Genomic DNA, 72,089 nt, shown 5'->3' with positions numbered 1-72,089 from the left:
ATGGCCTGAAATGAACAGTATAACAAAATAGTACCCTTGTTATGAATACACCACATATCTTGTTCTATGCTTTTGTTGTCGACTTGATATTGTGTCTACCTCTTTTTTTTTTATAATTTACCTTTCAAGTGTATTATAATTAATAATACACTTGGAAGATTTCTCTTATTATGTTTATTATGGATAATGTTTATTATCACCTCCAACCCATGATACTACTTCTTAATTTAAACATAAGTTTAAATTTTGTAAGATTAACATGTATATCATTGTGTGTGTTCAACTAGCAATTTCCCCCTACTTGTATCATGCTCCACATGCTAGTTTGTTCTAGAACCTACCGCTTTTATTATTATGACTTCATATCAAAACCACTCATGCCTTCTTCTTTTTATTAGATGGACAAAAGTTGGATGAGTGAAGGTGATAGACTTCTATCACCTGTTTACGCTGAAGGGGTTAAAAATTTCTTAACAATGGCACGAACCCATTCCATGGGAAGTGATCGCATTCGGTGTCCGTGCCGTATATGCTGTAATAATCTCTTCTTGCCTATATTTGAGGTGGAGTCTCACTTGTTCATAAAAGGGATAGATCCAAACTACACCCAGTGGATATTTCATGGGGAGGAGGAAACTCTCCCCATCATTGACGATGATGACGATCCCGAAGTTGAAAGTGGAGACGGCTACATTGATGACATGGACCGTATGTTTGATGACCTACGAGCAGCCACATGCGGAGATGCTCCTGATGACAACACTACATCACCAACTCACTCAGCAATACCACAGTCCTCCCCAACCCCAACTTTTGACCAACTATTAGAGGATGCCCGACGTCCTCTTTTTGATGGCTGCACAAAATTCTCAAAGCTCTCTTTCGTTGTGAAGTTGTTACACATTAAAACACTTGGTGGGTGGTCAATCAAGTCTTTTGATATGCTCCTAAGCCTTTTGCGGTCAGCCTTTCCTAATGCTGAATTGCCACATTCATATGAGGAGGCCAGGACTTTGGAGCGAGGTTTGGGATTCACGTACCACAAAATTCATGCATGCCCTAATGACTGCATCTTATTTTGGAAGGAAAATGCTAATCTTAATGAGTGCCCTATCTGTAAGGCTTCGCGATGGATGTCAAATACACACGGGTCACGAGTGATACCTCAAAAAGTGCTTAGGCATTTTCCTTTGAAGCCAAGATTGCAGCGTCTCTTTGTGTCAGATAATATAGCAGGTGACATGAGATGGCATAAGGAGCAGCGGGTCACCGATGACACTAGTATGAGACATCCTGCTGACTCAGAGTCCTGGAAGACATTTGATCAAGCTCACCCCAGATTTGCTAGGGATGCTCGCAATGTTAGGCTGGGTTTGGCAAGCGACGGATTTAATCCATTCAACAATCTGGCTAAACCTTATAGCATTTGGCCAGTGATTCTTGTCCCGTATAACTTACCTCCGTGGTTATGCATGAAAGACATGTTCTTCATGACATCCCTCATTATCCCTGGTCCAAAATCACCAGGAAATGATATTGATGTTTATTTGCAACCGTTAATTGATGAGTTACTTGAACTCTGGGAGCATGGGGTACCTACATATGATGCATCTACTAAGGAAATGTTCATGTTACATGCTGCCTTATTGTGGACAATCAATGACTTTCCCGCCTATGGAAATCTATCTGGGTGGTCAACAAAAGGGAAGATGGCATGTCCGTCTTGTAATGCACAAACAGATTCCAACTGGTTGAAGTATGGTAGGAAACATTGTTACATGGGACATCGACGTCTCTTACCGAGAGATCACATTTGGCGAACGAGAAAAGGGTTGTTTAATGGTAAAGAAGATCTTCGCATGCCCCCAACAATGGTTGAAGGAGCGGATCTTTTAACTCAATTACAAATGCTTGGAGATATTCAATTTGGAAAATCTTGTAGGAAGAGGAAACGCACTGCAGAGGAGTTGAACTGGACTAAGAAAAGCATCTTCTTCAAACTACCTTATTGGTCAACTTTGCGGCTTAGACATAATTTAGATGTTATGCATATTGAGAAGAATATTTCCGAGAACATTTTGGGCACTCTTATGAACATTCCGGGCAAGACAAAAGATAACACTAATTCACGGCGTGATCTAGAGATCTTGGGTTTCAGAAAGGAATTACATTTGAAACGTGAAGGTGAGCGTGTTACAATGCCACATGCAGCATACACATTACATGGAGATGAAAGGAATAAATTCTGTGCGTGGCTTGCTGAGGTTAAATATCCAGATGGGTTTGCTGCCAATATCACTCATTGTGTATCTGTACGGGATTCCAAAATCTCTGGGCTCAAAAGCCATGACCATCATATTTTGTTGCAAACACTACTTCCTATTGCTGTGGGGGGGTTCTTAAAGAGGGATATTGCGTTGGCTTTGACTGAACTTAGTAGTTTCTTCAAAGAGTTGTGTGCCCGAACACTAGATGTGAATCGTCTATCAAAGCTTCAACTTGATATCGTCACCATTTTATGCAAATTGGAGATGATATTCCCTCCATCTTTTTTCGATGTTATGGTCCACCTAGCTGTACACTTACCCCGTGAGGCCATTCTCGGAGGTCCAGTTCAATATCGGTGGATGTACCCGTTTGAGAGGTTTCTCGGGAAATTCAAGCGGTATGTTAAGAATAAAGCCCGTCCAGAAGGATCAATAGCGGAAGCCTGGGTTCACATCGAGTGTTTGACATTTTGCTCCATCTATCTCCAAGATGTGGAGACGAAGTTTAATCGACCAGATCGCAACATTGATGGTGTTGAAGAGGAGAGTATAGATGGGTTCAAAATTTTCAACCAGAAACTTCGTCCCTTGGGTATAGCTAATAATGTGCAATTAGAAGATAAACTCCATGCTGCAGCCATTTGGTACGTGCTAAACAACTGTATTGAGATCGGACCCTATTTAGAGTAAGCAATAATTACTTCCTTTCATGCTATCTCGAAACAATCTACTACCATTTGTCATTTAATTTACGTCACTGACTAAATCTGTTTCCCTATTTGTGTTCTACAAATGTAGGGAACACTACGACAAATGCAAGGTGTCAAACCCGAATTCTATAGAGCGCACGCAACAAACTGAGTTTCCCATTTGGTTCAAGCAACGTGTAAGTTAAGAATTCGATTTAGACACTAATTCACGTGTTATACCCGACGCTGGTGGTCGATGTCATTGAAACTTACACGTTCACTCATTACCCCGATTGAATGTAGGTTCTGGACCAGCGTAGCAACAATCCACTTGATGTGTCCCCAGATTTGTATGCGTTAGCTTGTGGACCTGATCGGTGGATTGCATCATATGCTGCTTGTATTATAAATGGTAAACGGTTCCATACGAAGTCTCGTGAACTTCGCCGACGTTCACAAAATTCTGGGGTGTTGGTAACTGGTGACCAAGATACTGATAATGTAGACTTTTATGGTATTATCAATGATGTTGTGGAGTTACACTACATGGGGGGTCGTAGAGTGTACTTGTTCAGTTGTGATTGGTTTGATGTTGGTGACAAAAAACGGGGGGTACGAGTGGACGATCATTTAACTAGTCTCAATATGAATAGGACTTGGTATAAAGACGAACCATATGTGTTGGCATGCCAGGCTTCCCAGTGTTTTTACATTAGGGATCTAAGGGAGAAAGGGAATTGGTATGTTGTGCAGAAGTACAATAATAGGAATGTGTATGATATTCCACCAGTGCAGAGGGTTTTAGAAAGCATTGATGGCGAATCGAGTGACGATGATGCCTATCAAGAGAATGAGTCCCCATATGACTATCCACTTTTGCATTGTGATGCATGTCCAGTGTCAACTCCACTTAGTAGGACTGATATAGAACCTTCCCTTATTGAGCCACGAGACCAGATGGAGTCGGGTGGTAATAGCAGAATTTTGGGAGATTTTATTGATGATGCTATGGTTCCATCTGGTTCTGGAGATGCTTATGGTGATTGGGAATATTCAGATGATGATGACCCATCCACCGAGGAAGAGTCTGACTCAGAATAACCAACTGACAACATAAACTTAGTAGGTGAATTCTCATATCTTACCAAAAGATACACAGTATTTCGATACTCGACAATTCTTATTAGTTTAATGCATTATGCAAATTGGAGTGTGCACTTATATTTGTAAACTACTTTCATGGTGTTAGAGATGAGAGACTAATTTAATTATGATCTCAGGTCGGGTGAAGAAGGGTTCACATCTGCGCATAGTGTTCTAAAACAATCCATTGCAATCCCATCTCAAGGAATTCACACTCGAGGAGCATGAACGGCTCAGGTTGATATGCAAACACTTTTTTTGCTTTATATTGATTTTTGTAAATTATGATCCTAACACAAATGATATCTCCTTATCAATGCAGGTGCGCCAGTGGGATATAGTGGCCGAGGTCGGCCCAGAGGCCGAGGATTCCGTGGTAGAAGAATGGCACCCTACTCATGCCGAGCCCGCCGACCACGAGGTGCTCGAATTAGTTCATATCATAGTCCTGATAATGTCGATGAGGCCAGCTCGGATGACTCTACCCAACCCCCAAGCCATCCATGGGAGCCACCATGTGCGACCACAACACTGGAGGCAGAGCCTAACAGAGTCACCTCACCCAGTATAAGGCCGGAGACAAATAGAGTTCAGAGCGGTATAGTTAACATGTTTATGATGTTTTTTGATGAGTTCTCAATATACATATCATGCAGTTCTATATATTGATTAAACCAATTCACCCTGACTACATATTAACACTATTATGTGATACAGGTGTGGATGCCCCAACAGAGCCTAACAGAGTGAGCGCACCAAATATAGAGGCAGAGCCTGCAAGAGTTGAAATTGGTACATTCCACATATGCTGGCTGTTTTTTTATGTATATTCTTAACCATTTACACAAAAATGGTGTTACAATATATTTGTAAATTCCATCAGAACCTGTATGACATTATTGTTATTATGCTATACAGGTGTGGACGTCCCCACGGAGCCAGCTCAAGTGACCTCACATGATATAGAGGCAGAGCCTGCAAGAGTTCAGATCGGTAATGCTCACATAACCAATTTTATTAATTGTAATGACATATTTTATCCTGCTCCACATGCTCAGTTTTATACCACATCAGATAATGTAACCATAAATAACATTTGATGTTATTTATGAACTTACAGGTGAGGACATTCCCATGGAGCCTGTCCCAAACCAGGCTCAGAGGAGACGTGGACGTGGCCCAGCTAAGTGCACTGAATTTGAAAAATTGCGGAAGCATGGAAAGGTGCTGTTGAAGATAAATAATGGAGAAACAGCACCATGTTGCTCAAATGCCAACATGTTTACAACACGATTAACATGGATCGTCAAACATCATTGTGACATGAGTTATGCAAGGTGGAGCGATGTACCCCAAGCACATAAGGATGAGTTAATCGATCGTGTTCGGGTAAGACTTTTCCACTTTAATGATGGTAGGTTTCAAGTGGTCGTAGTATAATTGATTAAACCATTAACATTTGATTATATATGCAGGGGGATTTTGAACTTGATTGGGAATTGGAGAACCATCGATTGACTGTAACGAAACAACTTCGGAAGCGGTTTAATGCTTTCCACCATGAATTGCATAGGATATATTTATCATATGCCAGCCATGACGAAGCATTGGCTAACGGCACAGTTTTGGTCAGCCCCCTTGTTTGGGTGAAGCTATGTGGTAGATGGGGTAGCGAGGCCTTCAAGGTATGCATCAAGGGTGGTCAATACAAACTACTTGTTCAGTTAGTTAATGTATCACGGCATTGATTGGATGTTACTCAACATATGTGTGAAAATTGTTTTAATTTAATGGTTATTTCATGGCAGAAATTATCAACTAAAAATCGGGAGAGTAGGAAGAGGCTGATTATTAACCACACAGCAGGTCGCAAATCCTTTGTGCGGATTCTTGAAGAGAAGGTAAACGGTTTAGGCTATTACACTTGCTTTCTTTCTATTTTGTAGTAAATTATTTTCATATAGGGACAAAGCATCTTCTCCCTATTGAAACGTATAGCATTTATTTGTTATTCTAATAAATACCGGGATTAAGCTACCAATCCCGGTGTGGAAATATGTCGACGACTCTTTCCTGACTGTGTGTTATACCATGCCACATTCCACACACATTATATAGAGGGCTGAATCGGCGAATATGGTAGACTTCTTCAAGGATACCCACTGGTCAAAGAAGAAAAATAACTTTTTAACACCAGCCACCGAAGACAAATATGTGAGTAAATTCGTAGAATTTCTGAATTTTAATAACATAATTGCTTGTTATTATTGTTTTTTGATTGTGCAAAAAAAATGCTAACTTAACTACACATCATTGTAGTTAATGGATTTATAATATTGTATTTCAGAAGGACATGGTTTCGAAGTTGGATACTCTAGAACCAGAGCAACGAACTGACGAAAGGATAGCGGGTGTCTTCAGAGAAGTACTTGGTCATAGACCATGCTATGCAAGAGGATTGGGAGAGATGATAATCCCAGAGTCTACGAGACAACGCACATTGGCACGAGAGAAAGAGTACCTAGATTTGATTGAGAAACATAAGAAGGAGGCTGAATCATCCAAGAGTGAGATGGAGGCAATGAAGGCAAACATGCAGCTTCTATTGGAGAGACAAGCGGAAACTGACCGCTTATTGAGGGCTTTCTTTGCTGCTAACCCGACCCCGCTCAGTGAGTCTCAGCGAGAGACTCAATGAGTGGGGACATGTGAGAAGACAAGGGAAGGTTTTTTGTGGCTTTTTGGGTGCATTTTTTGTTGTGCCGATGGTGTTATATATTGATTGGATATATATATCCAATGGAAGGATATAAGTATATGTTTTGTGGGAGCAAGCTGGGTTGGGTAAAACTATTTTTTGTGCCATGTGAGATATCCTTAAATTTTCATATGCTCAGTTTGGGCAACCAACAAACCATGAGATTATGCAATGTCGTAATATCATAAAGGTAAACCTCTAAGCCACCATAGTCTTTATAAATTTAAACATATTGTAGATGCTATCTTCTTTTCACTTACTACTCATTGAAGACTTTAAAAACTAATGGTAATATTTCTGTTGGGCTTGACAAACTCATGTACAGGATATGCATTTGACCAACCATGGAAAGGTCTGAATGGGACTTTAAACATATTGCAATATTGTACTATGATTGGCATGCTTGGAAAAGTAGATTGGTAAGGTGTGGGCCTGTGTGATGAGTGCCAAAATAGAGGATGCCTGAACTGCAAACTACATCAAAAGAGGAAGCTGAATATCAGGTGATGTCTTCATTCCACTTGCTCTCTTCTTCCACCCACTGATTATGCATCCAACACGTGCACAGATTTGGATGACTAGTTCATTTTAACTGACTGACCTTAGCTTTTAGGTGGCAGTGATTATAATTGTGTGGCAAACACTAGTATGATGGATTTTCGATATACGATAATTTCAAGTGATGTCACAAAAATGTATTTCCCTTCAAAGGTTAATTGATAGGGTTAGTATTGTGATTACTGCATTTATGCACCTATCTTAGAATGTTGTTCAGACATTTGGGGAAAATTATGGAAGCACAATGGCCTGAATTGTGTAGAACCTAACTTTTGCTTATAGGACTTATATGCGCAACGGATTTTACCAAAAGATACCTACGTTACAAGAATAAATGAAGGATAAATAAAAAAACACCATGATAACATCATTAGTAACAGGCCACATCATTTGAGTTTAAAATGTTAAACCACATGTTGCTACATGTAATGGAAAGGAAAGGAAAAGTTTCATTTCTCAAACATCTACACTTGTTATTACCCTCATGTATTGGTCTATGGTATGTTATGAATATACTAGAAAAGATTGCTGATCTAGCCCAAATAATCATTGATCTCAGGTCGATTCTTGTAGATGTCGATTAATGGGGGTGTGAACTTGGTGTTTTCTCACAGTTCAGGTCATTGGGGAATTTATTGGGGTGGTTATTTACCCACGCTTATAATGCTGAAACCAAAGGAAGTTGGGCATATCAAATGGGGTGTTTTTATGGTATTTCTTCTCCGCTCAGTTACTAATTATGGTGTTTGATAGGATAAACACAACTAGATATTGTTGATAAATGAGGTTTTCATAGTTGACATGATGGACATGATATAGTATTCTAGATATAGTTGACATGAATTGCTTTGATCTCAAATCAGCAATTCATCCAGAGAGAAAGAAATGAGAGCTAGACATTTTTTCTTTAAATGAACTAGAAATTCTGCAACGTTTTGAACCTCTGGTACAAGAGCAGCAGAAGGCCTTAAAGAATATTCTATCTGTGTTCTCTTTATCACTAGATTGTAGCCCATTAAGTGTTAAGCTTCCAGGATTTTCTTTGGTAGACCACTTGAAGGAACATTAAATATAACCATGTGCAAGAAAAAGAAATCAAAAGAGTTGGGATTCAGCATTCCATGGCAAGAAAAGTTAGTTTATCTAACATTTTTACCCTTTTACAGCCATATAGTAAAACCTACCAAAATTCTACAAAAGACATACAAGAGAATGAGGATACCTAAATTAGGCCCATGCAGCCAGTGATTAGGTAATCTTCACATTTGGTGTAGTAGAAATTGTTGATCTCTAGTATACAAGCTGCTGAGAAGACTCAATAATCGAGTTTAAATGACCTGTATGCAGCAGCTTAAAAACCTCAATGTCCTGGTCAATCCATCCTCCATCACCTCATGCATTAAATTCTTCCATCTCTAGGCACTATTGTCAGTTCAAGCATAACCCAATCTGTTTGGCGTTTTATTAATGAGTTTGAAATGTGTATATATATAGAGTCTGGATGTTTTTATTTTTGGTCTTAAATGCAAAGTAGAATTTCATGTTATGTTTGATATATATAATATATATATATATTATATGCAGATAAGTAGATCATATGCAGAGGCTGGGAATGCCAAAGAGCTGAAGCATTTTTATCACTAATTTACTTAACATTTGCAGCTGGATCTTTGATTGCAACAAGATAACATTGAAGGGCTACGTAACCTATGGTGTCTCACATGGGGGGCTTTGGTAGATGTTCCAGCGGCTCTTCCTTGGACACCTAAACCTGCTGTATTGGGCTGTATTTATGGAGAGAACTTGAAATTTACACATGTATTTCCTGTTAGCTTGACTCCGAAACATAGTAGTTAAAATTCCCTTCCATTAATGCACCGTCCTAATGTATTGATTACTAAAAGATTGTAACAATGTTGTATTGGATTTCTGAATTTTTATTATATTGAAAATGTTATGGTTGTTAAAAGGCAAATATTCTTGTATCTTGGATTGTGGTCTGAGTTGGATTGAATTAGGTACAAAACAGTACGTAACAATTACGTACCGGGTATGTGTAAAAACTACCTCATTCTCGGCGTTGAATGAGGCACTGGGAAAAAAATCTGGCTTAGGAATATTATTTGCAGCGTTTTACATCCCGCTGGGACTAATATGTTGTCTAACCCTGTTATTAGATTTTGCAGCGTTACAAACGCTGCTAAAAAAGATATTCTCAACGTTATATTAAAACGCTAGCAATAATAAACTTATTTGCAGCGGTCTAATTGTCATTTACAGCGTTTTTTAGCGCTGTTAATAAACTTATTTGCAGCGTAATTTTCAAACGCTATTAATAATGTACTGATAGTGGCAGCGTTGCTTGATAGCGATGCAAATAATCCACTTTATTTGCAGCGAATTTTGTGTTATTTGCAACATTGAAGTTACGCTGCAGAATGTTTTTCTCAGCGTTTTATGGCCAGAGGAAGACCGATATTACCAGCGTTTTTTTGATTATTTACAGCGTGAGCAAAACGCTGCAAATAGTAGAATATTTGCAGCGTTTTTGGTCTATCGCTAGTTTAATTTATAAGTGAGTATACAAATGCGACTAACATCCGGCGTATCTAAAAACGCTGCGAATTATTATTCCCAGCGTTTTTTGGGGTTATTTGCGACTATTAATGGCGCTGGAAAAGACGTATTTTCTTGTAGTGTACCAAATATGTGATATATGAACGATGAGTAGAAAAATTTAATTAGTTTAAGAATAAAAAAAAAATATAATATGTGGCATGTGTGGATAATGAATAACAAAACTCATATAGACACACGCACACGAATGCTGCCACTCGGTTTCTTCTAGCCGAGTGTATACGTACTTATGTATATATGCATGCTTTCTAAAAAATTGTAGGAAAATCTCTAAAAACTATGTATAAGTAGTATTTTGTGTGTCTCATTAAAATGTGATGAATTGAATTGTGAATAATAATATTTTGTAGATCCCATTTAAATGGATTTAACTTTTTTAAGTTAATATGAGTTTAACTTTTTAAGTTAAAATGTATAAACTAAGTTGAAATAAGTTTAACTTTTTTATAAGAAGCTAAAAAAGTAATGGTTCCTATAAATACTGTTACAATGTCTTCACTAATATTTGATATATAGGACCAAGATTTCCACCTAAAGCCGCTGGGAATCTATTCGAGATCAAATTGTAGATCATGACTTAGTTAAGAATATAATATAAATAGTTAAATCTTTTTTTTATTAGTTTAATTTTTTGAGATAAGTAAAGATTTCAGATGTTATTAGAATAAATCTCATGAATTGAAGCTTGACTCTACGATATACCTAATTTATCAATTAAATATTCTCTCATTAAAAGGTAATCTAGTATATCATTAAAATAATTATCATTACAATTTTAAAGGTGCCCGATTTAAAAGTCTACAAAATATAGAGAGCAATACAATTTGCAAGTTTTTTGTTAAATTTTCTTTCTTTTGTCATCCTTGATTTGGCATCAAAATATTGATAAGTTACGTAATTTTTACTTAGGATTTGTTTGGATAGTGAAATCAGATGAGATGATTTTAGATAGAAGTTAAAAGTTGAATAAATATGCTAGAATATTATTTTTTAATATTATTATTTTTTTAAATTTTAAAAAAATTGTAATGATAAGATAAGATGAAATGAAATAAAACACTCTCTAAATCTAAAATGAGCTTGTACTTACTAATCGTTTAATACTACATCAAGAAATTGTGGAGAGATAATTAATATTAAAATGCATCCAAATATAAGTTTTCAAATAGTTAATTAAGTTTCGTGCATAAAATTAATATTTGTTATAAGTTTTTGGAACGCAACTTAACTGATAGGGAGCTGAGCTCACAATTCTTCCCACTCACGTTTATCCTTTTCTCCCACTAAAATAAAAATACTGAAATAATGAAGATGCAGTAACATTTCAGAATCTAGTAATATTTTGTTATGGGAAAAATCATAAAAATGATTGGTATATTGTTAGATCCATGATGCGAATTTGAACCTCACAAGATTTCTATGATTCAAGATGGCTCCACCGGCTAAAACGATATCGTTGGAACTTAAAACACGTCTATCCATAGATCTGAATTAGATTAGCATCTTCAACAGTTTATCCGGATTCATGTATTTCTGTATACCTTTTAAGTCACCTCCAAAAGTGATTGAAGCGGACGGATTAAGAAATTTCAACCTGCAATTTTGTCCAGCCGGAAAACCCAACTTGATTATAAAATTGGTGTGAAAGTCACACACATTATTCATGTACTGAATGTGATTGCAGAAAATGCATGACCACTATTATTATTATCTCCGCGCGCATGCGCTCGCTCTGCCATTTCTTCTCGAGATGTCGGCATCCATCCTCTGCAGATATTCCAACCACAAAATTGCGACACGCCGTCCAATATCCTTGCAAGCCTCTTCTTTCCTGAATTTTGTCGTTAATCATCTCAGCGCATGCTGGTTTGCTGCAGCGGTACCCTTGCTAGCTCCTAACCTATAATGATCTTTGTAATTTGCATTACCATTCGTAGGATGAAAATGACATGTATTAAGATCGAAAGGTACGTGAATAGACGTACGTAAGTACCTTCTCCAGAAGCATTAATTAGCCATGTTGTTCAAGAGTCCCATTTTTCATGATGTGCATTCTCTAAAAATATTTAATTATTTTTAAAACAAATCTTCTGCTCCATAGGACGATAAATATAAAAAAGAAAAAAAGTATTAACATAGAAAGAAAAAAAAATACTGTTATAATAATAAAAAGATTACATAAAATAATTTTATAAATTAACAAAATTTTATATAATTCATTAAATTTATTTTACAACAAATTAATTTTATAATATGATGAATCACATCAAATTATATAAATTATTAAAAGCATTTTTATGTAAGAAATATTTTTAAAAAAGATATAGCTTATTAATGTACTTGAAAATCCAGTACATAATAATATATGAAAAGTTGTGTTCTTTATATATATATATATATATTTAGAGAGATATTTTAGTTATAAAGTGATTATATAAAAGTAATATCATAATTTGATTTGGTTTGATATTGTTTGTGAGATTATAAAGTTATTTTTATTATAATGTAGATTTGATAAATTACATGAAATTACGTTAATTTGTGAGATTATTTTTATGTAATTAATCACTCCATAATTGTGGTACTTTTTTTTTTATCATTCTAAGTTCATTCCCAATTAATTAATTTCAAATAATTGGAGCTCCCAAATTGAAATCTACCATATTTTTTCACAACATATACACAAACATTTATTATTTATTATTTTGTTTGCATTAGCGAGACAGACCTTACTAAAAATATCTACAAAAGCTAGTTAGCAACAATGGATCAACGAAGAAGGAATTAAGAATGTGAGTGATGATAGAATTGATAATGGTGCCGTATTAACCTAAATAATAAAATATAGAGAACGCCAACATTTTTATTATTATTTTGTTTGTATGATCAAGAGGTACGTGTCACGGACTTAGAATTTCTTCACTCGACCCGTGCGGCCTTAGGAGGCTTTCTCTCCCACAAAGCTCCTAAGTAAGCCTTCTAAAGGACTCAAGACAATAGAAAACAAACTAGAGAGAGAAGATAGAGAGAGATGCTCTAGAGAACTTGTTTCTCTTATTGCTTGGTGATTTACACAAATGAGAGCCCCTCTATTTATAGGGAACTCTTGGTACAAAGAATGGTTAGGATTGTGACACTTGTCATCAATCCAAGGGTAAAGAACTTTCTAGACTCCTACTCTAGAATTGTCTATAACGCCCTTTCTAGAACACTACTCTAAATTGTCTATATCGCCCCTTCTAGATGACTCTACACAATTCCACAAGATTACAAAAGACTTGGAGGCTTCTAGAAGGTTAGCAAATTCTCTAAAAAACCCTAGGTGGTGACATTCTCCCCCACCAAGCTTCGCGACGTCCTCGACGCGGTGTCTTCATGGAACCTTCGGATGTGATCTTCAAACTGCCACAATGACTCCTTTGGTTCCCAAGTTGTCTCGCTCTCGGGCAATCCCTTCCACTTGATCAAGTATTCTTGGCGTGGCATATGACTCTTTCGCCTGATGACACGGTCCGCCAAGATTTCTTCTACTTCTTTGTCGAAAGTGGTAGTTATGCCCAATGGTGCACGCTTGGACTCTCCTCGTGTTGGCTCCTCTTTATCACCATGGTAAGGCTTCAAGCAGCTGACATGGAAGACTGGATGAAGTTTGAACTTGGAGGGTAAGTCCAGCTTGTAGGAGACCTTCCCTACTTTCTTGATGATTGGGAATGGTCCCTCGTAACGTCGTACAAGCCCCTTGTGTAGCTTTCTTGTGAACTTGTGTTGGCTCGACAAGATCTTTACTAACACCAAGTCGCCTATACGATACTCAGCGTGCCTCCTCTTCTGATCAGCCCACTTCTTCATCTTCTTGGTTGCTTTGTCTAAGTAGGAACGGGTCACATCCAATTGCTCGTTCCAAGATTTAGCAACCTTGAAGGCTGTCGGACAATTCCCCGCGTAGCTTGTCTCCAATGACTGGGGAGTAAGTGGCTGCTGTCCCATTACAATCTCAAATGGGCTCTTGTTCGTGGACTCGCTCCTTTGTAAATTGTAGGAGAATTGAGCGACATCCAATAACTTGGCCCAATCGGATTGGTTGGCACTTACAAAGTGCCTCAAGTATAACTCTAACAAGGCATTCACCCTTTCAGTTTGCCCATCTGTCTGAGGGTGAAAGCTGGTAGAGAAGTGTAGGGCAGACCCCATAAGCTTGAATAGTCCTGACCAGAACTTTCCTGTGAAGCGAGGGTCTCGATCACTAATGATGCTCCGTGGTAAGCCCCAATACTTCACCACATGCTTGAAGAATAACTTTGCAGTTTCTTCAGCTGAGCAATCCTTAGGAGCTGCGATGAAGGTGGCATACTTGGAGAATCGATCTACCACCACAATGAGGGTACCGCAACCCTCGGATTTAGGTAGAGCCACTATGAAATCCATGCTCACACTCTCCCATGGATGTGAAGGAATGGGTAGTGGTTCTAGCAATCCTGCGGGACTCTGATTCTCCACCTTATCTTGTTGACACACAAGACAGGTCTTCACGAAGAGTTCCACCTCGTCTCTCAGTTGAGGCCAATAGTAGGAAGCTTCCAACAAAGCTCGAGTACGTCGTTGGCCCGGATGTCCAGCCCACAAGGAATCATGGCATTCCTTGATAAGGTTCCTCCGTAGGTTTCCCCACTTTGGAACATAGATTCACCGCCTGATGGTGTAGAGAAGACTGTCCTCTACCCAGAATCTCTTGGTTTTGCCTTCTTTAGCCAGGTTCACCAAGTTCTTGGCTAAGGGATCATGCTCCATGCCTTCACGGATCACATCGAGTAGCTCCCCTTGAGCTTGAGTGATAGCAGCAAGTTCACCCTTCCTACTTAGTGCATCAGCAACGAGGTTGGCCTTGCCCGGTTTGTACTCCAAGACAAAGTCAAATTCTGCCAAGAAGTCTTGCCACCTAGCTTGTTTTGGACTTAGTTTCTTCTGACTCTGGAAGTAACTAGTGGCAATGTTATCTGTCTTGACTACAAAATGAGAGCCAAGCAGATAGTGTCGCCAAACTCTGAGGCAATGGATGATGGCCGTCATCTCCTTCTCTTGCACGGTGTATCGCCTCTCAGTCTCATTGAGTTTGCGACTCTCATATGCAATAGGATGGCCCTCTTGCATAAGAACTCCCCCTATGGCAAAATCTGATGCATCTGATTGTACCTCAAAAGGCTTGGTACAATCTGGTAAGGCCATGACCGGTTTCTCCGTGATGGCTGTCTTCAGATCATCGAAGGCTTCCTGACACCTTGATGACCACTCCCAGGCCCTGTTCTTCTTGAGCAAGTCGGTGAGGGGGGATGCTCTTGTGGAGTATCCCTTTATAAATCTCCTGTAATAGTTGACAAGCCCAAGGAAGGATCGGAGCTCGGTAACCTTGGTGGGAGGCTCCAACTTCTTGATTGCCTCAACTTTCCCCTCTTCCATGCTGAGTTTTCCACCTTGGATTTTGTGGCCAAGGAAATGGACTTCGTTTAGTGCAAATGAGCACTTCTCCTTCTTGACATAGAGTTGGTTTTCCCTTAAGACACGGAAAACAACCCTTAGATGCTCCACATGTTCTTCAAGGGTAGAACTATAGATGACGATATCATCTAGATAGACTACCATAAACTGATCAAGATAGGGATGGAAGATTTTGTTCATGAGCGTGCAGAAGGTAGCTGGAGCATTCGTGAGGCCAAAGGGCATCACTAGGAACTCGTATGCCCCATAGCGAGTTACACAAGTTGTTTTGGCTTCGTCTCCTTCCGCAATCCTTACTTGATAATATCCCGATCTTAGATCAAGCTTGGAGAAGTACTTTGCATGGCCTAGTTGATCAAATAAATCAGCAATCAAAGGAATTGGGTATTTGTTTTTGATGGTTACCTTGTTTAGAGCTCGGTAGTCGATGCACAGCCGCAACGACCCATCGTGTTTTCTTTGGAACAACACAGGTGCCCCGTATGGTGCCTTGGAGGGTTGGATGAATCCGGCATCAAGTAGCTCCTTTAGTTGCCTCCTTAGTTCTTCAAGTTCTGGAGGTGACATGCGATAAGGGGCTTTGGCGGGTGGTTTGGCGCCGGGTTCCATCTCGATCTGATGATCCACCTCTCTCCTAGGTGGTAGTTGCTTGGGCAACTCTGGCAGCATGACATCCTCATAGTCACTGAGGACCCTTTGGATTTCTTTGGGTGGAGGGGAGGAAATCTTCACTTCACCTTCCTCCATAGAAGCCAAGTATGACACCTCGCCCTTCTTCCATCCCTTCTTGAATTGCATGGCGGATAGAAGTTGGGTGGTGTTTGGCTTGGACACGGTGGGTATCATGCATGGACCCCCTTCCAAGATGCACACCGAGTTATAGTGGGGAAGAGACACTACATTGAACTGTCTCAAGAATTCCATCCCCAACACGATGTCAAAATCATCCATAGGAGCGACCGAGAAGTCCACCGTGCCTCTCCAAGTGCCAAGTTGTAGCTCCACCCCGTGAGCTACGCCATCGAGGGGTTTGGCTTCAGAATTCACAGTCTTCACCCACCCTTGACCCTTCTTAAGAGGAATCCCTAGCTGTGTGGCCTTTTCCTTCTTAATGAAGTTATGAGAAGCTCCTGAGTCGACCATAGCGTGACTCTTCTTCCCATTAACGAACACCTCTACAAACATCAAAGACCCATCCTTGGTGGTTGGCTTCGTGCTTGCCTTCAGAGAGTTGAGAAGTTGTAGACACCCCAGGTGCGACTTCTCTTGAACTTCCTTCTCCTCCAACATAGCGTTGAGGGCCTTCCTCTTGGGACAATCTCTAGCCCAATGTGGGCCGTTACAAAGGAAGCAAGCATCCTTTGGCTTCTTGTCCTTTGAGTAGTCCTTCTTGCCCTCCTTTGATGTTGAAGGCTTGTCTCCACGGTCTTTGTATTGTGGCGGCTTGAACCCCTTCGCTCCCCCACCCTTAGTGTGATTGTCCTTCGAAGACTTGGGTTTTGAAGAGTTGTCACTCTTATGGTACTCAAATTCTTCTAAGGTTTCCGCCACGGTCAGGGCGGTGGAGATGTCGTTGACTCCACGACGCTTGAGTTCTTGAGCCACCCAAGATTTGAGACCGTCGATGAAGTTGAAGAGGAGATCTTCTTCACTCATGTTTGTAATTTGAAGCATGAGGGTAGAAAATTCCTCAACATAGTTGCGGATGGAAGAAGTGTGCTTCAACTCCTTCATTCTCTTCCGCGCATGGATAGCCACATTCTTGGGATAGAATTGCCTCTTGAGTTCACGCTTGAACTCTTCCCAAGAATCAATGGAGCAAGTACCCTTCTCTATCTCACTATGCTTCCGACGCCACCAAGTACCAGCAAGATTAGTAAGATAGAGGGAAGCAGTACGTACCTTGACACGCTCATCTTGCATGTTCAAAGCTTCAAAGTAGCGCTCCATGTGCCACATGTAGTTGTCAAGTTCTTTGGCATCCCGCTTGCCATCGAACTCTTTTGGTTTGGGGGTATCCACCCTTGGTGTCGCCATCATCCCAGCTCCGACGACGCCCCCATTAGCCACTGCCCGCTTGCATATGGCCCAATCCGCCTTGGTCTCCTCTAGACCGACGCGGTATTCCTCCATTTGCCCTTGGAGTTTCGTTAGCTCCCCCAAGACCCGGTCTTGGAAAGCAACGTTCTCAACACGTTGTGCCTCGATGGTAGGGTGGATGGTGCTTAGAATGGACTCCTTGAGCGATTCGGATTGTCCTTCCAATCCTAGCTCCTCCAAGCCTTGCTCCACGATGTCAAGTCGGTCCCTGACATCCGCTACTGCCACCTCCATCCTGGTCACCGTGCTGTCGAGGGTGCTCACCTCCCTGTGAGACTGATCCCATTCTTCGATCTTGGCCAATATCTTGGCCATGGCCCCCTCGATCCCATCGAGACGAGACTCCATAGATGAGCTTGAGTCCTTCGACCTCTTGCTCTTTCTTGTCTCCTGGACCTCCATGGTGATCTCACTTGGATCCGCCATCCTAACTTGGTTGGCTCTGATACCAACTGTCACGGACTTAGAATTTCTTCACTCGACCCGTGCGGCCTTAGGAGGCTTTCTCTCCCACAAAGCTCCTAAGTAAGCCTTCTAAAGGACTCAAGACAATAGAGAACAAACTAGAGAGAGAAGATAGAGAGAGATGCTCTAGAGAACTTGTTTATCTTATTGCTTGGTGATTTACACAAATGAGAGCCCCTCTATTTATAGGGAACTCTTGGTACAAAGAATGGTTAGGATTGTGACACTTGTCATCAATCCAAGGGTAAAGAACTTTCTAGACTCCTACTCTAGAATTGTCTATAACGCCCTTTCTAGAACACTACTCTAAATTGTCTATATCGCCCCCTCTAGATGACTCTACACAATTCCACAAGATTACAAAAGACTTGGAGGCTTCTAGAAGGTTAGCAAATTCTCTAAAAAACCCTAGGTGGTGACATACGGACCTTACTAAAAATATTTATACAATTAATAATAGATCCCCAAAGAAGAAATTAAAAAAGTGAGACAGACACTTGATAATGGTGCCTTATAAAATTAAATAAAATATTGAGAATTTTCCATATCATTTGATCTCCCAGCCTGCCTTACAATAAGCGTGGCCGTGCTCGCCTTTATTTTTAGACATGTACAGTATACATTTGCATATGCTCCCCACAGTACAAACATCCATAATTATGATAACGTACTGTACTGATGGTGACCGAAATATTCAATGCATAAAAATGGGAAAATGTTTTGTAATATAATCATGATCGTTACAACAAAAATTAGATTTAATAATAGATAAAACTATTATAAGAAATAGAAAAATATCACAAAATATATTAGGTGACAATTATAAACAGTCACTTCTACCGTTATGAAATGTGTGTCACAAAATACATATAGTAACAATTTACTGTATAAGCATTTTTAGTGACGATTTGTGATGTGTCGTTTTAAATAACGTTCGAACGTTTACTTTTATGTGATGGTTAGAATCTGTCACAAAATATTACGTTCGAACGAAAAATATAACGTTCGAACGTAAATTAGACAAATTGACATCCGAATGAGAGCAGGTAACGTTTGTTGATTATAGTTCGAGCGTATCATATTTATGTTCGAACGTTTATAAGTTCAAACGTTACGTTCGAATTTAGATTCCAACGTAAAGGAAACAATGTCCGAACGTTCGAATCATAACATTCGGACATTCTTTCCAATTTTAAGAAACTAGAGTTCGAACGCAAGAAGTACGTTCGGAGGTTTGGAACGTTAAAAGTTTAAATATTCGAACGTAATTTTCATTTGTTGGTGTAAACGTTTGAACGTTATGTTACAATTTTGTGTAATTACATTCGAACGTGTGTTCGAATGTGGAATACTGTTCAAACGTGGAATACTGTTCAAACGTATTTATTTATATTCTAACGTACATATTAGAAATACTAAACTTATTCCATTAATAAACATACCAATTATACCAATTGTATCATATTATATAACATATTTCACAACCAACAATGTTTGTAACTATTTTCTAAGTAGATATTAAAAATTTAATACACTAATAAAATTCATTTCTTTTTATTTCCTCGTCCACCACGATTCTGTTGCAATGATATAACACGCTCCATTTGCAGCATCATCTTCCGCTACACTTGCTCTTGGACCTTACTACGTATTCTTTCCTCCTTATCTCTTTGTTGGTCCTGCAAACGCGTCTCTAAATGAGACTGTCACTCTAAGAGGGACTCCAACTCTTACTGTCTGGATCTCATATATTCATTCTCGCAATGTGCAGCTTCTAACTCTTTGCTAAAATTATTAATTTGTGAAGTCAATGAGGTTGAGGAGGATGAACCAGAGTGCTTGAAAGATCGTCCCAAACCTCTTGCCATACTAGAGTTAAGCCCGAGCACTTGTGTGAAAATGTCTGTCACTAGTAGATGATTCCCCAGAAGCTAACTGCAACTCCATCATTTTTCCCTACAGTTTGAAAGATCAAAACACACAATAGGTAACGTATTAAAAGAAATAAAAATAAAAATGAATTTAACCATATGTTGCATAATTTATTTAACAAAAGGAACACCGCTTATATAATTAATTACAGCGGCAGGATCCATCCACTCACTATGCTCATTAGTGTGAGCAGCATCATAAACATGAACGGGGGAAAAATTTTTAGGATCATCACGTTTCTAACAAAACGATATTAGCAAATTTAAAAAGATAGTGTTAGTACTTATATAAAAGAATTACAGGAAAATAAATAAATTATATAGTTTATTAATTACCATTTTTTCAGCAAGACGATGGAATGATCTTGAACCAGCATAATGGTGAATAGTCAGAGCGGATATATTATGTGTATTCATAGAACTTAAGTGCTGCAAATGCACATTAAGAATGTTAATTGTAATATATATATACATATAAGATAAATAGCAAATATTAATGTAAATAATTAATGGAAATAAATCTAGACTACTTGATATTCTAGAGATGCAAAAAGATCACAACACTTTATCCAGCCGTCTAACTTCATCTGCTGGAAAGGTGACTGTGCAGCCTCTTCAAACGACTCAAATTTCTTAAAGTAGTCGTGACATCGTCCCTTATGACATCGAAATAGTGTAGCCATTAACTTATTCACAGTTCTCAAATCTTTGTTACGACCAAAGTTGAGGTCAAATTCATCCTAATTATAAATTAATTACGTAAAAAATATGATATACTAATCTAGGTAAAAAAATGAACTGTCAAAGTAAACTCACCAGCACACGACTTCGAATGTATTCCTTAATCTCATTCGGCATATCTCGCCAGGAGCGCACATAAAATGGAGTATAAGCTCAGACTACTGTACTAATATAGGAGGAAAGCGCTGCTGCACTATCATCTACTCTTCCAATGGAATTATCAGGAATTGTGACTTTCAGTTTGCCATGCCTTCAATTTTTCTCAAGTGAGATGCCGCGTGTATAGCCATGACTGCGACGAGCGGATGCATCTACTAATATAGATAATGTGTATAATTTTTATAGTTATATAGTTATTGAGACAAAAATATTAATTATATAAATAATTATCAATGACATTTCTTTACTAGTAGGTGTCGACTGAGCATCATTCTCTATAGTGTTAACTTCATCTTCAGGAACAAACTCCTCAAATAGGGAGTCCTCAATGGGTTCGGGACTTAGAGTTAGTGGAGGAGGCACATTTTTTCTTTGTATTTTTGGCGGCATACTTGAAATTGATTATATATACTAAAAAATTTAATTAGATGAAATTAATTATTATTATAAAATTCTATACTCATATATGAATAAAGTTTTTAGTACTTTTAGTCTTCATCTTCGGATGTATTTTTCATGCTTGTTTCAGAATCTCTCTCTATAACATCTTCGTCGTCATCATCAACCTCTTCTTCGTCCTCCTTATCCACTTCCCCTCCAGATTCTTCTTCGTCTTCTTCTTCTAACTCTTCTTCTTCTTTCTCACTTTCTTTAATTGAATGATCATTTAATATAGACGGATCGAGATGGATGAGTGGGACGTCATCTCTACATAAGGGGAGCAACTTGAGTGTACCGAGGTCAACAAATAAGTTAATACCCCCTCCATCTTCCTGGTAGGCCTCTACATTCGGAGTGTCATCTTCATCTCCACTAGTATCGTAATCTGCATTCGTTCCTACTTTATATATATTTCGAGGGACAAATTTTTGTATGACTTGTCAAGTTATCTCTCCACTATCTTCATTAGCACTTTTCATTTGATCAATCAAGTAATAGATTTGAGTAGCTTGACGAGCCAATACGAATGGATCATCTTCGTACCATTTATATGCAGTATTGACACTCGTAAAATGATTATCCCTATATATCAAAACCCGACCACCGCCTAGATCCCACCAATCACATTTAAAGACACATGTTATAGACTTACCCAGATATTTCAATCCAATAATATCACGAATGACACCATAATAATCAATATCATCTATTCCATGACTCCCCTCAACCAACACACCACAGTTTTGAGTCTTTCTATTACGTTCACGGTCTAGAGTATGGAATCTATAACCTCGAACCGTGCATGCAGTGTATCGAAGTGCTCTATTTAAGGGACCACGGGCCAATGCATACAATACAAAAGAGACAAATCCGAGATCATGAGCACGTTATTCCAAAATCTAACAATTGAAATAATGTTATTTATTAAATATTACCTAGAGTTAAAACTTTTATAATCTAAAATATTATATAAAGTTTAGTTCATACACGTTGTTCAAACCATCCAGAAAATTCTTCCTCGTGTCTTGCCACTTTATTCTCTACGCCTTCCATCTTAAGTTTGTCCATGTGCTCACTGTATATATATGCAAAATCATATTATTTTATGTCACAAAAGTTATTATTAACCTCATTGAATCTAGAAATATTTAAACCTTTTACAACAACAATTATTTAGCACGTATCACCGAACTTTACCCAATTCTGTATCAAGTAAATCGTAACTCGTTTATGCACCTAAGGGTCGTATATTCTGAGAAAACATCGATAGCTCACGAAGAGGCGGAGCAGTAAGATTAGCATTTCGTTCTTGATGATTAAATCGTGTCTCAATACCACGAAGATATAAAGAGCAAAATGTTAATCATTCATCGTGTATATAGGCCTCTGCTATTGAACCCTCAGCTCTGGATTTATTCCTAACAGTGCACTTCAGTCGACCCAAATATCTTTCAACTGGATACATTCAACGGAACTGCACCAGTCCATCCAACATTATCTCCCGGGGTAAATGTATTGCTAAATGGACCATGACATCCAAAAATGATGGTGGAAAGATCTGCTCAAATTTACATAATATAGTAGTAATGTCTTCTTCCAGTTTCTGCAACATATCTCGCTTTACTACCCGAGCACACAAATCCTTAAAAAACATACACAGTTCGGTTATGGCGACACGTACGGCAGATGTTAGCTTCCCACGAATTCCCACCGGTAATAACTTTTGCAAAAATACGTGACAGTCATGACTTTTCAATCCATTAATTTTCCAGTCATCAGGGTTTACGCATCTGCTGATATTTGAAGCATAACTATCTGGCAGCTTCACACCTTGCAACCACTTGCAGAAGTCCATCCTCTCCTACCTTGTCATCGTAAAACATGCATGCGGCATGACCACCCTATCACTTTCCACCCGTAAATGCAAATTATGTTTAATTCTCATTCTCTCAAGATCTTTCCTCGTCTTAATCGTATCTTTCCTTTTACTAATGCTCATCAATTTACTCAGTATATTATCACAAATATTCGTCTCTATGTGCATTACATCCAAACTATGTCGCAACATACAGGATCACCAATACGACAAGTTAAAAAAAATACTACGCTTTGGCCAATTCAATTCTGCTGCACCTCGTTTTCTATTGTTCTTTCCCCGACCTTTGCCAAAATTGTTCGCTGCCACATGTACCAATTGTTCCAGTAACTCTTCCCCAGACAACTCATTTGGCGCAATTCTATCCTCTACTCGCCCATCAAACTTAGCGGATTCTGTTCTCCATGCATGATTTGTTGGTAGATAATGTCGATGACCCATGAAACACAACTTTTGAGAATATTTTAACCACTCACTAGTAGTTTCTTTATTACACGTCGGACACGCTAACTTCCCTTTAGTACTCCAGCCTAAAATATTCCCATATGCCGAAAAGTCATTTATCGTCCACATTACCGCAACATACATCTGAAAAGTTGTCGACGTCGATGTATCATAAGTTCTGACGCCTGTTTTCCATAACTCTTTCTGCTCTTCAATCAATGGCTGCATATATACGTCAATGCCATTCTCAGGTGATCTCGGGCCGGGGATAAGTAAAGTTAACAAAAAGTTGGGCGCCTTCATGCACATTCATGGTGGAAGGTTGTACGAAATCAACACTACAGGCCAAGTGCTATAACTTGTATTCATATTCCCAAAATGGTTGAATCCATCGGTTGTGAGTCCCAAACGCACGTTCCAAACTTCTATCCCAAACTCTGGATACTGATTACCGAAAGATTGCCACGCAAGTGAGTCAGCTAGGTGCCTCATAAATCCGTCATTATTAACTCTTTTCTCCTTATGCCACTTCATATCGTGAGCTGTTTTCTTACACATATATAATCTTTGCAACCTAGGTCTCAATGGAAAATATCGCAAGACTTTAACTAGCAAGCTTTTCTTACCCTTCCACCTCGACTCTCCGCATACAGGACATCTTTGTTTCTCCTCGTTCTCCTTTCAAAATAAAACACAATCATTCTTGCATGCATGTATGGACTTATACCCAAACCCTAATCCCTTTCTCAATTGTTTTGCTTCATAAAAGCTTTTAGGCAATGCAGACCCTTCAGGAAGCACTTTGTTAAATAAGTCTAATATCATGTTTATTGCTTTGGTTGATATCCCACACAATACTTAATGTGAAGCAACCGTACAATAAACGACATTTTAGAATGTTTTGTATAGCTTGGATACAGCTCGCATTTTGCATCTTCCCACATTGCAGGAAAATTCTCAGAATCATTCGCTCGGCCACTTGAGGCATTGTCGTCAACTTCATCCTTAAGCATCTCAGCTCCAATATCACTCAACATCTCCTCCATCTCATCTCGCTCATAATCATCATCCACGTGCCACGAATAATTCGGATGACCGAATAATCCATCCGCTAATTGTGCATACGGCTCACCATGCAGTATCCATCGAGTATACTCCAAATCCATACCATTCACAAATATATGACTTTCAACTTTATCCAATCCTATCGCACACAAATTTTTATAACCTCGACATGTACACTTAATGTAACCACGACTATCAGCAAAGGCCCTTGCAAAATCAATAAAGGTTCTTACTTCACGTGCATAGGGTATATAATCCTTTCTAAGTCTATCGTTTAGCCGCATCCAACTTTTATCCATTTCTAAAAACATCTAATTATTAGTAACACGTAGCATACTATAATACACATGCATGTCATGCTCCCATTCAAATTACTCTTTCTCAAGGTAGTTGGTCTTATCTCATTTGAAATTATATTATCCATATTGCACAAGTTTCGTTACTCTACTACTTTCCACGTCAGTAGAAATTTCGACAGCACCTTCCCATAGTTCTCCAAGTATACATATTCACATAGAGGGATTGTGACTCTATGAACAGTATACCCGAAGAACAAGGAAGGAGGACACCGAAATTTCATACTAAACGTGTTCAGTAGGAATAACAAGAATATGCAATACAGATAATATAATCTCAAACTGTCCACACTGGACAATTCAGGAATTAGTATACACCTAAATGTACACTAATTCCCAAATGGGTCTAAGGTTATTTATGCAATGACATACAATATCTTATAAAAAACACTACAAACAAATTCTCAACAATGTTGATTGAATTAAAAACTACAAACAAATATTTTCATGTATTATATATTGTTAAACAATAGGTTAGATAGAATAATATACTTCCACATTATCTAATAAATTTTATATTGTTATTATATAATTATACTATATATTATAGTACTTATTTATATTATATTTATTAATACTATACTATATATTAGATTATAATTTGTATTAGGGATTCTTAATCTAATAAATTTTATATTGTTATTATATAATTATACTATATATTATAGTACTTATTTATATTATATTTACTAATACTATACTATATATTAGATTATAATTTGTATTAGGGATTCTTAATCTAATAAATTTTAAGTGTTATTATATAATTATATTATACTATATAGTACTTATTTATATTATATTTTCTAATACTATACTATATATTAGATTATAATTTGTATTAGGGATTCTTAATCTAAAAAATCTTAATGTTATTATATAATTTCAAATATAATAAATATATTGCATATATTGCACAACAAATAATCACACTATATAAATACTATAATATATATAAATTCTTTAATCACACATATTACACAAATAATCCACAATAATTCACAAATAATATGCTTCAAAAAAATACACACATCTAAAACATATTAATTTTAAGAATAAACATACACATAACAAGAATTTTTCATTTTAATTCATGCTACAACACAATCCTATCATAGATAAAATTGACAACAAAATTTAACAATAGAGTTTAGTATATATACCTTGTGCTCACAATATTCTCCTCTTGCAAATCACAAGTTTTCAACAATCCACAACAAACAATCCTTCAAAAAATTCACAAAACTAGGTAGTTAAATACATATAAAAAATTTGACAAATATAATATAAATTGTAAATACATTTACAGTTGGAAAATTTACCTTATATTCTCCTTTGGGAGAAAAAAAATATACACTAAAAAATAAACACAAAATCTCTCCCTAACTCAATCTATCTCACTCTCACTCTAACACTCTATCTATCCTCTCTCACTCTAAGCCTCCTCTTCTTCCTCTCTCTCTCTCTCTCTCTCTCTCTCTCTCTCTAAAACTTTGTCTCCCTCTCTCTCAATTCACACAAGGGATGAAAGCAGAATGGTTCTGCTTTCCCGTGTGTAAAAGTTTTATTTTCTGTTTGTAATACAATGAACGTCCGAACGTTTCATTCTCTTACTAACGTAACTAATTTAACGTTCAAACGCTAAGTTATCCCACCCAGAATTTGCACAATATGTTCGAACGTATAATTATCCCGCCTATGACGTTAATTTGACGTTCTAACGTAACAACAAAACGTTCGAATGTTTTAGGGTTCCAAAGTTAAAGCGGGAAAAATCCCGCCCATTTTTCTAATACGTTCGAGCGTATAACATGTATGTTCGAATGTATTGGGACAAAAATATATAATTATTATCTATAATATTATATAATTTCATATAAACTCAATTTTCATTGATTAAATAAAAAAATAATCTTTATTAATTGTATATTATATATCATATATATAGTTGAAATATATAGTATATATATATATCTATATTCATAATATAGTAGTATATTATACTACTATAGTCTATATATAGTATATATACTGCTCTATATATAGTATATATACTGCATATACTATATATATACTACATATACTATAGTACATATAGTAGTATATGTACTATATATATTCCATACTATACTACTATGTACTACTATAGTAAATGTAGTATATATATAGTAGTATATAGTTATTATACTATATTAAATATTATATATATTATATTATACGTTATTATATATTAATACTATTATACAAAAAAATATGATATATATATTAATAGTAATATATATACTATATTATATACCAACTACGTATACCAGGATATATATAATAGCTAATATAATAGATATATCAATAGATAATAGAATAAATATTAATAAACAAATGCATGAAGTGCAGAAAATAAGGGCATGAATAAAAGTAAAGGGCAAAATAAGATAAAATCAACTTTATTGAAAACATAATACTTACAATGAGATTAATTCTCAAAGGATTGAAAGGTAGGAGACATGGAAAAGAGTTTACAAGAGAGAGAGGTTTTGAGAGTGACGAAAGAGAAGGACTAGGAATGGCTTCAGATGGAAATTTCTGAATGCCTTTCCTCACTTACAAACTGCCTATTTATAGACTCCAAAACAGTACCTTACAATAATATTACTGACATGTACAGTGACTCCAATAACTCATACACAGTAAATAGGCGGCTACATTTATTAAACATGGGCAGCTAAATAGTAACTAGACAGCTGGATGATTCTTGACTGATGGGCATCTTGAACAGTGTTCTGATAATGAAAAGGACGATAATCTTTTGGAATTACATAATCTGAGGGTCATAATTTGCCAGTTCCAGTTCATACGGATCTTGGGAATCTATCATCTGTGAGGAATAATATGGTGAGTTGTCATGAGAATGAGAGGCCTGTTGAGATGGAGAGGCCTGCTGTAGTGGCGATGATGTTATCTGCTGTGCTGGAGATAATCTGACTTGATGGTCTTCTTCTTCATCACTGTCTGATACTTGTGACATTGCTTCTGCTAATTTTTTCAATTCTTTTTTATTGGTAATTGTTGCTAATTGAGCTTGGAATCTGCTTCTCTGAACAAGAACCTCAGGAGCCTTGGTAATTTTTGAGAACATTTTTACAACATGATCATAATTATACTTTTCCCACCATTTCACAGAGACTTGGCGGGCCAAGAACATAATGTTTTTGAGAGAACATAAGTATCACTATCTGATACTTGTGACATTGCTTCTGCTAATTTTTTCAATTCTTTTTTATTGGTAATTATTGCTAATTGAGCTTGGAATCTGCTTCTCTGAACAAGAACCTCAGGAGCCTTGGTAATTTTTGAGAACATTTTTACAACATGATCATAATTATACTTTTCCCACCATTTTACAGAGACTTGGCAGGCCAAGAACATAATGTTTTTGAGAGAAGGATGAGGTTTGATGACATATTCCCACTTCATGATCCAATTTAATTTGGTTTTAAGAAAGAAAATGAGAAGTGGTGAACAGTGTGATAATGAAGGTGGACAATCGTTCTGTAATGTGAAACCCTGAAGACTCTCCTAGAGAGGTGGAGGAAGAATGAGAGATTCTGGTCCAAATTGATCCCACCATAATAGGAACCATCGTGGTAGAGTCTTAATTTCCTGTAATTTATCAAAATGGAGAAACCAGGAATGGCGCAAATTCTTGTTCTGTTGTAAGAATGTTTTATTCCATGTTTGCTGATAATCATAGTAATCGAAATAAGGAGGATCATATGGCTGAGAAAATCTTCTCGTCAAATATGGGCTTTTTCCTCATTGTTCTAAGGTAAGAACTTGTTTAATAATAACTTTGTGGAATGCAATAATCGGAGTTGTAGGTGGAAAATGTTGAGATTGTAGAGAGCAGGGGATTTCAGAGATAATAATAGAATCAGTGTCTACTAAAATAAATTCATAAAAGTTCTGAGTCTTGGTAATGTTCTGGGGAACATAATGCCAATCTGGTAATAGAAAAGCGTCAAGTAATTTTTGAGGTTCAGATAAATGCTGTAATTCTGATTCAATAGGAAAGACTGGATGCCAATGGGGTTTGAAGATAATAGGAGTTACAGAGGGCTGAGATAATGGTGGAGGATTAATAATTTGAGAAGGAGAAGAACCAGAAGAAGAAACAACTTTTGAGTATGTAGGTAATTTTGGAGAGGATAATGGTGAAAATGGATTATAAGATGGCCTAATGTTTTGTGGTAATGTCCCTAGTACTGTATAGGGTTTTGGTGTGACGGAATGACAGGGTGAAGGATAAGGAGGAGAAGGTGATTTGGCATAGGAGGATTTGGATTTCACTCTGGACTTTGAGGAAGACATGATTTTCCCTGTAAGAATTCTCGGGATAGAAAATCAGGAAGAGAATTAGAATCTCCTTTAATATGCTCGATATCAAAATCAAAAATACTTAAAATAGCTTGCCATCTTGCAAAAATTTGTTTAGCAGCCAAGTTTTTAACATCTTTTACTAGAGCTTCCTTGGCTGATTTACAATCAATTTTAAGTAAAAACTTTTGATTCAAAAGATCATCTTGAAATTTAGAAATGCATAATACGATAGCTAAAATTTCTTTTTTAATAGTACTGTAACTCTTTTGAGCAGGATTCCAGCATCCTGAATGGAATCAAATAATCTGTTCTTTTTTATCTGATAATTTTTGTTTCAAAATTCCTCCATAACCAAGATCAGAGGCATCTGTTTCAACAATTTTAAAGGTATCAGGAGATGGGAGTCCTAAGCATGGTAATTTCTTAACATGAGCCTTTATTTGTTTTATAATATTTGTATGTTCCTCTGTCCATGAAGGTGGATTCTTTTTTAATCTTTTGAATAATGGTTTACATAAAGGTCTAAGTGCTTGATAAAAATCAGCAACATAATTTAAACCTCCTAGAAATCTTTGTAGTTTTTGCTTATCCTTTATTTCATCAGGGAATTTATTAGCAAATTCTATAGCCCTACTTATTGGGGTAATAGTTCCTTGATAAATATCATGTCCAAGGAATCTAATCTTGTTTTGGAATAATTTGATTTTAGATGATGAAACTACTAATCCATTTTGTTTAATGATTTGAACAAAAGTATTTAAATGTTTCCAATGTTGTTCAATTGATGAAGAGAATATTAATACACCATCTATATAAACTATAGAAAAATGAGTGAAAGGTGTAAATATTTCATTCATAATATTTTGAAATTCACTAGGAGCATTTTTTAATCCGAAAGGCATTACATTCCATTCATAATGTCCAAAAGGGACTGTAAATGCAGTTTTATATCTATCTTTTTCAGCAATCTGGATTTGTCAAAATCCGCTTTTCATATCAAATTTTGAAAATATAGTAGCAGCATAAAGTCGAGATAATAAATGTTTTTTATTAAGAATAGGGTATCTAATCCATTGTAAAACTTTGTTTAAAGACTTATAATTTATAACTAATCTAGGAACACTTCTTTCTAATTCTGCTTGTTTTTGTACATAAAAAGCAGCACAACTTCATGGTGATTTGCTCTTTCTAATAAGTCCTTTAGCTAATAAATCATTAATTTCTTGTTTACAGAATTCTAATAATTCTTTATTCATTTGAATGGGTCTGGCCTTAGTAGGAATATTCTTTTCAGAAAATTCTTTTTCATAAGGTAATTCGACTATATGTTGTTTTCTACACCAAAAAGCATTAGTTAAATTAGAACATACTTCATTTTCAATTATATTTTTAAAATTATTAATTTTTTGGATCAGTAAAGGATCTTTTAATTGTTCTTCAATTCTTTTGTATTTTAATTCTTGTTTTAAGAAATTTATTTGTTTTTCTTTTCTTTTGATTTTGACTTTTGTTAAAAAATTAATTTCTTTAGTTAATGATGCTTCTTTTAAGGAATTAATCTCTCTTGAGACTGGAGGAAATAAAAATTTAAATTGAATTTCTTTTCCTAATATTTTAGTAGAAATTCCTTCTTCTGTTACAGAGAAAGGGTAAAGTAAAGCAAGAAATGAGTTTCCTAATATTACTTTGGTGTTGATGTTTTTTACTAGAATGAATGTTGTTTTAAAGCAAATTCCACTATTACATATATGTGCATTTGATAATTTATAATTTATATTTAATTTTTCTCCATTAGCTTGAGATAATGTCTCTTTTGTTTTTTCAAAATATTTAGAGGGTATTATTCCTTCTTGTATGCAGTTTAGATCTGCACCTGTATCTAATAAAGCTATTGCAGAAAAAGAGAATTCTTCATTAATAGAAATATCAGTATACCATTTTTGAAAATTCATCTTATTAAGTATGTTTATAAAATTATCTGATTCTTCTTTTGTAATTTTTACTGAGTTTTCTCCTTGTTCTTTTTTAGGAGTGTCATCATTTTTATCTATTTTTAATAGTATAATTTCTTGTAATAATTGTTCATTAGAAACTTCAAGTTTGGTGTTAGAAGCTTTCAAATTTCTAATTTCTTTCTTTATTTCATTAATTTCTTGATGTAAATCCTTTAAAGTAATATTTTGTTTTTCTGATTGAAATCTATTTACTATTTCTAGAAAATCATATGACGAGGGGGTTGAATTGGGTTCAAAAGTTTTGGGATTACTAAAAGTATCTTTTAATTTTTCTAAATATTCTTTTCTTTCTTGTGGATTATTAATTTTATCTATTAATTCTAATATAATATTTTCATGTGACAATAATACGTTAATAGTTTTATTACAGATACAATTATTTTTATCTAGACAATTACAAACATGAATTTCATCTTCTTCTGACTCGTTATCAGAAGATTGTTCTGAAAAACTTGATTCTTTTAATCGATAAATTTTATCTTCTTCTGAAGAAATTTCATCTTCTTCACTTGATTAATGTATAAAGATATTTAGTAATTTTTCTTTTACCTCTTCAGGTATATCTAATTCATTAATTTCTTTTTTAACCTTACAATTTGATGCATAATGTCCAACCTTTCCACATTTATAACATACAATTTGTTTTTTCTTTTTATTAAACTTTTTCGTATTTTTTACTGATTTCTTATATACGGGTTTTTCATTGGGTTTTTTATAAGGTTTTTTATAATTTCTTTTCTTAGTTGGATAAGTTTTATAAATTCTTTTTCCTTTTTTGTGTCTTGTAGAAGGAGCTACTAATGGAGAATAACCAAACTGTTCACAAAAGGTGCCTAATTCTTTTGTAGCAAATTTCTTTTCTTTTTCCATTTGGTTTTTTAATCTTATATCATTACACATAATCAGACCAGTTCTATTAATAGAAGATATTATATCTCCATATGTAAGATTAATAAAATCAATAGTACCATCTGATTTTACTAAAAATTCTTGTACCTTTTGGGCGAAGTAATATGGAAGTCCGGCTATGAACTTTTCCTTCCAGTATGGTTGTTGGCAACATCTCTGATCATAACTTTAGTTAGAAAGACATCTTTATACCATCTAAAATCAGATAATCTAGGACATCTTAAATTGATTAATAAATCACTAGTTCTTTCTTTAAATTGGAAAGGATCACCTACAAAATGTAGCATCTTCTATAGGTTGACCATCTTCTGTCTTAATCTCTTGCAGATTTTCATCATGCTTATAGGCACTTATAGGAGTTATAGAGGGTTGAGATAATGGTGGAGGATTAATAATTTGAGAATGAGAAGAACTAGAAGAAGAAACAGCTTTTGAGTATGCAGGTAATTTTAGAGAGGATAATGGTGAAAATGGATTATGAGATGGCCTAATGTTTTGTGGTAATGTCCCTAGTACTGTATAGGATTTTGGTGTGACAGAAGGACAGGGTGAAGGATAAGGAGGAGAAGGTGATTTGACATAGGAGGATTTGGATTTCACTCTGGACTTTGAGAAAGACATAATTTTCCCTGTAAGAATTTTCGGGATAGAAAATCAGGAAGAGAATTAGAATCTCATATATAGTAGTATATAGTTATTATACTATATTAAATATTATATATATATATATATATTATATTATACGTTATTATATATTAATACTATTATACAAAAAAATATGATATATATATTAATAGTATTATATATACTATATTATATAATATATATTACATACTATAGTAGTCTTATATAATAGTAACTATACTATATATATACTATATTATATAATATATATTATATATTATAGTACTCTAATATAATATACTACTATAGTATATTATATTAGTAATAATATAGTTATAATATATATACTATAATATATTAATAATATATAGTATATAATATATACTATATATTATAATATTTAATAAATTATATATTATAATATATAATAAATATATAGTATATAATATTTAATAAATTATATATATATAACTATATAAAAAAATATAATTTACGGACATACGTACGAATGTTATTTGTTTAACGTTCAAACGTTTCACATTAACGTCTGCATGTATAACACCATACATTCGAATGTTTTCTAAACGTTCGAACGTTAACTGTATATGAAGTCTTCACCGACGGCAGTGGAGGACTCATTTCGTCCAAAAACTATCCGAACGTCATTCTCTCCACCACGCACGCCACTGCATCTGCCGTCATACGCCACCGCAACCATCACTAAAATGTAATGTGCTCTGACCGTCTCATATAGACTTTCAGTTTTATCAGTGGGTTTCAAAAATTCGAAACCCACCCAAGGCTAGATTTTCTTCTTGATTTTTCGGCCACCATTGGTTGTTAAACGGTAAACAACCACCGTAAAAACATTCCTCATAGCCTATAGAGTATGGTTTCTTTTTACTTCGAAATGCACATTTTGAAGCTTTCAGAAATGGCTGAGTTGACTCAGCCATTCAGTCTCGTAACGTTCGAACATTATAAAGAAACGTCCGAACGTGTGACGTTATAGTTTATGTTCGAAGTTACATTCGGACGTAAATTTGTTATATTAATTTGACTATCATCATTCGAATGTTAAAGGTTTACGTTCGACTATCTTAATGTATGTTCGAACGTAAAATCATTGTACCTTTGGACGTAATTTGATTCTAATTATCATAATTTTATAGTTCGAACGTCAATTGAGTAATGTTCAAACGTATCTCCATTTAATTTATTTTCTATTTTCTTGTCTTATTATTATTATTTTGGGTATTTAAATAGTGAAATTTTTTAATATATTTACTGTCGAAATTATGTAAATTTATAATTATGATATTTTAACTGTGTATAATCCATATATGTCGTAATATGTATATATATGTAAATTTAGGAATTTTTTTTTATATATTTTAACTTGTATTTTTTTTTTTTCTCAGGATATGGCTCATTATATCACAACCAGGAAACGAGAGAGGAATGGAGGCAATCCGGACATTGCTCGGCTGGGGGTATGAACTGTTATGGGTGAACAAGAAATTCTTATTAATCAGTTCAATGAGCTCAGCTGGGAGCGTAAGACGCTCAAAGACGTCTTCGTCACGAGAGGCTGGAGCCCAATTTGCACATTGAGAGAAAAAATTTACCCCTAATGGTTCGGGAGTTTTACATTGGGATGACCACCATGCCTAACGATGCATCATCGCATACCCTCATTGTACGTAGTGTACAGTTTGAGTTATCGGCGGATGTTATCGTTGAGTTATTCCAAATTCCGCGTATACTACCTGAGGCGACAGCTGCTCAAGCTGGTTACACAGCAGCTACATTTGCTATTGGCACATTTGAGGCAGATCCAATCACTTCTACTTCATCTACAGGCCCTGTTGACACTATGCCCAGTGAACAGGAAGATCGGCCCGAGGGCGAGGATATTGCTCCTGAGGATGGTGATGACGAGCAGGATCAAGATTTCTACATCCTCACTGGCACAGACCACATGAAGTTCGATAGGCCGAACTCTTCAGCCAGAATCAGCTGCTGCCTTTCTTTCACATGTTGTAAATTTTTGTTACAACAAATGTAGACCATGTGGCACATAAGACCACATTCAGTCGAGCTCGCCACAGTTCCTTATTCGCTTGGCACGTGGAGATCCCATTGACTTGCCACTCATTATATTTGAGCAGATCCGTCACGAGGCCAGCATTGTTACAACGGATAATCTCCCGTACGGAGTCATCATCAGCTGCTTATTACTAGCCCGATGAATGCCACTCCAGGCAGAGGCGGAGGAGATGTTGCTAAATCAGATGAGCCCCATTGACATGACCACACACTGTCGGAGCATTGGACAGGAGAGAGGCTCAGCTCGGCGTCAGTCTAGTCCTATATCAGATCTTGTTTCTCCGACCGAGTCTGGGGCCGGTGTTGCTCCCCTGTCTATGAGTACTAGTCAGCAGCCAGAGACTGCATCTGCAGGGGATGTGCGACCTGCTTAGGTTGATATAGTAATGACAGATATGAAGGCGCATATAGACCGACAGATCAATAGACAGATTGGGCATATAGATCAAGCTGTCGCACATCTTGCACAACACATATTGCACATCATGTAGATGTGCTAAATAATAAAGTTAAGACATTAATTGAGGAGTTTCGATCTTTTGTAAACCAGCAATTCTGAATATCATTTGTAAAAATTAATTATATTTTGTTTTCTATTTTCGACATATGTAATGGACAATATTATTTAATGTATGTATTGTAGCTTAATTTATACTCTCAATTTTCTTTAATATTATCCAACCTTAATATTAAAAAAATATATATTATGATTAATTTTTGCAAATTAACATATAATGTTCGAACTTTACAACTATACGTTCGAACTTTGGCTTTAATAATTGTTACGTTCGCATGTAATTATATATAACATTCAAACATTGGCGCTAAAAATTTTTACGTTCGCACGTAAATATACATAACATTCGAACGTTAAAAATTTCTTCCCTAATATTTAGTGACGGTTCCCACAAACTGTCACAGAAAAAGACTTTTAGTGACGGTTTGGAGACTGTCATTATTTTCAATCCGTCACTAAAAATTATATTTGTTATAGTGGGTTTAATTTGATAGGTTAAATTATAAAATTATTTTTATTATAAAATAAATTTAACGTATCATATAATATTATATTAATTTATAAATTTCTTTTTACCAAATTTTTTAATATTTTTTTTTTAAATTAGAAGCAGCGTAGGCCCCTGGTATTTAAAGAAGAAAAAAAGGTAATTTTTCCTGGGCAGTAATTTAAATAGGCATCTTAAACCGGGATTTTTGGTGTAATATATATAAATGACAAATAGTACCAGACATATCTTCAACGTATAATATTAAATATAAAAATGATCAGTTATGTAAGTATCTTGTATTTGTTTTTAATAAAATGAAATTTATTATTAAAAGATTAATTTTTATATGTAAATTTTATATTTATTTTTTTATTTTTAAAAAGAATACACAATAATTACCCACTCTATAATTATAAATATTATTTCTATTATGAAGTTATTAGAGATAGCTGGGTAGAGAATCTCCTTAACTTTTTGTGATCACAATTTTCCGAGGAGCAACTAACGATGTTTTGTTGCGTGTTCTCAAAAATTCTTGGAGTATCATATTCTACACTGTCCCACTTGTCCGCAGCCCACGGCGTGCGAGGGTCCGAGTTAAATCAACTTCCACACAGAAAGAATCTCTCCTACCCCCAAACTTATCAATAGCCCACCTCATGGACGAGAAATAAAGAAAAATGTCAATGATAAGGTCAGCTTTCTTTCTAGTCACACAAATTAATCTTTGTGATCAAGTGTAGGCTTCGACAACAATCTGGTTATAAATATAATTATGCATGAGCCAGTGCCATGTGCCTCCATACCAAATACTTTATACCAAGTTCTTTCCTATGTTCATAAAAAAAAAAAATGGCCGGGTTCTTTTCTATGCATCTTGGTTAGCAAATCTTTCTAATTATTCAGTTACTTTTGTAGTGCATCAAAAGAAATATATTATAACTGAGATATTTGCATAGTTAGGTGTCATTTTGGGTGACGAGTTGAGCCCATATATACTGCATGCTAGTGCCAGCATATGCATGTATATATATAGAAGATCATATCCTGTTTAATAATTTGAGGGTCATTTGTAAGCTGTGAGCAGTAAATTGGCGGTGGCAGAAAAGACACAGGAACTGGATTCTGGGGTTCACTAATTCACAGGAAGGCTTTTGCTTTCTAATCATGGGTTACAATTAAGAAGAAGACAAAGAACCAATTGACAACTTCTGCTCTATTGCATGATAATTCTATAGTCTACCATTGAAGCTAGAATAACAGAAGTACAGACAGAATCCAGGTCAGTCTATGCATTATAACAGCATTTCTTCTCATCAATCTGTCATTCTTGTCTCGTCATTTTATACTTTTGTTTCTAAGTTTCATCCTCTGGGATTATATATGGATTTTGTTACAAGTTTGGATCATCTTTTCACGTCGAAAGGTTTTCGAGTGTCAGATAATTTATCGTGGAGCCATGAACATGGAAGAAGCCAAAGAAAAGAAAGAGATTGAAAGAGAAGATTTAGGAGGACATGAGCCTTTTGAGGAACCTGAGGGGTCGAAAGAAATCCAGCCATGGAGGAACCAAATAACGATAAGGGGATTTGTAGTGAGTGCTACGATTGGCACCATGTACAGTGTGATAGCCATGAAGCTGAACCTCACAACCGGGATGACTCCTAATCTAAATGTTTCTGCTGCTCTTCTTGCTTTCGTATTTGTTCGGACATGGATAAAAGTCCTCGAGAAAGCTGGTTTTGTATCAAAGCCATTCACTCGGCAAGAGAATACCATGATACAGACTTGTGCAGTTGCATGCTATAGCATTGCTGTTGGAGGTTTGAGGCTTTAATATTTCAGATTTTGAAAATTAAATACTCCATTTTTTCCCACTTTTTACTTACTTCCAATTATTTTGATGTTATCTAACAACTCCTCTTCTCTTTTAATGAACTGCAGGTGGGTTTGCATCTTATCTATTGGCATTAAACAGGAGGACATATCTTTTGGCTGGCGTCAACAATGAGGGGAACTCCCCAAGGAGTGTTAAGGAACCTGGATTTGGTTGGATGACTGGCTACCTGTTTTTAGTCTGTTTTATTGGCCTTTTTGTCTTAGTTCCTCTTAGGAAGGTACATATTTATGATTTCTTTGAGGGTCACATGCTCATGATGATTTTTTTTTTTTTTTTAAAAGACTGTTTCTCCTTTTTTGGTCAACGATTTTAGATCTACTTTTCCATTTTGCAGATAATGATAGTAGACCTCAAATTAACATATCCAAGTGGCTTGGCAACTGCGGTACTCATTAATGGATTCCATAGTCAGGGGGATAAGATGGCTAAGTACATGACATGATCTTAATTTCTAGCACCTATCAATTTCTATGAACAAAAAACCATATAAAACTCAAAACTCAAACTGATCAAAGACATAAATTTGCAGGAAGCAAGTGCGGGGATTCATGAAATATTTTTCAATCAGTTTCTTATGGGGCTTCTTTAAGTGGTTCTTCAGTGGGAAAGATGAATGCGGATTCGCACACTTCCCTACTTTTGGATTGCAAGCGTATAAGAAAACGTATGCATGATCTGTTTGATCTTCCTCTGCTTGATCTTTTGAACTGAAATTATTTAAATATTTGATCATCGGATTTAAATTGCAGATTCTACTTCGACTTCGGCATGACATTTGTTGGAGCTGGCATGATTGTTTCCCATCTCGTTAACTTGTCTCTGCTTCTTGGAGCTGTGCTTTCCTATGGATTAATGTGGCCGCTCATTGATCGGCTTAAAGGAAATTGGTTTTCTGAAAGTTTGGAAGAAAGTGACATGAAAAGTTTATATGGTTACAAGGTCTCACTTTCTCTCTCATGGGACTACTTCTAGATTCTGCTACCAATGGTCGCCAATTTACGGTTTTTTTTTTTTTTTTGCAGGTTTTCTTATCCGTTGCTTTGATCCTAGGTGATGGTATGTACAATTTCATTAAGATATTGATCTGCACAACCATCGAAATCCGCAGCAGATTAAAGAAGGAGGACCTCGAAATGGGTAATATGAACAGTAGCCTTGGAATTTTCACTTTTACATGTTACTTATATTAGGTTTCCTTAACCATTCTGGAAAGACTCAAAAGATGCATGATGTGTATAAGGAATTCGGCATTTTAGCATGTGTTAATACGTGTAAAAATTCTATTTATTATGTCTGAATGGATATTAATATGTGATTTATTATTTTTATTCTTCTATTTAAACACAATATTGATGTGTAAATACATATATTTATATAAAAAGATAATAATAACAAATTACATATTAGTCATATAGAAATAATAAGAATCATCCGTTAACTTCAAATACCAACACATGCTCGTACAAATAGGCATAATGACACGTACAATTCTTTTTCGAATTCATCAGTGGCTACAATTGTTTAATTGACCATACTAATTTGGTTAGTTAATTAGTTACTTTTCTAACAATTTCTCTTCTATTTTTTGTCTCCCCCATGCAGATGTGGATGGCCAAGAGAAGCCAATTGAAGTAATGAAACGGAACGAAATTTTCGTTAGTGAAAACATTCCCATGTGGTTTGCAGCCGTTGGATATGCCATCTTCGCCATCATTTCCATAATTGTGATCCCATTCATGTTTCCTCAACTTAAATGGTACTTTGTTGCCGTAGCCTATTTTCTAGCTCCATCTCTAGCATTCTGCAATGCTTATGGAGCTGGACTGACGGACATAAACATGGCCTACAATTATGGGAAAGTGGCACTCTTCGTCTTAGCAGCGTTGTGTGGAAAAGAAGATGGCGTGGTGGCTGCGCTTGTTGGGTGTGGCCTCGTCAAATCTGTTGTTTCTGTGGCTTGCATTCTGATGCAAGATTTCAAGACTGCCTACTTGACTTGCACTTCCCCCAAAGTAATGTTCTTTAACCAAGCCATTGGCACGGCAGTAGGCTGTGTGACGGCTCCTCTTAGCTTCTTCCTTTTTTACAAGGCATTTGATGTGGGAAACCCGGATGGAGAGTTCAAAGCTCCTTATGCCTTGATCTATAGAAACATGGCAATTCTAGGCGTGCAAGGCTTCTCTGCTCTTCCTCTCCACTGCCTGCAAATGTGCTATGGGTTTCTTGCCTTTGCGGTTGGAGTCAATGTGGTGCGCGATATTTCCCCCCGGAAGGTCGGAAAATATATGCCGCTTCCAATGGTCATGGCGGTGCCTTTTCTGGTCGGAGCATACTTTGCAATTGATATGTGTCTTGGGAGCTTGATCGTTTTTGTGTTGCACAAGCTTGATTCTAAGAAGGCCGAGTTGATGGTTCCTGCGATTGCTTCTGGATTGATTTGCGGGGAAGGGCTCTGGACCCTCCCCGCTGCAGTTCTAGCTCTGGCCAAAATAAAACCTCCGATCTGCATGAAATTTTTGCATTCTTAGAAAAAGCTTTCAGAGGACTTGGCTGATAGCATTATACAACAGGATAATCCCCGACTCAAATTAGTGAAAATTTAGGTGCAAATAAAATCATACATACTAAGCTACGTGTAAGGTGTAGAACCGCATCGTATCCATTCTCAAACAACAATAAAGATGCATCTCATAACCCGCCGTCTTGTGTGATTTCCCTTTATATCTTTCTCCTTTTTCGGGTCCAGCGCAATGCATCAAGAGAAATATTTGAGGGAAAATTTTGGTATTTTTCTTCTTACTGGAAAGCATGCTTGAGGATTACGGTTGATTTAAATTATTAATTGTCTAAACCTTTTTCTCATTATTTTTATTCCTTTGGTCAAATGCTCGGGTCATTGTCAGAATAACATGGAGGAATGGAACATTGAAATTAGTAAGGATGGCTTCTCTTTGAATGTCTCAAACGCTCAGTACCTAAAATATGCATGCGCTGAAAGATTATAATTTCCATCCGCTCTACGCTCCGATGACTACAAACAAACGGATGCTTTCTTTGGAAGAGAGGAGTAAAAGGGGAAGATAATTTTGTTTTTTTTTGGGGGGGGGGGGGTGGACTTTCTTCAAAGATGCCTGAAGACTGTTCCCATTGAGTTGGACGGCTTGTTCAGAGTTTTTTGTTGCCTATGAAACAAAATTTTTTAAAAAAAAGTACTGTTTTAATTTCTCTAGTTCTAGAACATAAGGGAAAGAGCATAACAACTAAGATCAAACGTATAGATGGTAGACAAGACAATGAAAATATGGAAGAGGGAATTTGCCTCAAGCATCATTAATGCCTTTTTTTTTTTTTAGGGACTTCTAGGTAATAATTATAATTATGACTCGAACATCATTGTTCTATTGGGTGATATGAATATGAATAATATTATATATAATCGTAAAGTATGTAAATATCGTATAATTATTTTAAAAAAAGTAAAATTTATTATTAAAAATTAATTTTAAATCATGTAAATTTTATATTTATTTATTTTAAAAAAAATTATATTATATTTATATATTTTATAATTATAAATATTATTTCTCTAATATATATATATATATATGGTCGTGGTGGCTAAAATCTAATTTGATTGGCCTACTTTAATTCTGACATTCAAAGTTCTCACAGTTTCTATGATATTCCATTTTCTACTTGATTAAAAAGCACGCAAATTACGTGCTTGATTGACTTATAGGTCTAGTTTGAATAACAAGATATCCTTAATTATTTGAATCTTTTTTAGTTAGAAAAATTTAATTGTAAGAATAATTATATATTAATATATAAATTAATATAATATGATTGATTAAAAAATAAATTTTATTAAAAATAATATTAATTTAAATTTTAAATATAAAAAAATTAATATTAATATATAAATTAATATTTAATTTTACTTATTTACAATAAAATTCATCTTATTTTATTTCGGAAAGGATAAGGGTTGGCGTATATAATAATATAATTATTGGCAGGAAATCATTTGAAATAACTCACGCACTTTGAAGCACTGATACGTTTTCTGTCTTTTTGTGGTCGATTCTTCTTCATCATCTTCAACATCATCTTCTGTCATGTCTTGGGTCCTATCAACGCCCTCCCAAGTGCCAGCAACCAGCTTCGCCTTTCAATTTGACAATGCGGATACCGCTGGGGATCTGTTCATTTGTCCCGCTAATTTTTTTTTTTATTTTTTATTTTACTGAAAAATTAAAAAAATTATGTTTAATTATATTATAAATTTTATTCATTTTTTAAAAATATTAAAAAAATGATATAAGAAAAACAAAAAAAAAAGAAACATTTTTAAATATTTTTTTCAAATCATTTTTTAATACTTTTAAATATTTTTAAAAAATGAATAAAATTTATAATATAATTAAATAATATTTTTTTAATCTTTCTATAATAAAAAAAATTTGAACGAGACAAATGAACGGAACCCTAATATTTCCTATCAATTTTTATCCATCTTCGCTAGGTCGAGAGGACTCGCCTACCAAAGGTCATCATTCTAGATTGTTGTAAAATTATTCCTCTCTTTTATCTTATAGTCATTATTAGTAAGTAACGATCGTGATTATTAGTTGTTTTTTCTCCTCAATTAACATTTAAAGAAAACTGAAAAATTAATGAAAAATGTTTTATATAAATTTTATATAGATAAGTTCTGTGTAAATTTTCTTAAAAAAATAAACTTTATTATAAAAAGTATTTTCATTTTTAGTAAAATTAACATTTTTTCGAAATATCGTTTGTATAAAATTTATTTATTTAAGCTGACTTGTATCTAACAACATTACTCAATTTATTATTCACTTAACGTTTTATGCAAAACATACTTAATTACGCGTTGCTCTCTTTCTCACTTGAATCCTAAAATTCAAACGATAATTTGAGTAAATCTTGATCAACACATGTAACTGATCAAATATAGTTCATGACTCATAAGTAAATATTTATCTGTGTGTATTGAATTTGAGTTCTATATAATATTGGCTTGTTGGGTGGTCTCACGTGCATTGTTCATTTATATATGAATGGTGAGATATGGAAATTCCTTATTTTGATGTCAACGCGTATTGTTCAAGGTTGTTTAATTTATACATGATAAAACTTAAAAAAGAAAAAAATTTCTATGATCACATGAGACTTGCTCAATCTTTTCAATATCCAAGGTCTCCCTTGAATATCTTGTTTGTTCATGTAATGTTTTGCTAGATTATACGATTATTTAATTGGGTCGAATTTTAATTTTTTTAGTCCAATCCAGAACTTGAAAATTTGGATGAATTTGGACAGTTAGTCGTCCAGATTGAATCCAAGCAGATAAGATAAAATAGGATTCAGTCTGATCCGGTTATTTAATATATACAAATGCGTATCATTGCAGAAAATTAACCCCCAGAAGAATGTTTTTTTATTTTATTTTAATGCACAAATTGGTTCCCGGACGCAAGGTTGGAGGAGGAAATATTGGAGGATCTGCAGGCGTTATTTTCCAAGAGAAAAGCAGAGGCCGGCATTGCGCATGAAAAGGGACCCGTTTGTGCTGCATGAAATGAGAAGGAAGATCATCTAAGCAGATAACTACTGTGTGAGGATTGGGACAGCCGCCTTGGGATAACTTTTTAGATAATGAGTATAACTTATTAGATAATGAGTAGTATTACTCTTGAGTTATAATGATAATGAATAATGTATCTAAACGTATTTCTTTTTTTGGGAGGGGGGAGGGGGGTTTTAATTTTGTGAGTTTGAGAGACAACAAACCGATTTTTGCAAAAAGTTTTCGGTGATGGACGTCCCTTCATTTTCTATTATTGAGAGTGGGAAATGAAAAGCAAGCAAAGTCTACCGAGAGGAATGGTGGAGGGAAACCATCCCATCATATCCGAAGGAAGCAAGCAAGCATTAATCCTCAAAAAGAAAAAGTAGAAAGATCCATGATCTTACAGGAATTCTTTGTATATGGATGCCAAACAAGCAAAGTCAGCAGCTTCGAAAGTAAAGTGTAACATATGGTGGCCTAAAAATCTGGATATCATGATCATGATAACTGTCGGACTATAAAGTATTAATTGTGTAGCTTCAGAACATCAGTTCTATTTCGAAGGATTTGCTCATCTACATAAATCTTTTCTCCCAGCCACTAGAATATGAGCACGTGGAATTAGCAAAGACCTAGAATTCTGTCTTGCATGCAGGGTAATTGGCATTTTCAACCATCAAAGCCGGTATATATTGAAGATGTCAATTCGTGTTAAAGTATTCGTATTAAGATATATATATATATTATATTATATAGATAAATTTAAATTTAATCTATTAAATTTATCATGTCAAAATATTAAACCTTAATACGAATAGTTAATTAACGAGTCGTGTCGTATCAACCTGTTTATATAAATTGATTGAATATATTCGAAATTAATTAGTTTAAATTTTATATAATTTTATATAAATGTTAAAATCACAATATTTATAAAAATTATAAAACTAACTACAAGTCTAAAATTACAATCCAAACAATAAAAATATCGAAATTAACATTTTAAAAATGTTATTTTTAGGTATAAGGGTATAATTATAACTTTAACGGGTCATAACGGGTTATAATGTGTCAAAACTAATTGACATGTTGTCAACCCGTTAAACAATCATATCTTAACATGTCAACTTGTTTTGACCTAAACCCGTTAAGATTAAACCCAAACCCGCTATTATTGTGTCGTATTGGATTAACGGATCGTATCACATATTACCACCCCTAATCTTGAGAGAGAGTCAGAGGGAGAGAGACATGTTGAATAGTTGACATATAATATATGGATTATATATGCTCCTCATCATCCAGCACCACAAACTATATAAATTTTTATTTATTTTAGTTTATTTTATTCTTATTAAATTAATTATGTTGTTCTACTTATCATCTATATATTATAAACTTATTATGAGAAAAAGAAAAAAATTACAAAAATATATGGTGTGTGATGCATGAGAATATTAAATAGAATTATTTATAATATATATACAAAAATTCTATTCATCATCCCATACACTACACACACATTTTTCTCTAATTAAATGTATAGTATACGGATGATAAGTATAAAAATTTATTTAGTTTAAGAGAATAAAACTAAAAAAAGTTTAAACTTTTTTTTTGAAAAGTAAACAGTGTGGTGTACTGGGATGATGAGTATACACTACACACCATACTTTTTGTTTTCTCTAACCAAATGTGTGATATATGGACGATGAGTAGAAAAATTCAATTAATTTAATAATAAAATAAAAATAAATAAATAAATAAAAATAAGCATAGTGTGTGGTTTGTGTAGATGATAAATAACAAAACTCATATAGACACACATACACATGAATGCTGTCACTTGGTTTCTTCTGGCCGGGTGTATGCATACTTATGTATATATGCATGCTTTCTAAAAAATTGTAGGAAAATCTCAAAAAACTATGTACAAGTAGTATTTTGTGTGTCTCATTAAGATAAGATGAGTTAAATTGTGAATAATAATATTTTATATATCTCATTGAGATGTGTTTAACTTTTTTAAGTTGAGATAAGTTTAACTTTTTAAGTTGAAATATATAAACTAAGTTGAAATAAGTTTAACTTTTTTTATAAAAAGCTGAAAAAGTAATGGTTCCTATCAATTATTGTTACAATGTCTTCACTAACATTTGATAGGACCAAGATTTCCACCTAAAGCCACTGGAAATGTATTCGAGATCAAATTGTAGATCATGACTTAATTAAGAATATAATATAAATATTTAAATCTATTTTTTTATTAGTTTAATTTTTTGAGATAAGCAAACTTCAGATGTTATCGAAATAAATCTCATGAATTGAACCTTGCCTCTACGATAAATTTATCAATTAAATATTCTCTAATTAAAAGGTAATCTATTATATCATTAAAATAATTATCATTACAATTTTAAAGGTGCCCGATTTAAAGGTCTACAAAATATAGAGAGAAATACAATTTACAAGCTTTTTTGTTAAATTGTCTTTCTTTTATCCTCCTTGATGTGGCAACAAAATATTGATAAGTTATGTAATTTTTATCCAGAATTCATTTAGATAGTGAAATGAGATGAAATAGTTTTAAATAGAAGTTAAAAGTTAAATAAAATATTATTATAATATTATTTTTTAATATTATTATTTTTTTAGATTTAAAAAATTTGAATTGAGATTTAAAAAAGTTGAATTATTTATTATATTTTGTGTGAGAATTTAAAAAAATTATAATAATAAGATAAGATGAAAGGAGATAAAATACTCTCTGAATCTAAAACGACCTCTTACTTACTAATCGTTTAATACTACATCAAGAAATTGTGGAAAGATAATTACTATTAAAATGCTTTCAAATATAAGTTTTCAAATAGTTAATTAAGTTTCGTGCATAAAATTAATATTTGTTATAAGTTTTTGGAATGGAACTTAACTGATAGGGAGCTCACAATTCTTTCCACTCACGTTTATCCTTTTCTCCCACTAAAATAAAAATACTGAAATAATGAAGATGCAGCAACATTTCAGAATCTAGTAATATTTTTTTTATGGGAAAAATCATAAAAATGATTGGTATATTGTTAGATCCATGATGCAAATTTGAACCTCACAAGATTTCTATGATTCAAGATGGCTCCACCGGCTAAAACGATATCGTTGGAACTTAAAACACGTCTATCCATAGATCTGAATTAGATTAGCATCTTCAACAGTTTATCCGGATTCATGTATTTCTGTATACCTTTTAAGTCACCTCCAAAAGTGATTGAAGCGGACGGATTAAGAAATTTCAACCTGCAATTTTGTCCAGCCGGAAAACCCAACTTCATCATAAAATTGGTGTGAAAGTCGCACACATTATTCATGTACCGAATGTGATTGCAGAAAATGCATGACCACTATTATTATTATCTCTGCGCGCATGTGCTCGCTCTGGCATTTCTTCTCGAGATGTCGGCATCCATCCTCTGCAGATATTCCAACCACAAAATTGCGACTCGCCGTCCAATATCTTTGCAAAACCCTCTTCTTCTTTCCTTTCTCTTCTTTCCTGAATTTTGTCGTTAATCATCTCGATCATATGTGCATGCTGGTTTACTGCAGCACCCTTGCTAGTTCCTAACTCTTGAGACGACACCGAAATGATCTTTGTAATTTGTATTACCATTCGTAGCATGAAAATGACATGTTAAGAGACTTGTATTAAGATCGAAAGGTACATGAATGGACGTCAGTAACCTGCTCCAGAAGCATTAATTAGCCATATTTTTCAAGAGTCGACGTCCCATTTTTCATGTACATCCTCTAAAAATATTTAATTATTTTTAAAACAAATCTTCTACTCCTTAGGACGATAAATAAAAAAAGAAAAAAAAGTATTAACATAGAAAGAGAAAAAAAAATACTGTTACAATAATAAAGAAATTACATAAAATTATTTTTGTAAATTAATATAATTCGTTAGATTTATTTTATAAAAAAATTAATTTTATAATATAATGAATCACATCAAACTGTATGAATTTATAAAATTATTTTTATGTAATAAAGTTTTTTCAAAAAACTATATATATATATTTAGAGAGATATTTTAGTTATAAAGTGATAATATAAAAATAATATTATAAACTGATTTGATTTGATATTGTTTGTGAGATTATAATAAAGTTATTTTTATTATAATGTAGATTTGATAAATTACATGAAATTACGTTAATTTATGAGATTATTTTTATATAATTAATCACTTTATGATTGTGGTAATTTTTTTTTTTTTTATCATTCTAAGTTCATTCCCAATCAATTAATGTCAAATAATTGGAGCTCCCAAATCGAAATCTAGCATATTTTTTCACAACATATACACAAACATTTATTATTTATTATTTTGTTTGCATTAGCGAGACGGACCTTACTAAAAATATCTACAAAAGCTAGATAGCAACAATGGATCAACGAAGAAGGAATTAAGAATGTGAGTGATAATAGAATTGATAATGGTGCCGTATAAACCTAAATAATAAAATATAGAGAAACGCCAACATTTTTATTATTATTTTGTTTGTAGCATCAAGAGGTACGGACCTTACTAAAAATATTTATACAATTAATAATAGATCCCCAAAGAAGAAATTAAAAAGGTGAGACAGACACTTGATAATGTTGCCTTATAAAATTAAATAAAATATCGAGAATTTTCCATATCATTTGATCTCCCTGCCTGCCTTAGCCTTACAATAAGCGTGGCCGGGCTCGCCTTTATTTTTGGACATGTACAGTATACATTTGCATATGCCCCCCCACAGTACAAACAATATCCATAATTATTATAACGTACTGTACTAATGGTGACCGAAATATTCAATGCATAAAAATTGAAAAATATTTTGTAATATAATCATGATTTAATTTGATAGTTAAGTTATAAAATTATATTTATTGTAAAATAAATTTAATCTATTATATAATATTATATTAATTAATAAATTTATTTTTACGAAATTTTTTAACACTTCTTATGTATAAAAATTAGAAGCGGTGTAGGCCTCTGTGATTTTATAAAAATAGGTAATTTTTCCTGGACAGTAACTTAAATAGGCATCTTAAACAGGGATTTTTGGTGTCCTATATATAAATGACAAATCGTACCAGATATATCTTCAACGTATAATATTATATATAATTATGAGTTGTGTTCGTATTCTTTTTAAAAAAATATTATTATTAAAAATTTAATTTTTGTATGTAAATTTTCTATTTATTTTTTTATTTTTAAAAAGAATGCATAACACTTACATATTTTATAATTATAAATATTATTTTTAATATGACCTTAGAGATAACTACGGAGAGAATCTCCTTGACTTTTCGTGACCACAATTTTCCAAGGAGCAACTAACGATGTTTTGTTGTGTTTTCTCAAAATTTCTTGAAGTATCATTTTCTACACAGTCCCACTTGTCCGCAGCCTACTGCGTGCGAGGGTCCGAGTTAATTAATCAACTTCCACACGGAAGGAATCTCCTCCTACCGCCCAAACTTATCAATAGCCCACCTCATGGACGAGAAATGAAGAAAAATGTCAATGATAAGGTCAGCTTTCTTTCTACTCGCACCAATTAATGTTTGTGAAGTGTAGGCTTCAACAACATGAATCTGGTTATATATATAATTATGCATGAGCCAGTGCCATGCCTCCATATCAAATACTTTATACCAAGTTCTTTCCAATGTTCAAAAAAAAAAGTGGCCGGGTTCTTTTAATTTCTATGCATCTTGTTTAGCAAATCTTTCTAATTATTCATTACTTTTGTAGTGCATCAAAAGAACTATATTATAACTGAGATATTTGCATAGTTAGGTGTTATTTTGGATGACAAGTTGAGCCCATATATACTGCATGCTCTTGCCAGCATATGCATGTAAATATATAGAAGATCATATCCTGTCTAATAATTTGAGGGTCGTTTGTAAGCTGTGAGCAGTAAATTGGCGGTGGCAGAAAAGACACAGGAGCTGGATTCTGGGGTTCACTAATTCACAGGAAGGCATTTACTTTCTAATTATGGGTCACAATTAAGAAGAAGACAAAGAACCAATTGACAACTTATGCTCTATTGCATGATAATTCTATAGTCTACCATTGAAGCTAGAATAACAGAAGTACAGAAAGAATCAAGGTCAGTCTAATCATTGTAACAGCATTTCTTCTCATAAATCTGTCATTCTTGTCTCGTCATTTTATACTTTTGTTTCTAAGTTTCATCCTCTGGGATTATATATGGATTTTGTTACAAGTTTGGATCATCTTTTCACGTCGAAAGGTTTTCGAGTGTCAGATAATTTATCGTGGAGCCATGAACATGGAAGAAGCCAAAGAAAAGAAAGAGATTGAAAGAGAAGATTTAGGAGGACATGAACCTCTTGAGGAACCCGAGGGGTCGAAGGAAATCCAGCCATGGAGGAACCAAATAACGATAAGGGGATTAGTAGTGAGTGTTATGATTGGCACCATGTACAGTGTGATAGCCATGAAGCTGACCCTCACAACCGGGATAACTCCTAATCTAAATGTTTCTGCTGCTCTTCTTGCTTTCGTATTTGTTCGGACATGGATAAAAGTCCTCGAGAAAGCTGGTTTTGTATCAAAGCCATTCACTCGGCAAGAGAACACTATGATACAGACTTGTGCAGTTGCATGCTATAGCATTGCTGTTGGAGGTTTGAGGCTTTAATATTTCAGATTTTGAAAATTAAATACTCCATTTTTTCCCACTTTTTACTTGCTTCCAATTATTTTGATGTAATCTATCAACTCCTCTTCTTTTTTAATGAACTGCAGGTGGGCTTGCTTCTTATCTATTGGCATTAAACAGGAGGACATATCTTTTGGCAGGCGTCAACAATGAGGGGAACTCCCCAAGGAGTGTTAAGGAACCTGGATTTGGTTGGATTACTGGATACCTGTTTTTAGTCTGTTTTATTGGCCTTTTTGTCTTAGTTCCTCTAAGGAAGGTACTTATATTTGATTTCTTTGAGGGTCACATGCTCATGTTAATGTCTGCCTTTATTTTATTTCTTGTTGGTGGTAGCCAATTAATTCAACTTCACGTATGATTCAATTCGTGAACAAATTAAGCAAAACCATGATGATTTTTTTTTTTTTTTAATAAAAAACGTGTTCTTGAAAATTATATATGCTATAATATTATTGAAGTAGAAATTCAATAGATTTGCATGATCCCACTGTTTCTCCTTTTTAGGGCAACGAGTTTAGATCGACTTTTCCATTTTGCAGATAATGATAGTAGACCTCAAATTAACATATCCAAGTGGCTTGGCAACTGCGGTACTCATTAATGGATTCCACAGTCAGGGGGATAAGATGGCTAAGTACATGACATGATACATCTTAATTTCTAGTATCTATCAATTTCTATGAACAAAAAACCATCTAAAACTCAAAACTCAAACTGATCAAAGACATTGATTTGCAGGAAGCAAGTGCGGGGATTCATGAAATATTTTTCAATCAGTTTCATATGGGGCTTCTTTAAGTGGTTCTTCAGTGGGAAAGATGCATGCGGATTCGCACACTTCCCTACTTTTGGATTGCAAGCGTATAAGAAAACGTATGCATGATCTGTTTGGTCTTCCTCTGCTTGATCTTTTGAGCTGATTTTATTTAAATATTTGATCGGATTTAAATTGCAGATTCTACTTCGACTTTAACACGACATTTGTTGGAGCTGGCATGATTGTTTCCCATCTCGTTAACTTGTCTTTGCTTCTTGGAGCCGTGCTTTCCTATGGATTAATGTGGCCGCTCATTGATCGTCTTAAAGGAAATTGGTTTCCTGAACGTTTGGAAGAAAGCGACATGAAAAGTTTATATGGTTACAAGGTCTCACTTTTTCTCCCTCGTGGGACTACTTCTGCTACCAATGGCTGCCAATTTACAGTATTATTATTATTATTTTTTTTAATTTTTGGTTTGTTTTTTTGCAGGTTTTCTTATCCGTTGCTTTGATCCTAGGTGATGGTACGTACAATTTCATTAAAATATTGATTTGCACAACCATCGAAATCCGCAGCAGATTAAAGAAGGAGGACCTCGAAATGGGTAATATGAACAGTAGCCGAATTTTCATTTCTATATGTTACTGACACGAGTAATGATACACAACACATTTTATACATTCACAACAATGTTATAAAATGAGGGTATTTTTGTAAACTAATGTTACTTTTATAAGATATTTTATAAAAATATCTCTCATTTAACACATTATTGTGAAATATGTTGTAAAAAATATTGTATGTAAATCATTTTCCTACTTATATTAGGTTTCCTTAAAACTAAATTCTGGAAAGACTCAAAAGATGGATGTTGTGTACAAAAAATCCGGCATATTAGTATGTATTAATATGCGTTAATATGTATAAATAATATGTGATTTATTATTTTTATTCTTCTATTTAAATACATAATACTGATATATAAATACGCGTGTTTATATAAAAAGACAATAAAGACAAATCATATATTAGCACGTAGTGTGGAGATGATAAAATCATATGTGAAATCCAAATATCAACACATAATCGTATAAATACACATAATGACACGTACAATTCTTTTTATCAGTAATCGAATTAAATTGTTTAATTGACTATACTAATTTGGTTAGTTATTAGTTACTTCTTCTAACAATTTCTTTGTTTTTTTTTTTTTTTTTTTTTCTCCCATGCAGATGTGGATGGCCAAGAGAAGCCAATTGAAGTAATGAAACGGAACGAAATTTTCGTTAGTGAAAACATTCCCATGTGGTTTGCAGCCGTTGGATATGTCATCTTTGCCATCATTTCCATAATTGTGATCCCATTCATGTTTCCTCAACTTAAATGGTACTTTGTTGTCGTAGCCTATTTTCTAGCTCCATCTCTGGCATTCTGCAATGCTTATGGAGCTGGACTGACGGACATAAACATGGCATACAATTACGGGAAAGTGGCACTCTTCGTCTTAGCAGCGTTGTGTGGAAAAGAAGATGGCGTGGTGGCTGCGCTTGTTGGGTGTGGCCTCGTCAAATCTGTTATTTCTGTGGCTTGCATTCTGATGCAAGATTTCAAAACTGCCTACTTGACTTGCACTTCCCCCAAAGCAATGTTCTTTAACCAAGCCATTGGCACAGCATTAGGCTGTGTGACGACTCCTCTTAGCTTCTTCCTTTTTTACAAGGCATTTGATGTGGGAAACCCGGATGGAGAGTTCAAAGCTCCTTATGCCTTGATCTATAGAAACATGGCAATTCTAGGCGTGCAAGGCTTCTCTGCTCTTCCTCGCCACTGCCTGCAAATGTGCTATGGCTTTGTTGCCTTTGCGGTTGGAGTCAATGTGGTGCGCGATATTTCCCCACAGAAGGTTGGAAAATATATGCCGCTTCCAATGGTCATGGCGGTGCCTTTTCTGGTCGGAGCATACTTTGCAATTGATATGTGCCTTGGGAGTTTGATTGTTTTTGTGTTGCACAAGCTTGATTCTAAGAAGGCCGAGTTGATGGTTCCTGCGATTGCTTCTGGATTGATTTGCGGGGAAGGGCTCTGGACCCTCCCCGCTGCAGTTCTAGCTCTGGCCAAAATAAAACCTCCGATCTGCATGAAATTTTTGCATTCCTAGAAAAAGCTTTCAAAGGATTTGGCTGATGGCATTATACCACAGGGTAATCCCCGACTCAAATTAGCCAATTATAGGTGCAAATAAGATCATACATAATAAGCTACGTGCTAGGTGTAGAACCGCATTGTATCCATTCTCAAAAAACAATAAAAATGCATCTCATCACCCGCTGTCTTGTGTGATTTCCCTTTATATCTTTCCCCTTTTTCGGGTCCAGTGCACTGCCTCGAGAAATATTGGAGGGAAAATTTTGGTATTTTTCTTCTTACTGGAAAGCATGCTTGAGGATAACAGTTTGATTTAAATTATTAATTGTCTAAACCTTTTTCTCATTATTTTTATTCCTTTGGTCAAATGCTCGGGTCATTGTCAGAATAACATGTTGGAATGGAACACTGAAATTAGTAAGGATGGCTTCTCTTTGAATGTCTCAAACGTTCAGTACCTAAAATATGCATGCGCTGAAAGATTAAAATTTCCATCCGCTATATGCTCTGATAACAACAAACGAACGGATGCTTTCTTTGGAAGAGAGGAGTAAAAGGGGAAGATAATCATAGTATAGGCTATATGTCTAACAAACAAAAAGTACAACCAGCTAAATCAGGAAAGCCAAATTGGATTAGGCATGATAATGTCCCAAAACTTCTCTAATATACAATAGCTTTATTCCAATGAGCCAATTAAATAAAATGAATTGTTAGTCATCTCAACAAAAACATCGCACTGGTGATAAAGATAACAAATGATCAGCTAGTTATGATACCTGCTAGAACATCACTCTTCCTGCGTGCATATATTGTGTAAACTAGACGGATTGCATCAAGCCATCCATCCAAGGATTCCCACGAGTCAGCAACCTGTATGATCAACAGCAAATATTGAATTTAGACCTTACCATTTGAAAATCCAATGCTTTGATCATCTTTTCCTTTGAATAAGATCCCATCCGTAATAATTTATGGAGGAACATTAACAAAGAATAGAACAATTGTTCTCATCTCCCTTGTCATCTTGCAAATTAGAAAACAGAATTTTGAGGCCATCATTTGCAGTACAAAATGAATGCAGATTGTTGAGAATGTCACGGGCCATAGAGCACAGTTTCATATATATAACAACATCTCACCTTATTTTTTATATTTAAAAGAAAAAATCAGATCCATATATTGCCTCGTTATATATTCAAGATACAAAGACCAGTAGTTGAGACAAGGAACACCGATCACCAATTTCATCCATGTAGCACACCCCATGTAGGATGAGTGCGCAAGCAAAAAATTTAATTTGCATCAGGAAGGGATGAAATTCAAATGCCCCCTCGGAGTAAATGTCAAAGAAAACTATTATACATCATCCTTTCAGCATTTCTTGATGTGGTATCAAATGATTGATGCACAAGTGAAACATGCCAAATAGTTTTTCAATCATTTATGGCCACATCATAGGATGATGAAAGTACAATGAATAAAAGGATCATGAGTAGCATGTCAAAATGACATAACTTTGTAATAATCTTGACTTAAATGTTTAACTCGTTATTCCCTAGTGTTTAAAACAAACTGTATGAAGATTTTTAAATGAATTATAGGGTCCTAAAAAGTCTACATTTTTAGTACAGCACTAGTCATAACCTGCAAATGCACAAGATAATCTTCATATGGCCAAAATTATCAGGTTTGACACCCACATTAAGTGCTACAAGTTGACGTTCAAATTACAGAACTCTTGTTCATAACATGCAAATGCAGACTTGATCTTTAGTCTGGCTAAGAATAATTGGTTTTGAACTTACAATGCAGGAAAACAAAAATGAGTATGGAAAACAGAGGATAATGCTTACCATGAAAACTGGTCCATTAATTGTATCAATGCAGAGGCCTGCACCAGGTGGCAAAGTCAGATCAGCACATGCTGATACAGAAATTATATCTGGAACATCAATTCTGATGCCCCTTTTGTCATTGTTCACTACATCCCCTGTATTTCCAGAGAGGCTTTGTGGCACTTGTTCTTGCTCAACTTTGTTTACCTGATGAGAGGGATGACAAAGAAAGTAGGTTGAGAATAAAGAAACGATGATCTTTTGCTGCAGTTTACCAGCCTATCCAAACCAATGTACGTGCAGTGACTAAAGGAAAGTCTAAGCCACAAGTGAGGTTTATAATCCAAAAAATACTAGTCAATATTATAATTGGAGCCCCTTGAATAATTATAGACCGTAAGAACTTCTCCCTCCCAGGTAAACTGGGATTCCATTCACCACTCTCCTCGTATACTATATATGAGGTATTGAAGTATGGTTTTAATATACATTATGTTATTACTTGACAATAGTTTTAATATACATTATGTTATTAATTGACAATATAACAAGGAAACAAATCAAAGTTTACCTGAAGAAACCCTTCATGGTTTAAAACAAATTGGGAACGTTTCCAATCATTATGAGGTGCCACTGGTTTCCCGACAGGTGGTGCCATCAAGTATCCAACTTTCAGATGTGGCAAAGGTAGCTGTCAATAGTTAATTTCTGTCAACGGTTCCCTCAACCAAACTCATTAAAATATAATAACATATACAGAGAACCTTACTATCATTCGGACTGAGAAATTCATTTAAATTTTCATTAGGAGTGCTAAATGTACCATTATGAACCTATAATCAACCACAACATCAAGAGATAGGGAATGATAACTACTAACCATGGAACGAACCAGCCGCAAGGCACTGCTGTAAACCTAAATAAAACGTCATTAGGTTAGTCAGTGGAAAACTGAAATTGATGTACACACCTATAAAGCATCAGAAAGCAAGGGCAAAGAAAAAGATAAGACTCTTTAAATCTCACTTCAGATAAGTATTTCTCTTTCCATTTTCGGATTTCACTGCCATGTTTATGTTAGAGTCAACATTTTATTACCCAGGTAAACATATTGCTAGATACAAAATACAATTATACTTACTGAATAATTTGGTTTCAATGCATGAGCAGCTGCAATGTAGATAGCAGATTGGCTATATAACTCATTAGGAGAGACTTCTTTAGCATTGTCTGATCCCCCACTTCTTAGTGTGTCCTCTGCTAATCCATACTGCAAATAATGACACCATGAGTTTGGGTTGCACGAGATATAGTGGATACTGAAGACAAACAAATGTACAAATATAAGATAATGGTATCTCAAATACGGAAGGTTAAGTTACCAACTAACCAAAACAGTTCCAAGGTTGTAAATTGCTCGGTGGAAGTCAAACTGCAACCGAATGGCTGCACGAAACTACATCAGAAGACCAGTCAAACATATCATAATAAAAGAACAAACAATGGAAACTATTCTTAGGATACAAAGAAAATCTTAGGTCTCAGATGCAAAGTTATATTGCTAGTTGGTCCCATACAGTTACCCAATAACTCTGATATTTTCAAATAAGTTTTGTACCTTACTAACTGCAGTTCTTACAATTCTTTGCTTTTCTCGTGCAGGAACAATTGCACTTAGTTCCTAAATTTCACATTAAAAACATAAATCAAACCAAACTTGCCAACTAAACACAGGTAACATATTTTACAAATTGTTGAAATACTCCTAGAACATGGAACAAAACAAGAGTAAAATTACACCGGAAAAAATGAAAAGAAAAAAAAAAAAAGCTAATTATTGAGGAAATGCGAATATGGCTAAAAGTACCTGCAGAGCAAGACCCCAATTATTGAGTGCCTGAAATAGATTTTCAAAAGAGTGAGTATCAAAGAATGCAATGTAAATAATTTCATGAGCTTTGATGCATCAACAGGGGAGAAAAAAGGCAGAAAAATGGAAAGAAAGGGGAAAGGTGAGAATAAAGATGCTGGAGTACCCCATATGAAACCATAAACAACTTAACAATTTCTTCAAAGATACCTGAGGACTGTTCCAATTGAGTTGGACGGCTTTTTCATAGTTTTTTGTTGCCTATAAAACAAAATTTTAAAAGAAAAGTACCGTTTTAATTTCTCTAGTTCTAGAACATAAGGGAAAGAGCATAAAAACTAAGATAAAACATATAGATGGTAGACAAGACAATGAAAATATGGAGGAGGGAATTTGCATCAAGCATCATTAATGCCTTTTAATGTCACAAAGGTCAGGTACTTAGGACATCAGAGCGCATGACTACATTCTAATAAGTAGACAACTGTTTTGTATCCTCGATGCTCAACTACTCCAACAATAATATCCATATACAGCTGCCAAAAGTAAGGTTGAAACTACAGCAGCGGGCAAAAAACACAGAAGGATGGTAAATATTTTAACATTATGGAATTCAAAATCAAGCACGACTGATTACTGATATTAGGTAATCAAACCTGCTTCCATAGTTCTTCAGCCTCCTTCGTACGGCCACGAATTTTTGCCCGATCAGATATTGCAATAGCCCAATTATAGAAAGCCTGGAATTAAGAATGACATATTACTTTCACATGAAATATACTATCCAGTATCAATGGAAATTAGACAGACTTATGGATAATATGATTGGCTTGGTTGGAATTTAAGGAGCCCCAATTTAGCAATACCAATGGCCTTATATCTTACTAGGAAAGGGGGAAATCATAGAGCAAATTCTGGCTATATTTGAACCCCAACTAACCACAGATCAAATGGTAAAAAATACCCACAGATCTGGCATAAGTATGAACAGATAACTTTAGATGGCATAGGTGTTCTGGAAGGCTATCACAATTCCTGCTAATATTTACTTCTAAAAATAGTATTACCAGTCATTTAAGAAGATTGACAAATATAATGAGATGCATCCATACATCATGAAGCGAGGGGCAAAGACGGGTAGCCTCATCATACTTCTTACAAGCTTCCTCAAGCAAGGCATCCTTAGAAGGTGAAGCAGAATCTTGACTAACATTATCTGCACTTTCCTGCAAGTCAAATGAGGATCACGAGGTGAAATAAAATGCACCTTGACGCTCTTATAAGTAATTAGAATGCCCTTAAATAAAATCTTACAAAAAATCTTTCACAAAAAATTGAGAAACTCAAGCATCTTTAAAAAATAATGGGCTGAAATAGCCAAAACGTCAGATATCAATTTTGCGTTCCATATTAAACACCTTTAATTCATTTCATTCCAAACAAACATTGTTGGTAAATGATGATCGTCGCAGAAACTCATCATATCAAAACTTCAAACTACAGGAAAATGCTTTTACTTGCTATAATTTATGCTATAAAGGCATAAACACTCTTGAAATATATCACTTCATGAATATATTTAACGTAACAGATAGCCAAGTTATCAGGTTACTACCATAGCCATCCAGTTGAAGTTTTAGTAGAGTGAAAGAACAATAAAATCCACTGACGTCAATATTTTGAGAAGCAGATCAGACAGTATTTCAGACCTGAAGAACTAATGCCCAATTGTATAATGCATCATAATCTTCTGGATTTCTCTCTATAGCAGAAGCATACCTACAAAAGTTGAGTATAGAATATAACTTTAGAATGGAACTCGTAAAGAGTTTACAATCTTTTTCTTTTTTTTTAAACAGATTTTCAAGTCTAAGCAAGTGGTTTAAAACACAGTATAGTTCCCACGTACACCCAATTATATCTTTTGTTAAGAGTAAGGCAAACATTTGACAATACAGAGAGGTTGATGACTAAGAAGGATAAGATGATGGTACCTCCTGGCAGCAAATGTAAGAATCCGTTGGCGAGACTGGCCTTCCTCATCTACACCAGTCACACTATTAATTAAGTCCATAGCAGCATTATTTTGGTCTACATGTCGCTGTGGGCTTTCTTGACTAAACAATCGACAAGCAAGAAGTTAAAAGGAAAGTTTTTGTAAAAGAAAATAAGTACACAGTTATTTTTTCTTAGTGCTGATATAGAAGTTACAGAAGAATATTGGCACAGGACAATATTAAAAACAATGTTTCCTTGGTAATTGAAAGGTATTTTGTCTATTTTGAACTTGATATGGAATCAAGTTTTAGGGAACCAAAAAAAGATTTTGTGCAGATTCCGTGCATGTAAGATATGAGCGCATAGGTCTGCATAAAAAATTAATAACAAGGAAAGCCACATTGTCTGATGCTGCTAGGAAAAATCTGTATATCAACAGAAACAGCTGCAAAATGGGTAAATAAACATCAGAACACCCCCATGTGTCATAAATCATGCTTCATGTTAACGTGCCTCTATTCAATCATAGGATGCCCGAGGTAATCAACTTAAATAATGTCACAAAACTCCATTCTTTCATCAAACTGGTTCGCAAGGAAACAGAATCAAAGGATATTTTTACTACAGTTCTATCTTTTCGCAAGCAGCAATATCGGTTCATTGCAAATTCAGGAGGACCTAGAGGTTGTACCCACAAAGTTCTATAATCGATGTCGGGTATATCAGCTAGACTGAGTGAAGCCTAATTTCAATGAAAAAACGGTGCAAGCAAGTGAATCAAAACACGGAAACAAATATCAACCAAATTCCAGATTCTAATGAAAACACCAGCGAGTAATATTTAAAAAAATAATGAAATTGCGTTAGCGACTACAATTGAACCACTCTTGAGTACACAGGTAAGATCATGAATATATATATATATATATATAATTCCTTAGAGAGAAATTCACTGATTCTACATGATGTAAACCAATTGCCTATAATATTTAGTGCATCGCGATCTATTATGTCAGATTTTATGAGCGACATTCAAAGACAAAAGTGTTAATCAAGCATGTTTTAATGTTAATTAAAATTAGAAATGTGTTTAAACGAATGCGAAACAGCACTGACCTATAAGGCGAGGTAGCATCTGGCCCGGTCTCGTCTGGCTCGTCGCCTTTCAATCCACTGAGCAACTCCCTCATCGTGAACGTTCGGCTTCCTTCGTCTTTGCGCAGCTGACGCTCAGTTGAAGCATTCGCTGCTTTGTTATCAGCCTCATTGGATTGGATCGAGCTTTCTTTAAGTTCTTCGGGATCTGGATCTGCATCTGTTGCCACTGGTGGTTCCAGCTTGGGCTCCGGCACTGACTCCGATTCCACCGGCTCTGTTTCTGATTCAGGTTGAGCCACTAGCTTTGGTTCCGGCTCCGAAAGTTCTGGTTTGACTCCGTTCTGCAATTCAGATTCCTCGGCGGTCGCGGACATTTGGGTGGAGGCCCGGAGAGAGAGCGACAGATCTGTAACTGCTTAACTGGCCAGGGAACCTAACGTAAGTATCTTTTTGTGAACAGTGAATAGATGACAGAATGTAAATGTCATAGGTGTGGGTAGCGGGGGGTGGCCGCCGTCCGCCCCGCCTCCGCATGGGCGGACGGAGTACCCCGCACCGCACATGCCGGGGTGGGGGACCCCGTCCCGCATGAAAAACACTAAGCGGGGGCGGGGGGCGGATAGGGCTCAACCCCGCCCCGCTTTTCTCCCGCCCCGCATTTTATATTTATATTTATAAATATATAATATTTTATATTTATAAATATATATTTTTATTTTACAAATTGTATATATATAATATATTACAATTTGTTAAACTTGTTCACAAGAATTACAAGAGAGTGAGACTTGTTCATCAAAAGCTTGCATATGCCATGGGCACCCTAAGTCTCATTTATATAGAACTCTAAGGCCATACAAGAGTCTTACTTGAGCAATGTGGGACTTAACTGGCATATGCAAGCTTGTGATGAACAAGTCTCACTCTCTTGTGATTCTTGTGAACAAGTTTAACAGATTTAAAAATTAGTAACATAATTTTTATGTTATTAGTTTTTAAATTATTATTATATATATAAATTTTAATTTAAGATTTAATTATATAATAATTTGGGTCTAAAAATAATATTTTTAGACATAAAAATTTTTTTAAGCCCATTGAAATATGAGATTCTTGAAGTGGACGGCGAATGGGGTGTTCGCCCCGCCCCCCCGGCACCTTAGCGGGGGGCCCCGCCCCCGCCTCACGGGGGCGGGGTGCGGGGAAGGGGTGCACCCGCCCCGCATGATGCGGTTAGCACCCCTAGTAAATGACATGATTTGCTCTTTACATTAAAAAATAAATATTTTTATTCTTGTTTTCTCTTTATTAATAGTTATGATTTTTTTTTAAAAAAAGATTTTTTTTTTTTAAATCCTCATTCATCCATAACTTGCTCTGTTACATTGTCAACAACCAGGAGTCTTCTAAAAGAGCAAATCCAGTCTTCTCTCTGAAGCTCTCTAGGGCCCCTTAGAGAACAAAGAGGTGAAGTGTTTAGTCTTGTTACAGGCGAGAGAATGGAAGAGCTTGAAGATAGGTGGGGTCACCTTAAGCTTACAGAGGAGGAGGAAGAAGTGATAGTCAACCCTTCGGGGTCCGACGACGAAGTGATTAGGAAAGGGGGCTTAAGCCTTATAGGAAGAATATGTTGTGACCGAACAATAGGAAAGGAAATTGTCTCCAGAACCATGGAGAAAATATGGCGAATAAGCAAACGCGCGGTCTTCCAGCCGGTGGAACGGAATGTATTCATAATTACTTTCGCAAACCATGCGGATAAGAATCGTATCATGGAAGGCAAACCATGGTTGTTTGACAATATGTTGTTTGTTCTGCAACCCTATGAAGGAACGATGCAACCGGGCTTTTTGTTGTTTCAGTCCGAGATGTTCTGGGTCCGCATGCATAATATGCCACTTGGTACAATGACGAAAGCTTGGGGTACACAGATCGGGGCATCACTTGGGAGGGTTATGTACGTCGACACGGAGGAAGACGGGGTCGGATGGGGTAACTTTTTGAGGGTCCGAGTGGAAATTAATCTGCAAAAAGCTCTTGCAAGGGGGAGATTCATTGAAGTAAACGGAACTAAAGTTTGGATCCCTTTCACCTACGAAAAACTTCCCCATTTCTGTGTCTCGTGCGGTTGGTTAATACACGGAAATCAGGGGTGTACAAAGGAACCGAGTAAGACAAACCTGAAAAACTCGGTGACGGCTCAGTTCGGCCCATGGCTACGGGCGGATGAACCCCTAAGGAGAAAACCAGCGTTCCAGGCCAAGCAGGGGAGAGCGGAAACAGGGGAAGAGTCCGAAAGTAGTTTCGACCGGAGCAACCCCTGCAAGAACACTACACAACGGGATGGTGCTAATAGTGATTCCAAAAAATCCTATGGACAGAGTGAGACTAGACTAACGTCAACATCGGGAAGGCAAGGGGCTACTGAGGCAGGTGAAAAGAAGAAACTGGCACACGGAGAGGGAGACGTGATACAGGGGGTCGAATCTCTTCCCCCCAACCCAGGTCAACCGGATCTGAGTCTCTTGAATTCGCCAGTTCGTGAATGGGCTTCAACTGGGCCCAAGCCCATGGACCGATCAGGGAACTACTCACATGTGGCCCCTAAAACTCACAGCTCAACTCGGCCATTTCCTAATTCGGAACAAAGTGAAAGCTCACTTATTGAGGGAAATATCAGATCAGGTTCTCTTATACGGGCGTCCGAAACTTAGACCGGAAAAGGGGCATGCGAAGTAAGAGCAGAGTTGTAGAAATCAAAGGAGCTAACCGAAAATGAAGGACCCTGGAAACGACGGGCACGTGTAACAGGTACTCCTCCTTTACCCTCCTTGTTACCTTCGGGTTCTAAGAGGAAGTCTTCTCCTCTGGTTGAGAACCGGACCCAGGGAGGGGGGACAAAGAGACCGAAGAGGTCTTCTCCTCTCACTGATGTTTTACTTAAGGACCTGGCAGTGGCTGTTAGTCAGTCCCGCCGCTCACCATGAAGCTCCTCAGCTGGAACTGTCGGGGGCTTGGGAACCCCCGAACAGTTCAAACCCTTGGTTTCTTAATCAAGGAAAAAGGACCTGATTTTATTTTCCTTATAGAAACAAAGCTTGCGGGATCTAGAGCTAGAAACATTGCTTGTAGATTTAAATACGATTGCTGTGTTGTGGTGGATGCAATGGGAAGGAGTGGTGGATTAATGCTCATGTGGAAGAATGAGGTGGAATATGAACTGTTAAATTACTCCAATCGGCATATCAATGGTTTTGTCTATAGTGAAGAAACAAATTCAAAGTGGTTGCTGACCTGTTTTTACGGGGATCCGGTGACTAGTTGTAGGAGGGCATCGTGGCAAATGTTAAAGTCTTTCAAACCGGCTTCTCGGGGGTGGTGTGTTGTCGGAGACTTTAATGAAATTCTGACTATGGGTGATAAAGTGGGGGTTAGAGATAGGGGAGAGGCCCAGATGCGTATGTTTAGGGAAGTGGTTGAAGAAGGACAGCTTTTTGACCTTGGATGGAAGGGCTTAAAGTACACATGGTGTAATCGTCACGAAGACTCTACATTCACTAAAGAGAGAATCGATAGAGCTTTTGCTAATAGAGGATGGAAATCAGTTTATTCAGAGTCATATGTGGATGTTCTCCCAGCGATATGTTCTGACCACTACCCGTTACTACTCTCCTTTCATTATAACAGGGCAAGGGAGGGTTGGTCTCTTTTTCAGTTCAAGTATGATGTAAGCTGGAGCAAGGAGGAGGGTTGCAAGGAGTTAGTAGCAGCTCAATGGCAGAAAGTGACAGGGGAAAGGGGTAAAATCCAGAATGCACAACACAAATTAGAGGACTGCAGCCTGAAGTTGAAACAGTGGAGTAAAAGCCTAGTCCACCACAGAAACCAGGATATACGTGCTAAAATGGATGAAATCAAAAGAAACCAACAATTTGAGAACCCTAACAATATGAGGCAGCTCAAAACCCTCCAAGCATCTCTAAATTCTCTTTTGGAACGGGAGGATCTTCGGTGGAAGCAGCGGGCAAAAATTCACTGGTTAACACAAGGTGATAGAAATTTCAAATTCTATCATGCATGTGTAAACCAAAGGAGGAAGAAAAATAAGATAAAGTCAATAGAGGATGAGGATGGTAGGGTGATTACGGGAAGAGAAAACATAGCAAGCGGTTTCGGTAGATATTTTCTGCAGGTCTTCACAAGCTCTTCACCTGACCACAGCTGTATTGAAAGTAGTTTAAGGGGGATCCAGCCGAGAATTTCATCTGATTTGCAGACAAAATTAGACCTACCTTTTCATAGAGATGAGATAACAAGGGCTCTAAAACACATGTCGCCCTTCAAATCCCCCGGGCCAGATGGGTTCAGCGCTGGTTTTTACAAAGACCATTGGGATATTGTGGGAGATGACATAACTGCAGCTGTTTTGGACTATCTAAACACTGGAAATATGGCTCAGGGTCTCAACCATACCCTTATAGCCTTGATTCCGAAAATAAAGAACCCCTCTGCCATGCTTCATTTTAGGCCTATCAGCTTATGTAACGTTCTGTACAAATTAATTTCCAAGGTACTAGCAAATAGAATCAAATGGGTGTTGTCAAATGTCATATCTTGGAACCAAAGCGCTTTTATCTCTGATAGACTGATTTCTGACAATGTCATGGTGGCTTATGAGTTACTACATTCTATGAGCTCAAGACACAAAGGTAAAATGGGTAGTATGGCTATTAAACTAGACATGTCTAAAGCATACGATAGGGTAGAATGGGACTATTTGGAAGCTGTACTTCTACGACTGGGATTCACAAAACATTGGACCAGCCTACTAATGGGGTGCGTTAAATCAGTGAGCTACTCAGTGCTAGTCAATGGGACCCCCGGTGAGACCTTTACCCCTACAAGAGGACTAAGGCAAGGAGATCCTCTTTCTCCGTATCTTTTTATTATGTGTGCTGAAGGCTTAACTTCGCTTCCTCAAACAGCGGAACGTAATGGCAGCATACAAGGAGTTTCGGCCTCTAAAGGGGGCCTTAAAATAAATCACCTCCTCTTCGCCAACGACTGTGTCATCTTCAGTAGAGCAAAAATGGAGGAATGGACTAGAGTTATGCACCTTTTAGCAACCTATGAAAGAGCATCGGGCCAAGTCCTCAACAAACAGAAAACCTCTCTCTTCTTCAGCTCCAATACCAAAGAAGAGTCAAAAGCGTTTATCCTCCAAGGAGCTGCAGGTATCTCTTGTGATGACTATAATAAATACTTGGGGCTTCCTACTTTAGTCGGGAGAACAAAAAACAACACTTTTCGTGGTCTAAAAGAAAAAATCTAGAAGCGGATGAATAGCTGGAAAAATACCTTCCTCTCAACAGCTGGGAAAGAAATCCTAATCAAAAGTGTTCTACAAGCCATACCGACGTACACCATGAGCATTTTCAAACTCCCGGTAAGATTGGTAAGAGAAATAGAAAGGATGTTCTCAAATTTCTGGTGGAACCACAAGAAGGAAGGTAAAGGTATTCATTGGCGAAAATGGGAGAAGATGGGGAAATCAAAAAAAGAAGGCGGACTGGGTTTTCGAGACATGCAGTGTTTCAACCGAGCGTTATTGGCAAAACAAATTTGGAGAATTCACAAACACCCTTCCTCTCTAGTATCTCAGCTCTACAAAGAAAAGTATTTTAAGCACTTCCAGGTGCTGGAAGCAAAAACAAAAGCTGGTTCTTCTTATATATGGCAAGGTCTATGCTCTGTTTTGGACCTAGTCAGAAAGGGTTCAGTTTGGCGAGTCGGTAATGGCAATTCAATAAGAATATGGAAGGACAAATGGCTACCACAAGAAAAAACTTTTGAAGTACAAACCTGTCCAAATACAATTCCAGCAGCTTCTAAAGTATCTTGCCTCATTGATTTGTCTAATATGACGTGGAAAACGGAGATGGTCAAAACTATTTTTAAACCAGAAGAAGCGAAGATAACTTGCAGCCTACCTATTAGCCTTAGAGGTGCAGCGGATTCATCCATTTGGGGCTATACAAAGAAAGGGGTTTTCACGGTTAGAAGTGCTTACTTTGTTGACTTGGACTCAAAACATCAGAAAAATGGGGAACCATCAAGATGCAAACAGGATGTGTACCGCTGGAAAGACATTTGGAGCTTGGAAGTTGCAGGAAAAATAAACCAATTCCTCTGGAAATCAGTCTCAAATCTCCTCCCCACAAAGGAAAATCTTTTCAAGAAGAAGGTGTTGGATAATCCTACTTGCCCGGTGTGTGATAGGGTAATAGAATCTGCTCTACATAGTTTATGGGAGTGTCCGGCAGCTGGAGATGTTTGGGGGGATCGGGAATCACTAGTGGCAAAGTGGGGAAGCCCTTTTGATAGCTTTGCTGAGTTGTGGACTGAATTCTGTGACAGACTTGAAGCTAAGAGCTTGGCCTTGGTAGCTGTAGTCTGTTATAGAATTTGGCAAAGAAGGAATGATCTGGTTTTTAGAAATAATTTCTATGGTCCAAAGGCTGTGTTAAAATCTGCCATCTCTAATTTGGACTTCTGTTCTATAGCTTATAATGAAAGCATGGTTAGACATAGTCCTTTGACACATCAAGCGGCTGTATCCTCTTGGCACCCTCCCCCATCTTCTTGGCTAAAGGTTAACTTTGATGCTAGCTTCAAGATGTTAGATTCGGTGATGGGAATGGGCATTGTAGCCCGAGACTCAAATGGTGAACCACATTTCATGTTGGCTGCACAGAGACTTTCGGTACCCTCTGTTTTCATGGCTGAAGCGTATGCTTTGTTGAGAGCCTTTACACTTTGTGATGAAATGGGAGCAGGCAGTGTTGTTTTTGAAGGGGACGCCAAACTGGTTGTAAATGTTGTCAAGAACTCTACTCCAGATTTTGCATGGCATGGACAACTTGTTGAAGATCTCAAGTATGAGTTGAAGACACACCCCAACTGGAAGCTGCTATTTACAAGCAAAGGGAACAACAAAGTAGCTCATGAACTAGCTAGTTTAGCTTTCTCTTGTGTAACAGAAACTGTTTGGATGGAGGAAGGGCCAGCTGTGATTTCTTCACTTATATCCAACGATAAACCTTGTGTTAATGTTTGAAGTTTAATCATATATCTCATTTCAAAAAAAAAAAACAACCAGGAGTCTTCTATATCAATTATTCATTCAGTGTCGCATAGAGCGGCCTTACCTAATTGTGGGCCACCTCATTGCCTTCACGACATATGTGATTAAAACAACATTACTCATGGCTACCCATAATTGTGTGAAGAGTTTGGTTACGTATAAATAAAATTGTGTATTAATCTGTGTATTAATATTAATTTATTTATATTTAAAATTTAAATTAACATTATTTTTAATAAAATTTATTTTTTAACCAATTATATTAAATTGATATACATATTAATATATAATTGTGCTTGCAACTAGATTTTTTCTTATCTCAATATCATAAATGAGCATTCCAAAGCAACTTTCATCATGTTTCTTCTTCTGTATTGCATCAACTACTTTCTTGAAGTCCCTTTCTACTATTGCCTTTTTCATGCCCAAATCAATCCCAAACTTGATTGCTTTAAAAGTTGCAATTACCTTTACCAGGAGAGGATCTGGAAGTGCTTCCTATTGCTACCTCAAAGTAGCCAAAAAAGTCCCTTCCTCATCTCTAACAGCCACTCCAATCCAATGTTTTAAAAATCGTTCCGTTCTGGTCGGAATTTTTCGTGTCGGAACAGTGATCGGAAGGGATAGGTATCTATTCCATTCTGGGTCAAATTCCGGCCGTTCCGGTCAATTCCGGCCGGAATTCTGGTATTCCGTCCGGAATAGTAATTCCTGTCCGAAATTAAAATTCAAATTAAAAAATAAAAAATAAAAAATAGCTCTTTTGTAAATAAGTTGAAAAATAATGGATAAAATTGTACTTTTAGAATTCAAATACCCATTTCCGTGCACTAGAAGTATTGTTACTTTTAATAATTTATCTATTCTTTAATTTTTTTCCTTTATTTTTGTATCTTAACTCAAGTTTGTGATTTTTTTCAATATATATTCATTTTATAAATCTTTAATTCTTCTATATATATACACATATACATATCACACACTTACATATATATATGTATTTATTTTATTAATTGTTAGTTTATATATACATATAAATATTTATATATAATATATAATTAATCCCGAAACGTACCGGTACCGAAATATTCCGTTCCAATGCCTCAATCGGAATAGTCTTCAGAATGGATTTCAAAACTTTGCTCCAATCCCTATTTAACAAAACTTTGAGTCAACTGCCACATCCCAGTTTATTTTACACAATCTTTGGGGTGGACATTTCCAGGTAGCCCTCCTGTTGCTTGCACTTAGAACCTGTACATTCTCATCAAAATTTGAAACAGATATGTTGCTCAAATTACTAACATAAGAGGTAAGGTGAATTAAGTTGTATTTAAAAATGAACAATCATAAATCAAATACATAATATAAAATATAAACAAAATATAAAGCAGTAATAAATATAAAGAATAAAAGTAAAAGAGAAACAAGCTTAGTATGTTAACGAGATCCGGTCCCACTGCCTACATCTTTGCCTCGAGCTACCCCTTGAGGATTCCCAAATTTACTATTCAACCTCCTTCAAGTAGAAATAGAAACCTATTACACCTTTGAACAATACCGCTCCAAAGGATCTGTGTAGAACATCATCTACACTTGCAATCACCTTATATTTGGTCATTTAACTATTCCCTGTATAGAACACTATCTACACGCACAATTGTTATACACACCATTTTACTGATACAAGAGCTGATAGTGGGTAGATTATTAGAAAATACTCCTCAGTGAGTGAAATAAGAACAATACAACGCAAACTATATTTCTCAAAATGAATAAGGGTTAAGGCTCAATACTTAGAGAAGAGAGAATGAAAATTTTGAATGAATGTTGTATGCTCTTAGTGTTGTGTATTTGAAACTCTCAAATGATCTATTTATATGCATATGAGATTTCATATTCAAATTTAAAAATATTCACATGTCAAAGACAATATCATTCATTTTTTCAAAAAATTCAAATAAAAACTTTTTCTTTTTCATTTGTCAAAGACAATATCATTCACTTTTTAAAGATCTCAGACCTAATCTTTTTACTTTTGCAATATGACAAAAAGAGTACATTTTACTTTTCAAAATTTTCAAATAAAATCATTTACCTTTTGCATAAGTCAAAAAGAGTACCAATTACTTCTGAAAATATTCAAATAAAGCATGAAATGTGAAAGATGACAATCAATCATCTTTAATATTTTCAAACAAAATTATCTCCTTTTTATATAAGTAAAAAAAAAACATTAATCACTTTTGAAAATATTCAAATAAAGCATGCACATATGTAAGATGACAAACAATCATTTTTAATATTTTTAAAATTCAAACATTTAATCATGTCATGCACATGTGAAAGATGACAATCAATCATCTTTCAAAATTTTCAAATTTAATTTTCAAAATATTCATGCACATGTGAAAAATATATTTTAATGCTTTATAATAAAATATTAATTTTGAGTATTAATCCTAATTTTGAATTTTTAAAAGATTTACAATATTACTCTATGAGTTTTAATATGAACTCATTCCCTTCTTACTCATGTTTGGTTCCTTGATGTACTTGACTCCATTGTATAGACAATTTGAGCTTGAGACATTTATTTTTTAAATTCATTTGTTATCATCAAAATCAATACATAGATATATAATTATACGAAACTTGAAACCTTGGGTTCAACATTCTCCCCCTTTTTGATGATGACAAATACTTGGTAGAACCTGAAACCTATAATACCTAGGTCTTCTTGAGAATGCGTGTTAGTTTTTCAAGTAAAAGTATAAATATAATTACAGGCATATATAACAAGTTTAGCAATTTAAACAATATTAATGTTCTGGTCTAAAACTTTTTCCCCTTTTGGCATCATTAAAAAGGATCCGTAACAAGTAAATGGACTGAAGAAAACGATGTGTTAGTAGAAACTGTAGATAATTGAAAAATTAGAACCGCCCGTAACCCGACAAGTGCTGCAAAGCCTTGAGGCTTAACTCTATGAATTTAGTGTGGCTGGAGATTTTAAAAATCATCTGATGTTATTAAAAAAATAATCATTTTCATCCATTGGATACCAAAAAGAAATCACAATGCTCATTGACTTAGATGATAGTTTATCTTATTCTTTATGATATCTCTATAAAATTAGTCTTAAAATTTATTCAATCCGCATCAAATCTTCTTCTCATCTCTATAACTCATATGCATTCATTCAACATTCTCGCTTTAAACTTTCAATTCTTTTCTCAATGATTCATTCTTCTAACATTCCTCTGAATTCATCCATAAAGTACTCTACACCTCAACCTCCTGTCCTTTCTGCAGCTGCCATTGGTGCCATGTTGCAGTAAGAAAATAATAATTTGGCTAATAAGTCAGATTCTGATGCTATCTATAACTTGGTGAGTCTCGAGACTTGCTACTCATCTTCTATTGTTACTTTTTTCCAGCGGTTACAAATCAGAAACCATAAAGTTGAAAAACTTAAAGAACAAATTGTTGTACTTCAGCAAATTGTTCAAAAATCTCACACAAGTGAATAAATCTTTCAAAAGAAGAATAAACAGTTGAAATCTCTATTAGATTCTTCATTCCACTTGCCAGTTCTCATGAATCAAGATGATATGATATTGTATGAAGAGAATGAGTGTCTCTATTGAACCCAAGGTTTCAAGTTTTGTATAATTATATATCTACACATGAATTTTGATGATCACAAATGAATTCAAAGAATAAATGAGTCTCAAACTCAAGTTGTCTACACAATGGAGTCAAGCACATCAAGGAAACAAGCATGAGTAAGAAGGGAACAAGTTCACATTAAAGTCATAAAGTAATGTTGTAAATTTCTTAAAAATTCAAAATTATGATTAAGATTTAAAATTAATATTTTATCATAAAACATTAAAATATATTGTTCACATGTGCATGAATATTTTGAAAATTAAATTTGAAAATTTTGAAAGATGATTGATTGTCATCTTTCACATGTGCATACTTTAATTAAAGGGTTGAATTTTGAAAATATTAAAGATGATTGATTGTCATCTTTCACATATGCATATTTTATTTGAATATTTTCAAAAGTGATTGATACTTTTTTTGACTTATGCAAAATGTAGATGTTTTTGTTTGAAATATTTGAAAAGTAAGTGTGCTCCTTTTGTCATATGCAAAAAGTAAAAAAATTAAGTTTGAATTTTTTGAAAAGTAAAGTGTGCTTCTTTTGTCATATGCAAAAAGTGAAAAGATTATGTTTGAAATTTTTAAAAAATGAATGATGTTGTCTTTGACAATTAAAAAAGAAGAACATTTTATTTGAATTTTTTGAAAAAGTGAATGATGTTATCTTTGATGTGTGAATCTTTTTAAATTTGAACATGAAGTCTTATATGCCTATAAATAGATCATTTGAGAACTTCACATTTACAACATCCAGAGCATATAACATTCATTCAAAGTTTTCATTCTCTCTTCTCTAAGCATTGAGCCTTAATCTTTGTTCATTTTGAGAGAGATATAGTTTGCGCTGTATTGTTCTTATTTTACTCATTGAGGAGTGTTTTCTGATAACGTACCTACTATCAGCTCTTTATCAGTAAAAAAGTGTGTATAACCCTTATGCGTGTAGAAAGTATTCTACACAGGGAATAGTTGAATCACCATGTGTAAGGTGATTGCAAGTGTAGAGAGTGTTCTACACGGATTCTTTGTAGTGGTGTTGTTCAAATGTGTAATAGGTTTCTATCTCCACCTGAATGAGGTTGAACAGTGAAATTGGAGATCATCAAGGGGTAGCTTAAGGCGAGGATTTAGGCAGTGGGATCG

General features: G+C 35.4%; 3 protein-coding genes and 1 long non-coding RNA gene across 8 annotated transcripts in view; 3 read left to right on the top strand and 1 right to left on the bottom strand.

Annotated features, from left to right (window-relative positions):
- The window catches only part of LOC122283012, a 13,586-nt gene extending 4,207 nt beyond the window's left edge, over positions 1 to 9,379 (top strand). Inside the window, exon 3 of the long non-coding RNA XR_006230514.1 lies at positions 9,078 to 9,379. This is a non-coding gene — a long non-coding RNA (uncharacterized LOC122283012). The remainder of the gene's footprint in view (positions 1 to 9,077) is intronic.
- Positions 9,380 to 36,940: 27,561 nt separating this feature from the next.
- LOC122280439 (metal-nicotianamine transporter YSL1-like) lies at positions 36,941 to 40,755 on the top strand. 2 transcript variants are annotated; one of them, XM_043091337.1, is made up of 8 exons: positions 36,941 to 37,443; positions 37,603 to 37,984; positions 38,106 to 38,278; positions 38,396 to 38,490; positions 38,591 to 38,725; positions 38,811 to 39,000; positions 39,084 to 39,198; positions 39,664 to 40,755. In XM_043091337.1, the coding sequence occupies exons 2-8, from the start codon at positions 37,621 to 37,623 to the stop codon at positions 40,587 to 40,589; spliced, it is 1,998 nt and encodes a 665-aa protein (XP_042947271.1). In that variant the 5' UTR covers positions 36,941 to 37,443; positions 37,603 to 37,620; the 3' UTR covers positions 40,590 to 40,755. The 2 variants fall into 2 exon arrangements, with proteins under 2 accessions (XP_042947271.1, XP_042947272.1); XM_043091338.1 differs by having other exon boundaries at positions 37,588 to 37,984.
- An 8,339-nt stretch (positions 40,756 to 49,094) lies between these two features.
- Positions 49,095 to 53,501, top strand: LOC122280437 (metal-nicotianamine transporter YSL1-like). 4 transcript variants are annotated; one of them, XM_043091334.1, is made up of 9 exons: positions 49,095 to 49,249; positions 49,642 to 49,836; positions 49,996 to 50,377; positions 50,499 to 50,671; positions 50,955 to 51,049; positions 51,154 to 51,288; positions 51,371 to 51,560; positions 51,665 to 51,779; positions 52,411 to 53,501. In XM_043091334.1, exons 3-9 carry the CDS (start codon positions 50,014 to 50,016, stop codon positions 53,334 to 53,336), a joined length of 1,998 nt encoding a protein of 665 aa, XP_042947268.1. In that variant the 5' UTR covers positions 49,095 to 49,249; positions 49,642 to 49,836; positions 49,996 to 50,013; the 3' UTR covers positions 53,337 to 53,501. The 4 variants fall into 4 exon arrangements, with proteins under 4 accessions (XP_042947268.1, XP_042947270.1, XP_042947269.1 ...); XM_043091336.1 differs by lacking the exon at positions 49,095 to 49,249 and having other exon boundaries at positions 49,280 to 49,836; positions 51,665 to 51,698; XM_043091335.1 differs by lacking the exon at positions 49,095 to 49,249 and having other exon boundaries at positions 49,280 to 49,836; positions 49,981 to 50,377.
- On the bottom strand, positions 52,355 to 60,627 carry LOC122280440 (protein HLB1-like). Its single transcript, XM_043091339.1, has 15 exons — positions 60,146 to 60,627; positions 59,026 to 59,148; positions 58,741 to 58,810; positions 58,144 to 58,257; positions 57,688 to 57,771; positions 57,242 to 57,292; positions 57,029 to 57,058; positions 56,780 to 56,842; positions 56,552 to 56,617; positions 56,303 to 56,431; positions 56,042 to 56,077; positions 55,733 to 55,852; positions 55,180 to 55,368; positions 54,103 to 54,196; positions 52,355 to 53,781 (listed from the first exon to the last, which is right to left on the bottom strand). Exons 1-15 carry the CDS (start codon positions 60,499 to 60,501, stop codon positions 53,738 to 53,740), a joined length of 1,569 nt encoding a protein of 522 aa, XP_042947273.1. The 5' UTR covers positions 60,502 to 60,627; the 3' UTR covers positions 52,355 to 53,737.
- Positions 60,628 to 72,089: the final 11,462 nt, after the last annotated feature.

The sequence above is a fragment of the Carya illinoinensis genome, chromosome 11 (assembly GCF_018687715.1).
Source record: "Carya illinoinensis cultivar Pawnee chromosome 11, C.illinoinensisPawnee_v1, whole genome shotgun sequence".
Lineage (NCBI taxonomy): Eukaryota > Viridiplantae > Streptophyta > Magnoliopsida > Fagales > Juglandaceae > Carya > Carya illinoinensis.
Note: the sequence above shows the minus strand (reverse complement) of the source record. Positions and strands in the feature narration are given on the sequence as shown.

What these genes read in the sequence shown, in the direction of transcription:
- LOC122280439 (XM_043091337.1), top strand. Translation starts at nt 37,621, where the DNA reads ATGAACATGGAAGAAGCCAAAGAAAAGAAAGAGATTGAAAGAGAAGAT. An exon ending in CTATAGCATTGCTGTTGGAG is followed by an intron (nt 37,985 to 38,105) that starts GTTTGAGGCTTT and finishes AATGAACTGCAG; the next exon opens with GTGGGTTTGCATCTTATCTA. An exon ending in TCTTAGTTCCTCTTAGGAAG is followed by an intron (nt 38,279 to 38,395) that starts GTACATATTTAT and finishes TCCATTTTGCAG; the next exon opens with ATAATGATAGTAGACCTCAA.
- LOC122280437 (XM_043091334.1), top strand. Translation starts at nt 50,014, where the DNA reads ATGAACATGGAAGAAGCCAAAGAAAAGAAAGAGATTGAAAGAGAAGAT. An exon ending in CTATAGCATTGCTGTTGGAG is followed by an intron (nt 50,378 to 50,498) that starts GTTTGAGGCTTT and finishes AATGAACTGCAG; the next exon opens with GTGGGCTTGCTTCTTATCTA. An exon ending in CAGGGGGATAAGATGGCTAA is followed by an intron (nt 51,050 to 51,153) that starts GTACATGACATG and finishes ATTGATTTGCAG; the next exon opens with GAAGCAAGTGCGGGGATTCA.
- LOC122280440 (XM_043091339.1), bottom strand. Translation starts at nt 60,501, where the DNA reads ATGTCCGCGACCGCCGAGGAATCTGAATTGCAGAACGGAGTCAAACCA. An exon ending in TTTGCCCCTCGCTTCATGAT is followed by an intron (nt 57,772 to 58,143) that starts GTATGGATGCAT and finishes TCTTAATTCCAG; the next exon opens with GCTTTCTATAATTGGGCTAT. An exon ending in TGCGGCTGGTTCGTTCCATG is followed by an intron (nt 55,853 to 56,041) that starts GTTAGTAGTTAT and finishes AACTATTGACAG; the next exon opens with CTACCTTTGCCACATCTGAA.